Source organism: Vulpes lagopus, chromosome 2, assembly GCF_018345385.1.
Source record: "Vulpes lagopus strain Blue_001 chromosome 2, ASM1834538v1, whole genome shotgun sequence".
Lineage (NCBI taxonomy): Eukaryota > Metazoa > Chordata > Mammalia > Carnivora > Canidae > Vulpes > Vulpes lagopus.
In genome coordinates, this window is record NC_054825.1 from 97,988,352 (window position 1) to 98,060,440 (window position 72,089).

Below are 72,089 nucleotides of genomic sequence, written 5' to 3' on the forward strand. Positions count from 1 at the left end.
GACATAATTTTCATCTTTGAAGAGTGCTGATGGATATAGATCAGTTATCTGATTGGAAGACTGAAGAACTTTCTGGCAAGTGACTATGGCTACTACTTTGACAAGGTGCACATCAACCATGTATGTGTATTAGTTAATTATACTGATATGACTCACAGGCCTGCCCGTCATTAAACAAAGTAGGCCATTCATTATGCTTAACTGCATGATCTGCAAGACTCAACTGAAAACTTAGCTTCCTTTAGCTGAAGAGTGAATGTAATTCAAATTTCTTATTCCCATGACCCTTAAGACTGCAGGCTAAAGTAAGGTCAAAAAGTATTCAAGCTTTCAGGTAGGAATGCACAATTCATGCTTACAAGGGCTTAATAAAACAAATGAAGGAAATTATTGGAAAGCTGTTGGCTAACTATAGCATCCACAAATGAGTTCAGTGGTAAATCCAAAAATCAGCAAGCAGCTCCTGAGTCCAACCATCGAAGAGTAGCCAAGATGGGAGGTTTAAAGGAACATGATATAGAAGGTTATTTTTTTTTAAGATTTATTTATCTATTGGAGGGGGTGCAGAGGGAGAGAGAGAATCTTAAGCAAATTCCCACTGAGTGTGGAGCCTGATGCAGGGCTTGATCTCATGACCCTGAGATCATGACCTTTGCCAAAATCAAGAGTTGGATGCTTAACCAACTGAGCTCCCTAGAGACCCCAATACAGAACGTTATTTTACCACTCAGTGGAAAATATGTAACTCCCTGACACATGATACATGCAAAAGCTAAATTACAGGGGCTCACGGAAGAGCAGAGAGCTGAGGAGAAAGGAGACAGTGAGAACATTCATTCACTTACTCAGCATTTATTTATTGAGTTTACTTATTTAATTTCCTTCTTTCCTTCTTTATTTCTTCATTAATTCATTTATTCATTCAGTTCAGCATTTATTTAAGTGCCAGATTCTATGCAAAGCAAGAGTGATCTCAAAGCCAGACAGTCTGAATTTATGGAGCTTACTGGCTGGAAAGAGAGGAGGATACATAAATATTAAGTACCAAATGGGATAATGGCTAGTAGGAGGGGAATACTGCATTCTGGAATATTTTTAAAAGGGACAAACAGACATGAAATGGCTCCTGAGGAAGTGGCATATGAGCTGAAAAGTCTTAATACTGCGTTCTGGAATATTTTAAAAAGGGACAAACAGGCATTGGAATGGCTCCTGAGGAAGTGGCATATGAGCTGAAAAGTCTTAATTACTAGAGAAGAGGGAAAGAGTTCTTTCAGAGAGCGTGAATAGTATGTGCAAAGGCCCTGTAGTATCAAGAGCCAGGTGAGTACAAAGGATTGTGGAAAGACCCCTGTGGCTGCAGTGCAGGGAGGGGACAGGTGGTGCTGGCCAGTGGAGGTAAAAGCTGGAGGATACAGGGTTCTGAGGGCCACACTGGGGAGGGAATGGATAATTTGCTATGCTCCCCAACCCCCTTCTAGTTGTTAAGGAAATCTCTTGCTCATCCCTTGGGAGAGGAATGGGAACAAGGAAGAAAACAGGAAATAGCTGGCAAGACTCTTCTTGGCTTTGGCTTCTTTAAAAATGTTAGGAGAATGCAAGGGACTATGAGTTCAGGTAAAATGCTTAGAGAACTATCAGAGGTTGAAGAAGGTCTCCTTCCCTCAAACTAGAAATGAAATTCTTAGGTAAGGAAAGGGACAGGATGATAGGCATGGAGGGCTCTGCTAAAGGGACACAATTTTCCTGCAGAAGGCAGGGATGGGAGGTAGGGAGCCCCTGGATATCGGACCTCAGGAAGTCCTGCAGCAAGGCCTGCAGGCTGTGAGTGGTGAGGGACTGCCCAGTCCCGACCGGGGGCGGCGGCGATCTTAGTTAGCATCTGTCTGGATGCTTCTCCACATGTGCTGTGGAAGGCCCTGGACTGTGGACCCAGTTCCAGGGAAGGCAGAGTGGGGTGTGTGAAATCTGCAAATTGACTGGGATTTGGTTGCTGTAAATGCTACTAAAATAGAGAGGAAAGGAGGTTGGGAGAACAGGAACTGTTATTCACATGCTTGTATCATTCCAGGAGACTTGAGGGCACTATGCAAAACTGGTTGGCTCTGGTTGTCTTTGGGAAGGGAACATTCTTTGCTTGATTCTTTGTTCTTTTGAATTTTCAAAAACAAAAACAAAAAATCTCTTGCCCGTTTTCAAAATGTGATGAATGTGCCAAATTCTACCTCTGGATAAAAGTGGATTTTTTTTTTTTTGGTGGACTTTTTAATTTGCTTTAGCAGATAAGAAAACTTGCAACCTGGTATTTTTACAAACGGGCACCAAGTTGCCTTATTCTGGGGACCACAATGTGCATTATTTTAGGTACAATCTGGTCTTTTTTTCTCTCTGTGTTCAGTATCTTGTGTCTTGACTTGTCGATGTGTAAATTGTCTCAAATTCTTTCAATAGAACATGTGAGACAAACCTTAAGAGAATACTATTGAAACGTTTTATTTAAAAAGTTCAACAACAGAGGTTTCCTGAATCATTTCAGATAAGTGAATGTGTTTATATTCCTGGTAATGATTGGGATGTTGGAGACTTTTATTGGCTTGTGTATAATCTCTACTCCAATTATGACGGTATTTTCTCATCCGATACCAGAGTTTGCCTCAAATCCTTCAAAAGTGGCTAGGGATTTTCTCTCTATATGATTTCTTAATTGAAACCTCTTTGCCTATGGTGTATGCTTTTTATAATTATTTAATTGTGTAATTTTCTATTTTTCCAGTTAAAATAAAACACAAGAGAGCAAACATTGATGGAAAATACCCACAAACATCTGTGGCATCAGGAGCAGAATTTTGTGCCATTGACCTTTAAAGAAGGTGCTGGAACTTTGGAACCACATTCTGGAAGAGATGCTTTACTTGCTCCAGAATTCGCAACTGTGATGTTGGAATGGCAAAGTAGATAGATATTGGCTGACTGATAGATGGTGTCTTATGAGGAGATTAGAGGATTAACTCACTTTGGATGGGATCTCAGATGATTTTTTGTTTTAGAATAAAGTAGACCTCTATCTCAAATGTAACCTCCATAGTTTGAATTATTGGCAAGTGATCTGAAAAGCCCATAGTATGTAGTAAGTTTTAGATTGGCTGAGATAGGGATCGGTGTGCTTTAAAGCTGGCGTGTGGGAACAAATCTCATAGCTAGTAAGTGAGCCTAACTAACTACCAGCATCTCCATTTCTACTGGACTTAACTATTCTCCATTTATTGCCTCGCTTGCAACAGCCATCTGGAAGGGTCCAAAGAGATCACTTTGCTCTTTTCTATTGAACTAACACAGTTTTGTGAAGGAAATCGTAGTTAGTAATGGAATTTGTTATTTGGAATTCCTCAAATGCCAAGGGTCTACTGTTGTGCCTTTGAATGAGAAATGGATAAAGGGCCCCCTTGAGCTCTCTTCCAGCAAAAGAAATTCTTTTGTTGTATAAATCTTCATTGCAATGAATAGCATGAGAGTACATTTCAGCTCCCTACCAAGACACACAAAAAATATAAATATTTTCATCCAGCTTAAGAAACTACTCAAGTGTCCTTGCTGCATCTGCAATCCATGGGAAAATAAGGTTACTTCTTGTTTAGATCAGTACAGGATTGTAGAATCCTGGCAAAATTGGGCACATGATAGGATCCTTTGGCTTTCTGGTTTTTCTGACAATCACTTCTATTAACAAGTTCAGTGAAATGGGATGGCTTTAAGGAATGTTAAACAGAACATACAATTTGTGTGTAATTACGTGACACTTATTATGGAGGAATTCAGAGTTTAATTTGATAAAATGTGTCAGGTACAAGCCAAAAACATTCTTTGAACAAGTCCAACTGACGAATTTTTTAATGTAAAAGTAGATATCTCATTATGGAGGAAAGGCCAAAATACAAGAATAAAAATGTTAATGATTTTATAAGGTTGTAGGTTTTCTATCTGTTCTGAGGCACCTGGAAGGGGCCTGAGGAATTTCTGTAGGGAACTGAGGGGCTGAATTGGCTGAGCAAAATATTGGAGTTCCAGATAAAAGTTTTTAAAATGAATTGTTTCACTACTAAATATTTTTAAAGTCATGAATATTCCCCACTCATTTATTCCTTCAATAAATATTTATTGAGTGCCTATTATGGCAGGCATTATGCCAGATAACCACCTAGCTCATATATTTACTCAGGCATCATCATAAATAATCACACTGATAGCAATGCTTCTTTATTATTTCACAATATATATTTTTTTAATGGATACACTCTTGGCACTATTTTACAGAGAGCAAGTGGAAATCCAGGGAAGACTGTGAATGTCTTACAGCAACTGTCCTTTCTCTTCCATTTTAGGTGAAGATGCCAGTCTGGCTAACATGATAGGCAACAGGAATGATGGTGCAGGGGATGCAGACAGCCTCGCTGGCAGGTGCTAGTGGGGCCGGCAGGGAGGGGGCGCTGATGAGAAGAGCCTGAGGAGCTTGGAGGAAGCAGGAAAAGGGAAGCTACATGTGGCTGCATGTTTCTTTACAGGAAGGTGGATAACACAGCTGTGGGAACCAACTCTAAGGCTTCTGCTACCCGTGGCCTGACATCCCTAACTCTGCACCTTAAGGTATTTAAAAAAAAAAAAAAAAGGACCAAAGTGTTTGGGTATTTTCGTTAGCATCTCCTTGACAGGAACTCAAGAGCCCTGGCCTGCTGTCCCCTCATTCGTCATCAGAGATGGTTAGTCCTGCCTGCAGACAGGAAGTCCTGCCCTCAGAGAAGTCATGATAATGTTTTCCCTTTGTACCTATGTCTGCCAGTTAGGAGCGCTTACTTTGCATATGTCCTTTGAGCTTCACAATCATCTGTGAGGCAAGAAGAAAGAACAGGTTTTGTTGTCTTCGTTTTATGGATAAGAAAAAGAGGGTTTTGGAGCCGTTAAGTGACCTGCCTAAAGTCAAACAGTCTGTAAGTGGCTGAGCAGGAATTTCATCTCCAGGGCTGAATAATCAGAAGAGCTGATTAAGGTTTTGGGTCTACAGGCCACAGATGGTCTGAGCCTCAACCCTTGTGAGCCACTTGTCAACGGGTAAGTGCGAGGTTGGGTTTACCTGGGATCCCCAAGATTCTGGGACCGTGGTGGTGGGAAGCACGTCCATCTACTTTTCTCTCCCACTGATCCCCACTCAGTAAGTGTCAGGTATAGAGATTAGGAATACAGGGTAATGCTTTCCAGTGAGATTTCATTTTTTTCCTATAAGTACAGATTTGCTGAAAAAAATCACTGGAAAATCAGCAAAATCCCCCAGCGCCCCAAACTTCTTTAAGTAATTTGTACTGCCTAAATCCAAAGTTAAGCTCTGGCTCTGTCATGAGCTGCTGGCAAGCTGCCTAATTACAACAGGGCAAAAAGCTCCTGTAGGTCTTGCAGAGCTACAAATGACTTTACTGGTAATTCTTCCTTAGGAAAACTGTCATTTTAGAGTGTGAGTGATAACATGGTGCTATAGAGTCTGAATTCTGGATGCTATGGTTTCTTTGGACTTTATGTCACCCCTGAAGGCATCTCTATATTTCCTTCAGTTACCCTCCTGCCAATGTTGTTTCTGACCCTAAAAACTAACTTTTTTTTTGCAATCAGTAATGAGTTTCAAGTTCCTGAATAGACTTGATTTCTATGGTAACCACCCTCAGTCCCCAGAAGGGAAAGACAGACAAAGAAATAAGTTCCTGTGACGAGTTCCATCTCAAATCCCTGTGAGGAAATGGATTTGTTTGAGTGAGGAGCCACCATCAGCTCCTGGGAGCCCTGGTCCTGCCTGCCTGTCTCCTGGGGCAGTCCTGATTTTAGCATCCTGTTTTACCACAGTGCAGTGGTAATTGATGTAAATGCTCTATTAAACAGATGGAGGAATGATCCGGAAGCATCTTAGTTAAAAGACAGCTTGATTCTATCAGGCTGTTGAAACACTTTACCCTCTGATTTAATTTTATTCTACTGGGATCCGCTGGGTGATGGTTCCTGGTTCTCATTGTTGTCATTCACGTGTGTACACTCTAGAAAAAAGATCTCTTTTCTGCCCTTCTTCCCACCCGGATTAAGGATGTGAAGTGAAGACATAAAAACTATCCATTGAGGGGCCTTCTCTTGTGAGTTCTCTGCTGCCAACAGGCAAATGGGGCAGGCAGCCTCGCTGACAGGTGACAAGGGAGAAGGGAAGAAATCATTACTGCCTAGTGAACCTTGAAATAGTGTGGAAGCTTGGTCTGAGGCCATGAATCCAAACCTCTGAGTTTTACAGGATTCTCTCTGAAATACTGTCTGTTTAACTTCTTTCCTTCTGGATGGGTACCTGGATATAGAATCATATAAGTGGTATACCAAATAAAGTATTCAAACTGAAAAGAAGATAAATATTGGGATTAGAACATGTTTTTAAAGAATAGTTTCTTTTAAGGACACTATATTAATAAAGGGAACAATCCAACAAAAAGATACAACAATTGTAAAGATTTATGCACTCAGGATAGGGAAACCTAAATACATAAAACAGTTAATAATAAACATAAAGGAACAAATTGATAATTATATAATAATAGTTAGGAACTTTAACACCACACTTATATCAATGGACAGATAATCTAAACAGAAAATCAATAAAGGAACCATAGCTTTGAATGATACACTGGTCCAGATGGACTTAATAGATATATTCAGAACATTCCATCCTAAAATAACAGAATGCACCTCCTTTTCAAGTGCACATGGATCTATTCTCCAGAATAGATCATATAGTAGGTCACAAAACAAACCTCAATAAATTTAAAAAAATCACAGTCATACCATGCATCTTTTCTAAGCACAATGCTATGAAACTAGAAGTCAACCACAGGAAAAAATCTGGAAGGGGCACAAATACATGGAGTTAAATAACTTGCTACTAAACAATGAATAGGTCAACCAGAAAATTAAAAGTTACATAGAAACAAATGACATAAAAAACACAACAGTTCAAAACTTTTGGAATGCAGCAAAAGTTATTCTAAGAGGGAAGTTTACAGCAATACAGACCTACCTCAAGAAGCAAGAAAAATCTCAAACAACCTAACCTCACACCTAAAAGAGCTAGAAAAAGAAGAACAAAACCCCTAGAAACAGCAGAAGGAAGAAAATAACAAAGATTAGAGCTGAAACAAATGATATGGAAACTAATAATAGAACAGATCAATGAAATCAAGAGCTGATTCTTTGAAAAAAAATCAATACAATTGATAAATCTCTAGCCAGACTTATTAAGAAAAAAGAGAAAGAACACAGGTAAATAAAATCACAAATGAGAGAGACCACACCACAAAAATATAAATAGTTATAAAGGATGTTGTGAAAAACTATATATGCCAACAAATTGGTATATATAGAAGAAATAGATAACCTCCTAGACACATATAACCTACCAAAACTGAAGCAAGAAGAAATAGAAAATCCGAACAGACTGATTACCAGTAATGAAATTGAATAAATAATCAAAAAACTCCCAAAAAACAAAAGTCCAGGACCAGATAGCTTCACAGGTGAATTCTACCAAACATTTAAAGAAGAGTTAATACCTATTCTTTTCAAAATATTCCAAAAAACAGAAAAGGAATATAAACTTCTAAATTCATTCTATAAGGCCAGCCTTATACCAAATCCAGATAAAGACACCACACAAAAAAGAACTACAGGCCAATATCTCTGATAGATGCAAAACATCCTTAACAAAATGGTAACAAAAAGAATCCAACAATAAAAACATTCACCACAATGAAGTGGGATTTGTTCCCAGGTGGCAAGTGGTTCAATATTTGCAAAACAATCAATGTGATACATTGAGAAAAGATAAGAAACATATGATCATTTCAATAGGTGTAGAAAAAGCATTTGACAGTACATTCATACATCCATTCATGATAAAAACCCTCAACAAAGCAGGGTTAGAGGGAACATACCTCAACATAATAAAGGCCATACATGAAAAACCCATAGCTAACATCATCTTCAAAGGGGAAAAACTAAGAGCTTTTCCCCTAAGGTCAGGAACCAGATGGTGTCCACTCTAACCACCTTCATTCAACATAGTACTGGGAGTCCTAGCCACAGTAATCAGGTAAGAAAAAGAAATAAATGGCATCCAAATGGGTAAGGAAGAAGTAAAACTTTCCCAATTGTAGATGACATACTATATATAGAAACCACAAAAGACTCCATCAAAAAACTTCTAAAATTGATAAACAAATTCAGTAAAATCACAGATACAAAATCAATGTACAGAAATCTGTTACATTTCTATATATCAAGAATGAAGCAGCAGAAAGAGAAATTAAGAAAACAATTTCATTTACAATTGCACTGAAAATAATAGGATACCTAGGAATAAACCTAACCAAACAGGTAAAAGATCTATACTCTGAAAACTATAGAACACTGATGAAAGAAATTGAAGATTACACAAAGAAATCAGAAGACATTCTTTGCTCATGGATTGGGAGAATAAATATTGTTAAATGTCTATACCACCCAAAGCAATCTGCACATTTAATGCAATTCCTATCATAATACCAACAGCATTTTTCACAGAGCTAGAACAAATAATCCTAAAACTTGTGTGGAACCACAAAAGACCCAGGATAGACAAAGCAATCTTGAAAAAGAAAAGCAAAGTTGGAGGTATCACAGTTCTGGACTTTAGTGATCAAGACAGTATGTTACTGGCACAAAAATAGACACACAGATCAATGGAGCAGAATAGAAAATTCAGAAACAAACCTACAATTATATGGTTAATTCATTTTTGACAGGGGATGCCTGGGTGGCTCAGTGGTTCATCGTCTGCCTTTGGCTCAGGCTGTAATCCCAGGGTTCTGGGATTGAGTCCCATATTGAGCTCCCTGCAGGACCCTACTTCTCCCTTTGCCTATATCTCTGCCTCTTTATGTGTCTCTCATGAATAAATAAATTTAAAAATCTTTTAAGAATAATAATCTTTGACAAAGCAAGAAAGACTATCCAATGGGAAAGGACAGTCTCTTCAACAAATGGTGTTGGGAAAACTGGAGAGTTACAAGCAAAAGAAAGAAACTGGACCACTTTCTTACACTATACATGAAAATAAATTCAAAATGGATTAAATACCTAAGTGTGAGACCTGAAACCATAAAAATCCTAGAAAAAAGTACAAGCTGTAATTTGTCTGACAATGGCCATAGCAACTTTTTCCAAGATAGGTCCCCTGAGGCAAGGGAAACAAAAGAAAAAAATAAACTATTGAGACTACATTGAAATAAAAACTTCTTCACAGCAAAGGAAACAACAAAACTAAAAGGCAGCTTACCAAATGGGAGACGATATTTGCAAATGACATATCTGATAAAAGGTTAGTAACCGAAAATATACAAAGAACTTATAAAACTCATGCCCCCAAATAATCCAATCAAGAAACGGCCAGAAGACATGAACAGACATTTCTTCAAAGAAGGCATCCAGGTGGCCAACAGACACATGAAAAAGATGCTCAACATCACTTATCATCAGTAAAATGCAAGTAAAAACTACAATGAGATATCACCTCACACCTGTCAGAATGGATAAAATAAAAAACACAAGGGATCCCTGGGTGGCGCAGCGGTTTGGCGCCTGCCTTTGGCCCAGGGCGCGATCCTGGAGACCCGGGATCGAATCCCACGTCGGGCTCCCGGTGCATGGAGCCTGCTTCTCCCTCTGCCTGTGTCTCTGCCTCTCTCTCTCTCTCTCTCTGTGACTATCATAAATAAAAAAAAAAAAAAAAGACTAAAATTAAAAAAAAAAAACACAAGAAATGACAGGTGTTGGCGAGGATGTGGTTAAAAAAGAAACACTCATGCACTGTTGGTGGGAATGCAAACTAGGGTAGTCACTGTGGAAATGGTTTGGAGGTTCCTCAAAAAGTTAAAAACAGAACTACCGTATGATCCAGCAGTTGCACTAATTGGTGTTTACCCAAAGAATACAAAAACACTAATTCAAAGGGATACATGTACCCCCATGTTTATAACTGCATTATCTACAGTAGCCAAGATATGGAAGCAGCCAAATGTCTATCAACTGATGAATGGATAAAGAAAAAGTGGTATATATATATAACCAATGAGATTATATTGCCATAAAGGATGCAGTCTTGCTATTTGTAATGAGATGATTGGAGCTACAGTGTATAATGCTAAGTGAGATCAGTCAGTCAGAGAAAGACAAGTACCATATGATAATCACGGTTGTGCTTTAAGAAACCATGGCACTTCCAAGGGGAAAACACAGAGAGATAGGCACCATATGACCGACTCTGTACACTAGTTGTCTTCTGTGTTCTGTGGGACCCTCCCCTAAGGAAAAGGTGATATAGATATGGGCCCACTGTACTCCAGGATGAGCCCTGAATTAACATAAGACTCCAACAAACGAACATTAAAATACCGTCTTTGGTTTGGACTTCAGCTCTTTTAGAGACAGTCCACATGGTTAAGGATCCCTCCAGATGCCCTTGAGTACCTATTTAGAATCAGTGGAATGAGTTAACTCCTTGGTAAGTAGCGTTGAATGGCTTTGGAGTTCTTTCCCCCCCCTTTAATTTTAAAAAAAAAAAAAAAACAAAAAAAAAAAAAAAAAAAAAAAATTTAAAAAAAAAACCCCAAAAAAAAGGGGGGGGGTTTTCCCCCCCCCCGGGGGGGGAAAACCTTTTTTTTAAAAAATTTTTTTTTTCCCCAAAAAAGGGAAAATTTTTTTTTTTTCCCCCCGGGGGGGAAAAGGGGGCCCCCCCCTTTTTTGGGGTTTTTTTTTAAAAAAAAAACCCCCCCCCAAACCTTTGGGGCCCGGGGGGGTTTTTAAAGGAAAAAAATTTTTTTTTTTTAAAATTATTTTTTTCCAAAAAAGGGGGGGTTTTTTTAAAAAAAGGGGGGCCGGGTTTAACCCAAGGGGTTTCCCCCCCCAAAAAAAAATTTTTTTTTTTTTTTTTTTTTGGGGGTTTTTTGGGGTTTTTAAAGGGCCCCCCCCCGGGGGCCCCCCTTTTTTTTTTTTTTTTAAAACCCTTTTTTTTGTTTTTTTTTTTAAATTTTTACAGCATTTGCCTCCGCTGGGATTGATACTGCTTCAAAGCCCAATGTAATGGAGGCAGCCACTCACTCCAGCTGCTCTCTACCCTCCCAGACAACCTCATCTTGTTCGGGTCTTTACTCTGGTCTTCGTACCTCTAGCCCCTGTGCTGTTTTCCCTGCTACTTCTCACAGGTGTCTCTGACCCCACTGACTCCTCTAGGACATCACACTCTCTTGGACTTTTGTCAGCTCTTCTTCCTTTTTAAGCCATTTTTTTTCTGGTCTTGGTTAATTGACACAACCTGTAGATATCAATCAATTAATTTTGAGCCAATAAACATGTATAAAATTATTTCTAACCCCATGAAGTATCATGAAGCGATATTTATTCTTATTGAATGTCACACACTCAACTTTCTCTTCTATTTTGTTCTATTCAAATCTAGCCTAGGTTGTGTCATTTAAAAAGTTTGCTCAAAACCATTGTACTGATTGCATTATCCATTAATGGGCTGCAACTTGTATTTTGAGAAGTAGCGGCCTGGATCAAGGAGAAATCTCTTGAATAGTCTCCCTGCTTCTATTCTTACCTCTCTGCAATCTATTTTCCACCAAGCAGCAAGAAAATCTTTTAAAAACCTAAATTAGATCAGGTCTCTGAAGCACTTAAAACCCTCCCGGGTCTTTTCATTCAGCCAGGATGAAACCCACACTCCTTGTCATGCCTGTCAGCTCCTGTGTGGAAAGGCCCTTTCCACCTCTGTGTTCCCCAGCTTGCCCTGGATCACTCTACTCAAGGCAAACACCTGCTAGTCCCGACCTTTGACTTCTCCAGTGCTTTTTGTCTCAACCCAAAATCCTTTCCTCAGAGGCTGTCCCTGGCTCCCCCAACAATCCTGTCCCTGCTTATCAATTTTCCTTGTTTCATGTTCCTTTTAGTACTCATTTTCTTCTGAAGTTATTGATTGGCTTGCTTGTTTGCTCACTTTCTGTATCTCCCACTAGGGTGTAAGCTCTGTGGGAGTGGATGGGGGACTGTCCTAGACTCTGAGGTGGAGATTTTCCTGCAGGCCTTTATCAGGGAGCTCTTGGGACCAGCCATGAAGCGGGGAGAGAGAGACATGACAGGCAGAGGGGGACATTGGGCCATGATGCCATCTCAAGAGATGCCCTACAGGGAATCAAGATGGGATGACTCTTCAAAACTGTCCAGATTTGGATTGGAGGCACAAGCCTTTGGATCTCTGCCCAACTGACAACTGGGTGTGGACTGTGTGACATTGGGCAAGACTAACCAGAACTGATAGCTGGGCTAAGTCCTGGCAGCACCCTCAGGACTCTCAAAGGGGAATGCCTCATGTCACGCCACAATTTTCATTTGTTCTCTGCCCTCCCCTCCCCCACTTCAGCTCCCTACTCCCCATCCTCAAAGTCACTTTGCGCTGATAACTTGATTCTCTTCTAGATGTCAGCATCTCCCCTTGGATGTGATCTTATTCACATACTGCTCACCAACTTTTGAAATCCATAGCAGACACTCCTACTGCCTTTTCTGGGTCATATTCTAGGGTTCTCTGCCAGCACCTATGACCAAGTAGTTCTTTTTCAATGAGAGGCCCTTGACATCCAGCCCTTGTGTAGACAGCAGGTGTTGTTGCTGATCTAAGGGCAAAAGAAATGCAGAACATTCTCATGAAAAGCAAAGTGGCTGATTTGAGATTTGCTTTCATTAATATCTCATTGAATATCTTGAATAATAGTACTATGTTACAACAGGATGGTGACGTTGATGATGGTGGAGCTATGTTCACACAGTGACTGCCCGGGCCAGGCAGGTCACTTCTGAGGTTGGCAATGCTCAAGTAAAGGAGTATGAGGAATGGCAAGAAGTTACTAACGCTTTACTTTATGAGAACATCGTTATGGATTCCGCACTGTTGTCAAGGTTTTTGGTTGGGGAGCAGGTGGAGGGTTTTAAGATAAAAAGAACTAAGAGAAATAGGCCTTACCTTCAAGGAGCATGCAAGCTAAAACCTTTCCTTCTTTTCCTGTATAATAATAAAAGCTGTCTTTCCTAGCGCATGCTCTATGCCCCTTACATGTATTCAGTTACTCCTCACACAACCCCAGGAAGTGCAGACTCCTATTGGCCCTATTTTACAGAGGAAGAAACTGAGGCCCAAGGAGGTGAAGTAACTTGCTCAAGGACACTGCTGGCAGGTGGCGAGTCCAGGACTGAAGCCCTGGCAGTTTGGTGCAGAGTATGTGCATTCCCCACCACGTGACACCTGTTTTCTAAGTAATTCTAGATCCTAGAACATCACGAAAGGAATTCTTATGTATTCAGGCTTATATTTTAGTGAGTATATAGCCTTTATAACTTATAGGAATGTTACATATTGATGGCTGAAAATACAGAAAATGTAGAAAATATAACTAAGAACACGAAAAACCAATTCAACTCAGAAATCATCAATATTAACATTCTGATCCTTTAGTTTTCTAACATATTTCTAATATTCACATAGAGTGTAATTTAAAATTTTATTTTATAATATATTTTATATTTAAAATTTTGTAATATATTTTTCACTTAATACTCTTTTCAATTTAATGTATTTTACTTATATGATTTCCCACTCATTTGCTCATATTATTAAATACTCATAAAACAGGATCTTATTTATTTATTTATTTATTTATTTATTTATTTATTTATTTATGAGAGAGAGAGTGAGAGCACAAGGGAAGGACAGAGGGAGAGGGAGAGAGAGTCTCAAGACTGTGTGCTCAGTGCAGAGCCAGACACGGGGCTCAATCGCACGACCCTGAGATCACGACCTGAGCTGATACCAAGAGTCAGACGCTCAACCCAAGCACCTCTTCATTTGTTTTTTAATAATATCACAGCTTGTTTAATCACTTGTACATATTTGCTTATTGTTGTTTTTAATCCTTTGTTATAATAGTGAAATGAAAATTTGCAGAAACAGTTATTTCTGTATTTCAGATTCTGTAAGATTGACTCTTAAAGAGAAAATTCTAGTTTAAAATGACTCTTCAAAAGACATTTACTAAATGTTGGAAATACCTCAGATGTGTATGAAACAAGAAAGACTACCCTAGTCTTGCAAACTTGAGTATCATATTTTAATATGGTCCAAATGAGGAGGCTAAGGTCTGGCCAGGTTGGTGTACTGATTTGGTAAATTAAACCCGGTGTCTTATTGGTAATTTATATTACTTTACTATTGAATTTGAACATTCCTTATACTTCTAGACTAATATATTTCTCCTGTGCTACTTTTCTGTCCTTGTTTTCTTGCCTATTTGAATCTAGATGATTTTTGTGTATCAGTTTGTTCATACTTCTAATATGTGAGGTATATTTTCTCTTGGTCATCTTCATGATAACTGTGTTCTGATTTAATTGTCTTTCAATTTTGTATATGCTATTTTGATATATAGTTGTTTTCAATTTCTAATAACCGTTTAATCAAACTTTCTTCTCTTGATTTATTCTATGACTCTCTTACATAAAACATGTTTTATGGTCCAGGTGCCCTGGTGAGAGGTGGTCATGAAATGGGAGACCAACTCCAGCTTGATCTCCTTCGGTCCCCTATACCTTCTGAGGTTCCTACCTGACCTTCAGAAACTCACTCATCCGGGCAAGTGTACACTGCTCCATGGGTGTCCCCTATGAGGACAGAGTCATATGTTGATGAAGATGTGGATAAAGGAAACTTATTGACAAAGATTCTCTCCTTAACCAAAACTGAGTCAGGTTCCCCGGAGCCCTCTTTTCAGCCAGGTCCAGATCTGGGGCTGTGTCCTTGACTCTCTTAGTCCAACTTTTAGGAAGAATCCTGCTGGGTCAGTTTAGCGAAAATCTCCTGCCGTTGCTTTCTGATCAAATTCTTCAATTCACCCTGGATATCTCCTAACTTTGGCACGTGCCTGCCTTCAGCAAGAATCCTTTTGGGTCTAGCAAGAATTCCCCTAGCCTTGCTGTGTTCTCTTAATGATTTTCTATCCACTGAGCCACCCCATATCCTGGCTATCAATCCCCACTTGTCTTTGTTGTATTCAGAGTAGAGCCCAGTCTCTCTCCCTTCATGCAAAACCATCACTGCAGTGGTACCTTAATAAAGTCTTCCACAAATGCTGAAATAATATTTTTGTTTAACATTCTACTCTGCTGATAGGATTGCAGGAACCCTGTTTGGCATTATTTTGTAAAGCTGAACATTTGCCAACTCTGTGGCCCAGCAGTTCTCCTTCCTGGGATGCTCTTTTTAAGAGGCACCAGATCCAGTGCAGCCACAGTGTTGAACCCTGCACAGCCAACAGAGGTTGTGCAGGGAGCCTGCCTCTCCCTCAGCTCGTGTACTCTCTCTTTCTCTCAAATAAATAAATAAAATATTAAAAAAAATAAAATGTATGAATACATTTAAGTTGCTAATTCTTTCTGTAAATTTCCAAGTGGGATTTATAAGCAAGATTAGTTTTTGTTTTCTGTTGTTTTTATTTGGTTTGCTATCTTTGTTGAACTTCGTTAACAGGATTATACTACTTTGTTCAATAAATTGGATAGCTTTCATGTTTATATATCCACTGAGACTTTTTATTTAATATTTAGTATTTTTTACCTTAATGTTATTTTTCGATTGTTTAAAAAGATCCATCAGAGTTAGAATACATTTTTTTAAAATAAAATTCTTCGATCATGTTTTTAATTTTTTATCATAGTCACTGCCTTTTCCTGATCAATTTTGGAGTCTTGTTTTATTCTCCAGAGAATTGCCCATTTTACCAAGATTTATTCTTGTGTCATGCTATTTTTTTTTTAAAGGAGGAGGACAGAAGGAGAGGGAGAGAGAGAATCCTCAAGAAGACTCCCCACTGAATTTGGAGCCCAATGCAGGGCCTGATCTCACAATCCTGGGATCGTGACCTGAGCCCAAAGCAAGAGTTGGCCGCTTAACTGAGATACCAAGGTGCCCCGTGTGCCATACTGTTCTTAACACTATTAACAGTATAGTTCAATTTGAGAAACTGAAACTCCGATTCCAAAATTGGTTGCTAAGAATGCATAGGATCTGATTCTGAAGAAAACATTATAATATGCAAGTGACTAATTTTTCTGAGACTTGCTTTTTTCCTTATCATTACAATTACCTTTAAATTCTTGTGTTTTAGCTTTTAAGTGTTTCTCTAGAAAACAAATTTATTTTTTAAATAAATACTAGATTTAACTCTTTAGAGAAAAAATAAAATGTACACTAGCAAATGTAAATTTAAAAACACAATTTAACAAGATTAAAACTAAAAAAAAAAACAATAAAAAAACCCAAAATTAAAACTATGGTGATATCTAAAACAATTACAAAGGGACATTGTAAATCACATCAAGCTTCACATCAAGTTTTATATGATCCAATATACAACCCAGTATATAATCCAATAAAATCCAACATTTAAAAAATCTTGATAAAATGGGCAACATTTGTATTGAGCAATCTCAAAGTCCCAGCTGCACAGGTTAATCACTGAAGATGATTAACACCCTCCTGGGATCTGATTACAGACAAGTTGGTTGAGTGAACACCCTTGTCTTCAAGGAGAGAAATGAATGCAATTTCTCCTGCTCCCCCCACTTTACTATGAGAAAAACTTAAAACCTGGAGACTCCATGATCTGATTAAGAGTTCACACTGAACTTATTCTCAAAGGAAACAGGCTGAAGTATCTTTGCTTCCATTTTACCAGGTGTTATAGGTTGAAATGTCCCAAAAGAGATGTCTTCATGTCTACCTGGAACCTGTGAATTGACTTTATTTGGGAATAGTATCTTTGCAGATGTGATCAAGTTAAGATGAGGTCATTAGGGTGGGCCTTAATCCAAACTGACTGGTGTCCTTTTAAGAAAGAGAAGAAGAAACACAGTGGCAGACACCTATAAAGGGAAGATGATGTAAGAACACACAGGGAGTACACCATGTGTATCCGTTGGTAGAGAATGGAATGAAGTGACTACAAACCAAGGAGTGTCAAGGTTTGCTGGCAACCACCAGAAGCCAAAAGAAAGGTCTGGAACAGAGTCTCCCCTAGAGCCTTCAGAGGGAGCACCATCCTGCTGACACCTTGGTTTCAGACTTCTAGCCTACTGAACTATAAAACAGTACATTTCTGTTGTTTTAAGCTACTCAATTTAGGGTACTTTGTTACAACAATCCTGGGAAACTAATATACCAGGCATTACCTTAAATGCCAAGCAACCAATGCCTTTATCAAGAGCCACCTTGTTTTGTTAAAATAATGCTGCATAATTTATTCTCAGAGGAGAAGTAAGATTGAGAAACAATCACTAGTTCTGACTTTTTTGTTTTTTACTTTGCAGAAAAATGATAATAAATGTCTATTGGGAAAGCAAATAAAGAATTGGTAAATGCTACATAATATTGCTCTGGAACATGCCATTTTCTATTAAAAAACATTTGTGACTAATATCACAAAGTTTTTGTCATCTTGTCTAGAATAGATGTACTTTGTTTGTAGCTAAGTTCTTTCAAATAAAGACATGATTTTGAAAAGATAACATAATCCAGTGGTTGGAGAATTCCCGTCATCTCTTGTAGACTCCAATCCATGACCTGGTGCTACCATATGGATATTATTTAGGGGAGGAAAAGAAACACTTGGAAAATCCCCAACTCAGAAGTCCTGTTTTGATAGGGGCAGAGACAGTCTCACTCTATGAATCACGTTCTGGAACAATACCCAGGTTTTCTTTCAAGCTCTTTTCCTGAGAGTTCTTTCTAATGAAGCGTCTCTCTCTCTCTTTCAGGGAAATCATCAGTGACTCCACTTCAATGCTCACTGTGTTAAATGGCACAAAAAGCCTGTGAAATCTTGCATTCTCTTCCCCAGGCCAAGGAAGGAGTGAGAGAAAAGCATGGGTGGAATATGTGATTTACTTGCAGAAGGGGGATTGTAAATTTTGATTCTCATTCTCTAACACCCATACCGGGACCTTATCACATCTACTTCCTTCAAACTGTGGGCTGCCACTTGCCCTTCCCAGCCCCAGGGTCCCCTGGATGAGAGAGACTTTGTGAGCTATCTTCTGGGGAGGCTGCAATCACTGCTTAGCTGGCCTTCCTGGCGGCTTTATCGGCATTGATTTTGTGGTCATACAAATCTTCCTTAATACAATTTTAAAAGCATCACTTCCTCTCTTAAAACTTTGAATTTATATTTATTGGGAGCTAATTATGTGCAAGTTACTGTTCTTACTGAGACATCATATAGGAAAAAGTTTCAATAAACATTTGATGGTTACAGTGCTTTACTCTTGTGGATGATGTAGAGAGATTGGAGCTTCCTTAAAAACAAATAAATAAATAAAATATTTTTTAATCCTTTCCCGCCCCCAACTTCACACTTAAACTGAGATATGATTATGGTGTAGACACAGGCACATCCTGTTTTAAACCTCTAGCTCCAACACTTGCTATAACACTTGCTAAATGAGCATGTGATGGAAATGCTTGATAACAGTTGTGTGAACCATTAGAACTGTGTTACCTCCTCACTCAATGCCCCAAGAAGGTACTTTCCTGGAAAGTTCACTTTCACCTTATATGACTTAGGGAAGCAGAAGAATTAATCAGATTTAATATTAGCACTGAAAATGAAAACTCATGTCCTGGGAAACTGTTTTCTAGAATAGTGCTATTCACAGTATGCTCTGCAGACTGACCAGCCCATCCACTCTTGATTACCAGTCATAAAATGAGATATACGGCACACACTAGAATATAAATTCTGATAAACCAACCAAGTTACTATTCACACTATTCAGGGTGACTTTTTGTTTTTGTTTTTGTTTTGTTTTGTTTTTTAGTAAGACTTTTTTTTAAAAATTTTATTTATTTATTCATGAAAGACACACACACACAGAGAGAGAGACAGAAACATAGGCAGAGGGAGAAGCAGGCTCCATGCAGGGAACCCAACATGGGACTCGATCCTGGGACCCCAGACCACACCCTGAGCTGAAGGCAGACACCCAACCACCGAGCCACACAGACGTCCCTTATTAAGACTTTCTAAAGGAAGAGAACAATGTGTTGATTACATCATTCTGGCGTAAGCTCCTTGAGTAGCACTGTCCCAGAAAACATTCAGTCTGTCAAAACTCAGTAAAAGCTTCATATTTTCCAGCAACCCTGTCCTTGTCTCAGGCTGAATGAGGGACCCTGAGAGCATATCTGGTATAGCACTCACCTGATGGTATTATAATAGTCTTTTTAAAATCTTGCAAAGTATTTATGTGTTATTGATTTAGTATCTATTTGTTGATTATAAAAATAGCACACATAAGCCATAAAAAGGAATGACATTCTGAGCCTACTAACACATGGATAAACCTTGAACCTTATGCTAAGTGAAAGAAATGGTCACACAATGACAAATACTGTACAATTCCATGCATACGAGGTATCTAGAGTCAGAATCACAGACACAGGAGGTAGAGTAGAGGTTACTAAGAGCTGGGAAAGAGAAAGTGGGAGGTTATTGCTTAATTGTTTCTGTTTGGGTTGATGAAACAGTTTTCTAAGTAGTGCTGATGAGTGTACAACATTGTGAATGTACTTGGTGCCACTGAACTATACACTTAAAAGGGGCTAAAATAACAAGTTTTATGTTATTATATTTTATCAAAATAAAAAATAGTACATGCTGGTTGAAAAAAATTCAAATGATGTACACACATATAAAGCAAACAGTGAATGAGAGAGGTAATCCTTCCCCCAGTCCCTAGGAACACAGGAAACTATTCCAGGGGATTTTAGAACTATTCAAAGGAGCAGGGAGATTGGTTGAGAATGGTTCAACCAGAAGGGCCCTGTGATCTGGGCTTGGAAGAGAGAGGTCAGAAGGAAGGAGATAGAATGTTTCATGTGGAGGCCACCCATACCATGCCCGTTGTCTAAGACTGTACTTTTTGGGGAAATCCAGTAAGAAAAAGGCATACACCAAGGCCCAGATGGCTCTCCTCTGATACCAGGACACACTGAGGGTTCCCAGACCAAGGAAGGGAGAGAGACATTTCTAATCATCTCCATTTTAAAATGGTATAGGTTGAATTGTCTTGATAGTGAAATTAAGTTTTCTGCCATTCTGTGGAAATGAAATAATTAAAACGGAAAATGAATCTGAAGTGAGTAATAAAAAATAATCATCATAAATGGCGTAAAGCGTCTCATAACCATGCTGCATGGCATCTACCCTCGGGACTCATTCCCCGCTCCTAACTTGATAAGGTGAAGCATGGGGACAAGAATTATCCCAGGATGCTTTAGGACTACTCAAAATAGAGAGGTGATGGGCCTCCCCCAAATCAACAATATGTCATCTCTGTCTCCTAGCACCCCAAGCTCTGTTTCTAAAGTAAAATTGATTTGAAACTATGATATTACCAGAAACCTTTACTATAAAGCTTGATGGTGACTATGGAGAATTTTGCTGTCCTGACTTTATGATGAGTGGGAAGCCTCGTCATGGGATTGTGTTGGTTGTAAAGAACTGTGAAGATCCACTCAGCTTTGCTCGGGTGACTATTGTAGGGATTCACACTGAGTGAATGGGGATATTTACACAGAAATATAAGAATAAGAGTTTTAGGCAGGCTACCCTTTGGACTCCAGCACCGCAAAGTGCTTCGGGATGAAAGGTGGCTCGGGTCCTGAAGCTTGGGAGCTGTGTGCCTCCCGTCCAGATAGCACCACCATTCACTGCCTCAGCTCCTCTGCACTGTTTCTTCTTCTCACCTTTTACCTGAAAACACCTGCTGAATTCCTTTATTCTGTGTTGTACATATTTTTAAACCTCTTGTGTGTGTTCCTCCTAAGCTAAGCAGGAGCCATGGGAGGCCATTTCTTGGCTTACGCTGCTGTAACAAAAAGACCACAGATTGAGGGGCTTCAACAACAAACATTTATTTCTCACAGTTCTGGAGGCTGGGAAGTCCAAGATCAAGGAGCAGGTATATTTGGTGTTTGGTGAGGACTTGCTTCCTGGTTCATTGATAACCACGTTTATGCTGAGTACTCACATGGAGAGAGAGCCAGCTAGCTCTGTGGTCTCTTCGAGGAGCCCTAATCTCATAATAAGAACTCTACCCTATGACCTCATTACCTCCAAAGGCCCCATCTCCAAATACCATCACACTGGAATCAGGGTTTCAGCATATGGATTGGGGCAGGGAACACACATATAAGTGTGAACATTCAATTCATATGAACATTCAACTCATATGAACATTCAACTCATAAAATCCCACCTTCCCTTCCCCAGTCAAGTCAGTTTGGCTCCAGTGCATTTTGGGTTAATGATCCCATCTTGCTATAGAAGAGTAAATGACACAGAGGGATTCAGGCTAACATACAGAGGTTATTCCTGGCCCATCTATATAACACTGACCTTGGGCATATTACTTGACCTCCTTGTGTTTCCTTTTCTTCATTTGTACGATGGCATCTATTGCACAGGTCGTGGTGAGGCATATGTGAGTTAATATGTATAAAGGGCCAAGAGGACCTGGTAAGCACTTGATAAGTCTCAGCTGATCTGTCACCTCCCATTTCCCATTCCATCTACGGTAAGGATGACAATTTGTTTATGTGACCCACAAAACCCAGCATCATCTAGCACCTACTTCTTAACCTCAGTCGACTCTCTGCATTTCCTGTGTCTGCTGCCATTTCAATCCCCAGAAGTGCCACCTCCTTCCAAAGCACAGGCCTTGCCCATGTGTGCCCTGCTGACTGGAAGGTTTTTTCCTCGTCTCATTACTTAACTGACTCCCACTCATGGTTCCAACCTCAGCTCAGTTTTTACGTCCTCTGGGAAACCTCTGATCTTACTGATTTGGCCCTTAATAGTTCTATGGAAGTTGAAAGAGTTTTAGTTTGTTCCATAATAGTTCTTCTGGGGCAGCCCCAGTGGCGCAGCGGTTTAGCACCGCCTGCAGCCCAGGGTGTGATCCTGGAGACCTGGGATCGAGTCCCATGTCGGGCTCCTTGCATGGAGCCTGCTTCTCCCTCTGCCTGTGTCTCTGCCTCTCTCTCTCTCTCTCTCTCTGTTTCTCATGAATAAATAAATAAATAAGTCTTTAAAAAATAGTTCTTCTGGGGTTGGAATGTGACACTAATTTGTGACATTTGGTCCTGTCTGCCTCCCCCTTAGCCCATGGCTCCACCATGGCATGTATTGTCTGTTCTGCCCACCATTTTATTACTAGCACCTAAGGCAATACCTTTCATGTTGATCCTCAAAAATATGTTGAATGAATGAATGAGGAAATGAATAAGGGAACAAATGATAATCTTACTTTTCTTCTCTGCCTTAAGCCAAGCAATCCAGGGTAAGAGTTTTCTTTTCCCACTGCTAGTTGCCAAATATGATGAAAAATATCTATCTACTATGGTTGTCCTTATGTTTTTTTTTATCCTTTAGGGTTATTGATGGTTCTCCTAAAGACTTGTTTTGCTGGGCATATGGTCTGAAACCAACGAGGTTTAAGGAATACCTTAAGGAGCTAACCAGCCACTGCATACCATGTGCTATTGGTGCTCCATCCTGAAATGGATGAGAGGTGGCGGCTGCCCATGCTCTGTACCTACCACCATGCTGTAATAAATTCTCACCCTCCCATTTCCTTGGCTTCATCTTGTCCTGGCACTGATATGAGTTAGGCTCTGTGATTACAGAGGATCACTCTTATTCTTTGAGTATAAGAGCCATGTGGGCTGAAACAAAGCTAGACATGGGACCCTACCAGGGACCGAGACATTCACCACCAACGGCCCCTCTATCTTTCCTCTTGACTTGTAAGGTGTTTATTCCTTCCAGGTTATGCCTCTCCGCATTTTTGGTCTGTGCCTCTCTTGCTACTGAATGGTTTATTTATTCTGTACTTTTGGTGGGATGAAAAGATGAGCTGGCCACAGCATGGGTTGCCACACATCACATGGACCAGCTGCCTTGGGTCAGGTGTGGGGTTGGATCAAATTGGACTACACATGGCCACCTCTGATGTCCCTTTAGAGGATCTCAGGAGGGGACTTGCCTTAAAAGAGTAAGGCAGGTAGTACCATCCCAACTACAGTGTTGCCTATGGAGTCCAGTTTTTCCATCATAAACTTTGCCCACAATCTTACACAGTTCTCTGGAATTAGAACCAGTACAACATGTATCAAAAGAATAGTTGTCTATTACAAAAAAAATGTTAAAATGTATAATAAAATAAAACAAAACAAAAAAGGACTATTTAAATAATATTAATTTTTGGATAGGTAATATAATGATAACAGTTAATAAATTTAAACGTTATAGAATAGTATACAGTAACAATTCTCTCTCCCACCCTTGTCCCCCACTTTATCCAATACCACTGTCCATCCAAAAGAAGTAGCCACTGTTGTTCCTAAATATTTTTTAAAGTAAATATAGACTCAGAAGAAGTTGCCAAACTAGGACAGAGAAGTCCCAATATAATCACTGTTTTAAATTTATGGTATAATCCTTCATGAAATGTTATGAATATACAAGCACATATAAATATGTGGTATTTTCTGCTGTTTTCATTCCAGTGATATTGTATTATACATAGTAGGGTATCTTGCTACTATAGACTGGATGCTTCTGTCCCCCGTCCCCAAAATCAGATGTTGAAACTCTAACTCCCCCACCCCATGTGATGGTACGGGGAGGCAGGGTCTTTGGGAGTGACTTAGGTTTCTGTGGGGTCATGAGGGTGGAGCCCTCATTAGCAACAGTGGCAAAAAAGACATGAGAGGTGGTCTCCCTTTTCCCTCATGTAAGGTCACAGGAGGAAAGCATCCACCTTCAAGTCAGGAGAATACCTTCACCAGGAACCAAATTGGGTCCCACTTGATCTTGGACTTCCCAGCTTCAAAAATGGTGAGAAAAAAAAAAAAAAAAAAAAAAAAGAAAGAAAAAAGAAAAAAAAAGGGAAAAAAAATAAAATAAAAAAAATGGTGAGAAAAAATTTTCCGTTTAAGTCGCTTTGCCTATGGTATTTTTGTTACAGAGACCCACATCAACATTTGCTAAGCAAATGCTGACAGTTGCTTAAAAACAAAAACAAACGAACAAACCCTACCTAAGTCATATAATGAACCAAACCATCATTTTTAATGATTGTGGATCACTTTTCCTGGATCAAAAAGCATTTCTCTAAGGCAAAACACAAAAATGTCTTTGCTCTATCTGTTGTCTCAGGCTTCATTAAAAAAAAAAAATTCAAAACCTCTTGAATTTGTTTTACAAATATGCTGTTTTTAAAATGCAGATCACCAGTCCTTTTTCCTGGACATTTTCTTTCACTAGGTCTGAGTTGGTGCCTAAAAATCTCTTTTAAAAACAAGTTCCCCAGGTGATTCCTAGCTTCAGGCAAGTTGAAGGCACCTTGCTCTGGGAGAAAAGTTATACGGGAAGATCAAACCCCTTCAACCACTGTTAGTAAGATCTGGTGCCTTGAAGTGTTTACTCAGATCCTGGCAGTTATTGTCTAAGAATATACTGATTGAGCGCAATTTTTAAAAATGAATGTACTTGTGCATTACCAACCCCCCAACACACCCTGAATGCACATGCCATGATCTTTGCTCCTTTGCAAAGTCCTGAGTCAGAGAATTCACCTCCCCCGGCAGCACACCTCTCGCTTCCTTCACCCCAGCCCCCACCGTTCCTCGTTCCTGGCTCTGTTTGTTTAAATTCCGTGTGGGAAGAGTGTGCACCGTTTAGAGTCGATCTCAGACCATGTTTTTCCTGACTCCAGTCTTGGTAGCAGTCGTCTGCATTTTGATTGCATGGATCTTTAAAAATGCTGATGGAAGAAGCATGGAGGGGAGGAAGGGGGAGACCAGAGCCAGGGCCCAGACTCGTCCCTGGGTGGATGAGGACCTAAAGGACAGTACTGACCTCCAGCAAGTAGAAGAAGGTAAGGACACGGGCAAAGCTGCATAGCTGCCACCTTCTGCATTGTTTTGATGGGTGCCAGGGGGTGACAGGGCTTAGGGAGGGCAGGAAACACGTGCAGGTCTGTTTCAGCAGCCCCCTCTGCTGTGCGGATTAGCATGTGACAGAGACAGATCATTTCTCTCAGGTGGTCGGCTTGGCATCTGCTGGCACCACTCCGATTGATTTCTGGATAAAGAGTCAATAAACAGCTGCGGCGAGATTGCCATTCTCCTTGACCCTGTTCTGGCTGTTAAAATCTTTCTGAAGGGGCACATCACAGGCTCATGGTGGTCACAGGGGATGTGGTGAGGTTGGATCAAGGACTTGGAAATGTAAAAGGTGGCATCAGTCTATGGGCTCTCTACCCTTCCTGTGGGTGAGAGGCCCGTCAGCTCCTCAAAGCTGGGTGTCCAACTTAGCGGACAAGCCAATAAACAAGCAACATAATGAAGAGCCAAACTGATCATCAGGGGCTTCCAGGAGGCACAGGGGTGTGGCGGGGCAGCAGAGAAAGGACAAGTCAGGCCTGGCCGGTTAATAGGACGGGAATAGTCATGGTTAGGACGCATCTCAGCTAAGAGGAGCAGAAAGAGCATAAAAGCAGGGACAGAACTCCTGGGAAAGTTGCTGAGAAGATGGGATCTCACTGGTGGGGGAAGGGTGGAAGTGAAATGGGATGGTGAGCATGGGCCCGGTCGTGGCTGACCCGAGGATGAAGAGGTGGTAAGGAGCTGGCAAGCAGGGAGAGGTTCTGGAGGAGGCTTGAGTGATCGGTGTTTGAGATTCATCTGAGGTGGGTTGGTGGAATGGATTCAATTTTAGAAGAGGCTCAGTGATTCTCAGCTGGACTAGTGATGCTCCTGCCCTCCGAAGAGGCCACCTGGACATGTATGTGAGTGTGTTGGTGAGCCTGTGTGCACGTATGTGTGCACGTGTTCAGAGTTGCCCTAATCTCAGGATATGGGGCGGGGGTTCACCTGGCACTCCGTGCTGGGAGCCAGCAATGCTGAAGGTACTGCACAGGATTCAAGCAAGGCAGCTCTTAGCAGGCCTGCCTCTCCTTTCACTGAAGGACATCCCACCCAAATGTCAGTTCTGCAAAGTGCCCAGTTGAGAAGCACTTTTCCTGAACAAAGGGACATCCGTTATGAAGCAGTTGTGATGGTCTGCCCTGGTAAGGATGGCCCGGACGACGGTGGCAGTGGAAATGCAGGGGAAGGAGTGAGTCAGGGCAAAGTTAAAGGAAGAACAACAGGGTTTGGTAATAAACTGGATAGGGGGAGGAAGAGAGGATGAGAGCTGGAGGCTGGAGGAGGCACAACGACGCTATCATAAATGGGGGAGGGGAGAGGATTCATAGAAAAGAGGTTGAACATACACAAAGACGTGCTGAATTTGAGAAGATGACACATCTAAGCAGAGAGCGAAAGGTAGTCCAGGTGAGAGATCCATAGATACTGATTGGACAGTCATCAGCCCAGGGTGATACTTGAAAGTTGGAAAACTGATGAATCCCCTAAGGGGATGTTGCTGAGGGGAATCTGGGGCACCTGCAGGTAAGAGGGCCTGTGGTGTGAAAAAGGGACCACGGAGAAGACCATCTGGGGAAGGAGCTCCAGGATAATGACAACAGCAGGCTCCTACGGAACACTGGCTGTGTCTACTCAGCATCACACGTTATGTATAGTAAACCACTCAGTCTTTACGTCAATACAGCACTATTGACCATACACTACATCACTATACAGCAAGGCAGCCACTATTATTTTCCCATATTACAGATAAGGAAATTGGGGCTAAACTATGCTAAGTTACCTGCTCAAGCAGGTAGTGGTAGAGCCAGGACCCAGGCTGTCTGCTCTGTAGTCCAGGCACACAGCCAGTTGCTAGGTTGCCTTTCTAATAGAAGAATAAGCTAGAACAGAGTGGGCAGGAGACCACCAGGAGGCTCTCAAATTTCCTGAGAGATCAGAGGTAGGTTGGGGGATACAAGAAGGATTGGTGAGGTTGGTGGGGAACCAGGGACCTGGGGCTGGGCCTAAAGGTTGGGAACACATAACAAAGCTATATGGCTCCATCTGGTTCTGTCCTCTGCCTACTTATTAATTTTTGCAAAATCCTCTGCCTCTTATTCTCTAGTCCTCACACAGAAGAATAACTTGAACATTTAGTGGCCTCCTCAGCAGCCATGGGCACCTCTGCTCTGAATGTAGAGTTCAGTCTCTCGCTGGAATTTTTGTTGTTCGCTTAAGTGGTACCTGCTGAGGTCTCATAGGTGATCGGTGAGAAGCAACATTTAAACCCAGGCTTCTCTGCCACCCAATTCCCTGCTCCTGACCCCTGGAAGGGTGGACACAGTCTAAAAGAGGATTCACTGCTGGTACTGCAGGCTTACAGAGGACTGAGTGGGACAGAAGAGAAATTATTCCATTACAGAAGAAACATGGAGTTGCTTTTGATGGCAGCAAATGGATATCAGATTCAAACCATGCTGAAAATTAATTTTAAGAGACAAAACAATAAGTATTATAAGCCATTCTAGCGTGTATTAAGGAAAATAATGGGTACCAGTGCAACCTCCTCCAGCTTTGGCTCACAAAGAATTCCCACTCCGGGTTCATAGATCTGATTCAGCATGTGTATGGGAGGCTTGGGAGGGGTGCAGAGTGGCTCTGTTTACTAGACCTCAGGACAGACTTCCTTTCGCGATCGTCAAACATGTGTTCTGCTATTACTTTCAGTTTCTTTTTTAAATATATATATATTTATTTATTTATTTATTTTCAGTTTCTTGTTTAACTGTAGGAGAGGTCTAAGGAGGAGAGATGACAAAGAGAAAGCCTCAGATTGTGTCCCTAAAACAAGCTAAAAATCCTGCATAAACATAGTCTAGTCAGGCCTGATTCAATGAAGTGCATAGAAATGGAAATAAAAGAAGATATAGGGAACACATCTCATCAGGATGTGTTTTAATGTTGGTGGGGATTCGTCTTCACTTAGTCTTATGGACCATTCAAAACCTATTGTCCTAATTGAAATTTTGGTTGTCCCAGATGGTGCAATCACTACTAAGAAAGGCTTGTGTTAGCAATTTCATATGGTTCAACCTAATACACTGTGTAACTTCCAAGTGAAAGATAAAATGGGGAAAACTCAATCATAACAATGAAAGGCAGGAAAGGAAGTGGAGGACAGAAGCAAGGGAAAAGCACGTGTTGGAAAAGTGAGTTCAGTGGTAAGGGTAGATATATGTATATAAGTATGAATGTATGTGTATGTATATGATTTTATAAATTTCATACACAAATTAATACCTCCCTGTGTGCATATATATGATATATTTGTATATATATTTTGAGGTAATAAACATCCTCAAAGTTTGTAGTTTGCCATTAAAAAAAAAAAGAGGCCTGGTTAAAATAATCTAGTGTGGGTAGTGTGGGTAACCCCTGAGAATTAAAATGTTCCCACAGACTTGGGAAAGGACAGTTTTTTATGTGCTTGAGGTAATAAGCAGCTGTCAGAGCCAGTTTCAAACCTATTCAATAGATCAATGACAACTCACATCAGTGAAAGTTTAGCAAGCTGACCAATCAGTGGCCTCTTCTTGTTCTGAAAACCAACCAGTCAGGGATGAAATCACTTCAGTACCAGCCCCTCTAAGGGCCAATCAACAACAGTTTCAAACAAGTAACACTCCCCCCCCCAAACGCCCCCCTCAGAACAAGACCAGTTGTTAAATATTCAGGAGTTTGGGGGGGAATTTTGGAATCATCAGCTTGAAATCAGGACATGATTAGAGTATTTCCATAATGGAAATTGGCTAGCACTATGAATCAGGTTCCCCAAAGCCCTCCTAGGGCTGGTTTAGTAGCACACCACTGCCAACAACACTATAAAAGATCAGCATTCTACTGTGTTCACAGAGACTCTCCTTTGCTATAGGAAGCAATAAATCTAGTTTTGTCTTTTCATTTCATTAACCTTTGACACACACACACACACACACACACACAGCCATTAATAGTTTTACATTGTTAATTCTAAATGGTTGGTTTACCAAGACTCTTATAAGACCTTAAGACTTTAGGGCAAAGGACAGGTAAATTCAGATGAGAGAAATTGGCAAAGGGAAAGGACCTGCATGGAGACGTTGTCTTTGAGATCAAGTCTGGATGGGTCCTAGGGGAGAGTGAGGATCAACACTGGTGGGGGGCACTGGGGATACCACAAGACTTGATGGGGCTCAGAAACAAGTTCTGTCAAATTCATTTAGGATAGTACTGGGGAGGAAAAATTTCTCTTTACCCTTCAAAGTTCTTCAAATTGGTCTTAGAATTAAGTTAACATGAGACAAATTAATAGGAGAAAAAAACCCCACAATAATTACATATGCACGGAGGCCCAATAATAAAATTGAGACCCAAAGAAATGACCAAGGCAGGCAGATTTTATACATTTTAAACAGACAATAAATTTGAGAGGAAGTGACAGGACAAAGAAAACAAATGCTTGAGGAAGGAATTCCTTCAATTAGGAAGGAAGTCTAAACAAAATTTAGGCTGAGGTAGTAGACAAGTAAAAAGTAACAGGTTTGTTTATACAGCTTTCTTGGCTCTAAAGTCCCTGTCTCTGGTGATAAGGATCTCTCTCTATTTTCATGAGAGATTTATTTTCTGCTTTCAGGCGGACAGAGGAGGGTCAGAGTGTCCTTCTTGTACCAGCTATTTTCCAAGTAGCTTCAATTCCAAATAATCAATATGCCACTGTGGCACCTTTTGGGGCAGCCTGCCCCAAACCCCTACAATAGCATTGCTCTATCCAGAAACTTTCCATTTGAACACCCCCAGACTCCCTAGTTCCCACACACCTCAGGAGCTGCTAGTGAAATATACTGCAGGGAATCGAATGACTGACAGGCCCATGTGGGAACAGAAGGAGTGCTGAGGCAGTTGGGAAGGAAGTGTTCTCAGAGCTGGGGCTGAGCTGTGACCTTGCTCAGTCTCTACCTTCGGAATCTGTCTCCTGCATGAGCTGCATCACCCTCAGCTTTAATATTGCTCCTCAATGTTTCCCAAAATTCTGAGGAGGGAACAAGGATGACATGACACAAATTAGCCTTTTAGCTTCATAGCTAGAAAATATTTGGCTCATTTGCAAAGGTTTTGAAGTGGAACTGCAGAAACATAAGAGCCACTTTCGCAGAGATGCAGCCCCCAAACCCACCTTTGTGTTAAACATTAGAGAATACACGTGGCCTAGAACTTCTTGGCTGTCAAACCTAATTATGGTGCAGTTTAGGGTTCCTTGGCATTAAAGCAATGATAAAGGAGGAGTTGTTCCTGGTGTCAACAGCAAACCCCAAGTGTGGCAACACAGATTTAAAGCAGAAAGTAGACCATAATAGCAAGCATTTGCTTTGAAATAGATGGGTTTTATGCTTGAAGGAATTCCCCAGAGTGGCTTGGCTGGTCTAGCATGGAAACAGAATGACTCGAGTTACAGAGGCTGTTCTCTTTCCTCTTGGAGCAGTTAAGAGGTCAAGGGGAAGGAGAAAAGTAGTACCTTTGGTATCAGTTCACTGCCCTGCCATTCCCTGGGTGCTTTCTCTCCTAACCTGGCTCGCCTGCCCCCTTTTCCAGGTTAGATGCAGACCATCTGCCCTGGGAGAAGCACCAGGAGCAAGCCTTTCAGGACACTCCAACCCAGCACTGCTTAGGCCATTCCTCTGCCCTGCTTGCTGACAATGTTCAGGCAGCAGCTGTTTCATTCTGCTACAGTGGGAACGCTTACCTTGGACTTTAAAGATTTTATTTATTTGTTTGTTTGTTTTTCATTTATTTATTTTTAAGAGACAGAGAGAGAGAGGCAGAGACACAGGCAGAGAGAGAAGCAGGGTCCCTGTGGGGAGGCTGATGCGGGACTCAATCCCAGGACTCCAGGATCACATCCTGAACCAAAACGCAGACGCTCAACCGCTGAGCCACCCAGGTGTCCCCTACCTTGGATTTTTGAAGCTACAGAAACTGCCACGCCATGCACCTAGGCTGCCTTTAAGTTTATACACATGCTGAATGGGTATTAAGAGTTGGTAACTTACCCTTCAAAGAGTTAATGAGGCATTTCATGCATTTGCTCATTTACCACTTACTAAGGACAGAGACCGTGAGACTTCATAACAAATGATATAGAAGGTAATGCTGGTGTTGAAAGTCTCTGTTGACACATTTGGTAAGTTCAGGGTTGACACTGATGACACCTGGGTTCGGTTCAGAATTCATTGCTAGAAAGCTGATAGGTGTTTGCTGCCACTCCTCAATCACACCCACTTCCTTTTAACTAAGTAACTGGGCCTTCTCATGAAATGTATATAGTTTGGGTCCAAGCTGCCCTGGCTAGTAAAATGTATAAGGAATTTTGTCACTAACAGCAATGAGCAAACCATGGTACTTACTGACATGGTATTGTCATTGAGGTTTTCAGTGTCTTTGAAGTCATTCCTTCTTGCCTTTCCCTTCCCTGGTCAATCTTCGGAGACCTCAGAGTGAAATATGTGCGTGCAAGTGCAGGAGAAACCTAATCCTTTACCTGGATTCCACCTGGAATGTTCGAGATAGTCAGGGCCAGGCACTGGATCCTCTTGTTCTTTTTCTTCTGTTCCTGTTGTCATTCTCATCTTTATGTGAGGGTGCCCAAAGTGACATCACACCTTCTGGACTCAGACTTTTACTTTCACACTAGACATCTCTGCTTGAACAGCTCACAGCCTCTCAAATGTGATGGACTGGTGATTCTTACCTCTTCTTCCCTCAGATGGTTCATCACTCATCCTCTATCTCCGTAGACAGTCCCACTGTCTCCCCAGATGCTAAAGCCCACCACCTGGGCTTCATCCTTAGTCCCTCTCTCCCACCATTCCAAGCTACACACTTTAGCAGGTCTCATGATTTGTATCTCCAAGATACTCCAAGAATTTGTCGTTCTTTTTTTTGCACATTATCCCACCCTGGCCATTGCAGTGGGTTTTCAATGGTTCTTCCTTCTTCCTCTCAACGGTTGTCTCCCTCTAATATATACCTCACCCTGCTTTGCTTTTTATGTTTTCTATCTGTTGGTTTCTCCTTGCTCCATTCCAGATATTTTCTCCTGAGTTATCTTCCAGTTCACTGATTTTTTCTTTAGGTATATATATCCTGCTTTAAATCCATCCATTGAGTTCTTAATTCTATCACTTTACTTTTCAGTTCTAGAGGTTTTTCATATTTTTTATGTCACCTTTTATCTTTTCCTACAGATATGTTTGTATTTTTTCCCCTCTAAACATAGTAATCATAGTTGTTTTATCTTTTGAATTGGATAATTCTAATATTTGGAGATGTTTTTAAATATCATTTCTGTTGTTTCTTGCTCAATATGTTTTCTTTTTATGCTTGATTGTGTTTGGTGGGTTGCTAGTAATTGTACTTAAAATTATTTGTATATTGGCATTTGCTTCTGCTAGGCCATGGAGGTATTTTCCGGAGGTATTAGGCAGGACCACTAAATGCCACATTCAAGGCAGGACCCACCAAAGGATATAAACCATTGAGGGATGATATATTTATGATCCATGCTTTCTTTAAGGTTGTACCCTTGGGGTCCCAGCTTATTAGCCTTCCCATTGTGTGTGGGTCTAGGTTTTGATTCCTGTCTCCCACAATCTCTGAATATATAAAAATAAAAATTCAAATATGTAGAGATTGTCAAATACTATCAGGGAAATGTGACTTCTGTGCTTACTTGCCTCTGCAGGTTCATATTCCCCTTTTTAGCCTAGGAATTTCTTCCTATGTTGCCAGAAGTTCACTAATATTTTAAAAGACTTTAAAAATATTTATTTCATGATTTAATGATTTTCAGCTAACAAGATATTGCTTCAAGTATACCAGTTCACCATTAATAGAAATTTTCATTCTTCATCTTTGTGTAGGTAAAATTTTCTTTTTCTTGATTTATAACCAGTGTGGAATTTGGGTAGTCAATAGTCAAGATCAGAATTCAGGATTCTATAGACCCATTCTTTTCATTTTTTCTTGATGGTTTTGAAATTATAAACTTGCAAACATTTTTGAGAACTTTATTTCCTTCTCCCCATTGGCCATCTTGTGACTGTAGGGGAGGAAAAATATTTTTCCCTCTACCCTTCTAGGTTCTTGATGAGACCCTGCCCCCACCCCAATAAAAGACAAATTAAGAGAAAAACAAATAGGAGTTTAATAGTATGTATACCTCCTGTACACATGGGACAGACCCAGGAAAATTGAGTAAGTCCCTGAAATAGCCCAAGCCACCACCTTAAATACCATCTTCAACTAACAACAAAAGAAAGATGCTGGGGGAGGAGGACCCAGTTATAGGAAGTTATCAAGAAGAGCACAGTAGGGATCCCTGGGTGGCGCAGCGGTTTAGCACCTGCCTTTGGCCCAGGGCGAGATCCTGGAGACCCGGGATCGAGTCCCACGTCGGGCTCCCTGTGTATGGAGCCTGCTTCTCCCTCTGCCTGTGTCTCTGCCTCTCTCTCTCTCTCTGTGTGACTATCATAAATTAAAAAAAAAAAAAAGAGCACAGTATTTTAAACAAGGGTAAGGTTGTTGTGCAGATTTAAGTCCATCTTCTCCACTGATAAGAATTTCTTGTGAGAATCATCCTTTTCTTTGTGGTATAGAGAAGGTTTATGAATGGAGGTATTCTTTGTAAAGGTAAATGTCCCTTACAAAAAGGTAACTTTTACTCTGGTTTTCAGAATTTCTCTTGCATCTGTTGTTTCTTAAAAATTATCAGCTCAATGTTATCCTTATGTGCAAAAGGCATATTTTGGTGCAGCATCCCCTGCTCCCCTTCATGACCAAGAGAGATCATTTAATTTGCTGCCTTTCTTGTTATTATTTGCAGATGTTGATGACTGGCAAGAGTCAGAGGAAAGTGTTGAACATATTCCATTCTCCCACACCCGGTATCCTGAGAAGGAAATGATTAAGAGATCCCAGGAATTTTACGAACTTCTCAATAAAAGACGATCTGTCAGATTCATAAGTAATGAACAAATCCCCATGGAAGTCATTGATAATGTCATCAAATCAGCAGGTCTGTAATTGCACATTGTGTCTTTAAGAATGTCAGCTGCAAGTGACTACATAGGAGCAATAAAGTTTAAACTTAGTGAATAAAGCCCAGAGTGATACGATTATCTATAAAGTCTTACCCAGGTGTTAACTGGCTGCCAGAAGCCTAATGATGTCCACTTTCTACAAACTAGTGACTATTACAAACTTCCTGGGAGCAGTTGTGACAACAGTTTAAAACTTCTGAAATTGTTTAATATTATGATCTTTTATTAAAAATAAAAATTCCTGAGCATACTATTATACACTGGAAGAGAAACATCCCTTTACTTTCTCCTCCTTTTGAAACACATGTACACACATACACACACACTCATATTTATGCATTTCTCTTTTTGGAACCAAATTTTTTATATTGCATACCATGATGCTTTAGTACCGTTAACTAAGTATAGGTAAACTAGTGGCATTTACCTATATGAATTTGCAAAGTAAACTATAGCAAGGCAAACCCATCTTCAACACAAATTGATAGCTCCACAGAGGAAAATAAAAGAGTTATGGAAAAAGGGGGAGGAGATGTAAGAGAAATCCCTCTATTTGAGTATTATTGGAGCATTGGAGTATTATTCCTATATAAATCACATTTAAGTTCATTTGCAAAAATTATCATATGGCCATTGTGAATCCATTGCTCAAGTTGAAAGGAAGCAACAATAAAGCATTTCATTTCAGTTAAGAGTGCAAATGCACTGGCTAGTTGTGTATCTACCAATAGCAGTCACTAAGTTCCCTCTGTGTATATATGTGTCTATATATGTGTGTATACATATATTGTGCAGATAAATTTGCCATAATCAAAAACATTAGGGAACACTTGATTTCCAATGTGTAATGACACAAATATTTAGTGAACAAATAACATGGGTACAAAGGGAACTGGAATCACTCTTTTCAGAAATTTGGGCTTTATGTTTAGCTTTTGACTTGCATTTCACAATCCAGTCGTGCCCTCTCAACCATAGGGAGCAGTGGGAGGTAAACAAGAGCCCCATCAAGCAGGCAATCCTGACCCCCTTGGTATAGAGTTTATGTCATCAAATTATTCACTAGGGAGAAAGGAATAGTTGCTTCTGAAATATCCTACCTGTGGGTAGGATCGTGGTTCTCATTAAGAACAGCAGGCCATCTCTAGGATAGCAGAATTATACCCACATCAGAAACTGGCCCCAGTTGGAATATGAAAGAGAATTCAAGCTCCTCAGGCACCGGGATACACTAGGAAGCTTTGTCCCAGAATACTGAAACCGATCCAAGTGTGGGTTGAGGGTTCCCATAGCCCATGGGAGCTGAAGACAGACTTATGTGTACTGAGCACCAGGGCCAAGAGATCTCATGTGTGCCCAGCAGGACCACAAACCTCACAGTGCCACACTCAGTGTTCTGATATAGCTACCAAACAAGTTAGAGTTTAGCTACCTTTCATGAGAGATTTATTTATTTATTTATTTATCTATCTATCTATTTATTTATTTATTTATTTTAAAGGTGAGTTCTGTTTTTGTTTTGAGAGAGAGAGAGTGAGTGAGTGGGGAGAGGAACAGAGGGAGAGAGAGAATCTCAAGCTTAGCATGGAGCTGGTCATGGGACTCGATCTCACTACCCTGAGATCATGACCTGGGCTGAAATCAAGAGTCAGATGCTTAATGGACTGAGCCAGCCAGGTGCCTCATTTCATAAGTGTTTTAAAAGCCAGTTTGCCATTTACATTTTTATCATTTTCAAGAAGCTTCATGGCCTTTTCCTTTTTCAAAAATATCAAAACAAATAACATTTTGGAGAATTTGGGCTGTCAGAACTTCCCTTCTGGGTTTCCTTAGTGGTCATGGTACGGTTATTTAGGAATGTTTCCCCCACATAGAGAGTGATGGTAAATTTCCATAACCCTAGAACCACTAGTCTTGACCTCGGTTTAGCTGGTTTGCATCCCCTAAATGATACAGAATGAAACAGAGTGGCAGCAACATAGCAGTGTCTGCAGCCAAGCACTTTGTTCCCTAGGTGATCGAACTTCATTTTGAGCAACTATGACTTACTATATTTATTCTTAATGAGCATTCTGACATTTTCCTGTGTTTTAATTTCTGATTTTAATTTAATGGATGGTAGGGACCGCCCCAAGTGGGGCCCACACGGAGCCCTGGACCTTTGTGATTGTGAAAGACCTGGATGTGAAGCACAAGATTCGAGAGATCATTGAGGAGGAGGAGGAAATAAACTATTTGAAAAGGATGGGACGCCAGTGGGTTACAGACCTGAAGAAGCTGAGGTACAAAATGTTAATGGACTTATTAACCTCTTGTGCCTTGATTTTCTCATCTGTAAAATGGGAATGTCTAGGATTTGCTTCATTATGAAAATGACATTTGTAAGCATGTTTGCAAGCATGTAGAGCAGTGATCACACGTAATAAATGCCATATGCATCTCTGGTAAATAAGTAGGCTTTGACCCAAGTAATAGTAAATAAAACTTTGAGGACTTCACTTTTCTCCCAAATACTTGTAAAATACTTCTCAGGACCTTGACTGAAGTAGATTACATTTGCTAAAGTGATAACATCTTCCAAGTGATCTTACTAAGTAAGCTTTAGTTTTAGTACATAGTAAGAGTAAAAATTTAGTACATATGTAATATTTATTAGGCATTAGTAACCACGTGGGCTTCCTTATCTTCTGGAGGGAAGTGGGTTGAAACTCACTGTAATTAGATTTAATGCAGTGCCTTGGTGCACTAGGGTAGGTCCAGCGAGTTTTCAGTTTTTCTAGTAGCTGCAACTAAGAGTGATTTGTGGAGTCCTCTTTCCCCCACTGAGGGGCAGTCAGCCTTTGTAATATCTCAGATGCGTTCCATAACTGTTCAGTCACCTCTGTCAATAAAATACTCACTGTTCAGTTGTGTAGACTCATCCTCCTCATTGGCGTCATTTACCAAGCGAGAGCTCTTTACAAACACTGGCCTCCCCCCCAAAAGGCCATTTCCTTTGTCTCCCATGTGCTCTGAGGCTGAGTGGGAGGAGGGACGGTGGCCAGTGATGATGGTTCTTACTTCTGAGAAGGGAAGCTTGCTTTATCCTTGGAAGAGCTGAGGCACTCATGCTGCTGAATCTCAGCTATGGGCTGTTAGTGGCTAGTTCTGGAGTGTTATCTGACATCCCAGTGTGACACGAGGCTGTGATACTAGAAAGGGCCATGAGACTGCAGCCCTGGGGAGAAGGGGAGGCCTCTTCTTCAGCAGTCAGGGCTGGGTGATAGGAAGAGGATGTCTTGGCTCTGCTCCCGTTTCATTTATTTGGCTCCAGAGGACATATTTTTTCATAAGATATTTAAATCCTATTAAATTGATGCCTCATGGAGTTGTAACTTCTTTTCATGCTCTGGAACTAGTGCAGGATATTAATAACAAACATAAAAATTGTATGCATATTCATGGGGAAAAATGGGATGGGTAAAAGTTAAGTTAGAGAGATGTCCTGCCCTATGCATGCACAGTGCCTACGAAATGCTGCTAGGCCCTTGCAAAATTTCCCCAAGAAAGGCAAAATTAGTCACTCTCTCATCTCTGTGCTCAAAACAATACACACCTTCTGTGCATTGAAAATAGCCATTTTGGGACACTTGAGTGGTTCAGTGGTTGAGCATCTGCCTTTGGCTCAGGGTGTGATCTCAGGGTCCTGGGATCAAATCCCACATCAGGCTTCCCACAGGGAGCCTGGTTCTCCCTCTGCCTATGTCTCTGCCTCTCTCTCTGTCTCTCATGAATAAATAAATAAAATCTTTTTTAAAAAAGAAAATGGCCATTTTATCACATAGCATTTTAGTTATTAGTTTACTTTTCTTCTTATTTTATAGGCCATTTTTTTAGGAAGCTGATAGACTTTCTCTGCAGGCAATATGTACACATACATATATACATAAAAACTCTAGGGGTCCAGGTTTAAAATGTCTTAAACTATACCATCTAGCATAGGGCTGATGCATAGTAGGTAATTGAATACATGTTTGTTGAATTGCAAATGAACATATGTCCTGACATTCTATTTGAGTCAATTCTGAAACCAGTAGCTGTCATTGAAGACCCAATATACAACCTGGGTCCAACCCACCTGTCAAACCTTATATTTTTCTGTTTGCTGGTGTAAGCCCTCCATCCCAGGCAGAAGGTGCTATCTGTCCTTTTCTTCATAGGTCTTGTTGCTGTATTTTGATTAGTTTTAATGTGATGTCATAATAAATTCTTGTAAAATTGAACAAACCAGAAATATTAGATACCAATGTATGTCTAGAAAAAAAAAGAAGTACAAAAATCATTAAAAATTACTTACTAATCTGCCTTTGCACCAAGGTATATTGTTTAATCTTCAGTTTGTATTAAAAGATTTTTCAAAAATTATTCACTGTGAAATAATAATAGTAGTAATAATACTAACACACACAGTAGTATGTACTAGGTTAGGTACTTTTCTAAGCACTTTATATTTTTTACTTATCTCCGTCTCATGATAACTGTATGTGGTGAATATATCATAGTGCCTTTTACACATGTGGGAACTGAGTCGCAGGAAATTCAGTAGGTGGCCCAACACGGCAAAACCTATCAGGTCCAGAGTTTATCTTCTGGGTAAATGATGAACATTCTCCCTGTTTGTAAGGAGCAAAGGATTGGTAATAGCCCAATGGGACTAAGCTTCCTGAAACATGGTAGGGTAACTTTGGAAATGTAACCTGTAGCAGTTAAGAGACATGGAAAACTGCACAAGTGAGTTTAGTGTGTTTTAAAAAAATGAAGCAGAGATGCCTGGGTGGCTCAGTCAGTTGAGTCTCTGCTTTCGGCTCAGGTTGTGATCCCAGCATCCTGGGACTGAGTCCCACCTCAGTCTCCATGCTCCGTGGGGAGCCTGCCTCTCCCTCTGCCTCTGTCTCCCTCTCTCTCTGTCTACTCATCAATGAATAAATAAAATGTTTTTTAAAAAAAACAAGGAAGCATAACTAGGATTAAAATGAAATCATCTCTTGTTAATTAATTACCTAATGTATCCATATCCTAAGAAAAATTCTAATATATAACATTGCACGAGTACTACTTTGAATATCTGTGCTGGAATAAAGATTTTGCCAAATGTATGGGATAGGGTAATGGAATCGGGAAAGATATACACTCCTGAGATGGAAAGCAAAAATTTAAACTTAATATTTACACCTCACACGAATTATATCCCATTCCCAGAAAGTTTTCCTTCTTTTCTCCACAACCGGACTGACAGCATTACCATCTCTGCACCTGTGATTTTGGTTAAGCCTCGCCATCATCTTTTTCTTTTCCTTTGTTCCTCTACTAGACCTGTCAGTTCCAGCCTCTATACCTCCCCCAAATTCTCCTGGTCCCTTGCCCACACCAGTCTGCCTTTTCCAGGAACAGAGCTGATTATGTAATGCTTCTGCTCAGAGCTTATGGTCACTTTCCTTTATCTACCAAATGAAGTCCAGGAAACTGTACAGTCTGTATGTAACCTGCTGGGCCACCTGTGCTCCACCATGCACCCCACCCTCCAGTCTACCAGGCTTCTGAGAACTCCCTGGTCTGCCAATCATCCTCTGTCCCAAATTGACCTTTACTCATTGGCTCAAAGGATGCCCTCCCCAGTGCCCCCTTTTCATCCTGTCTTCAGTGCCCCACCTCAAGGGAAACTTGGAAATGTTCTTCTAATCTGCTTATTCAAAAATTATCAACACTTCATTTGGAGGGCTCCTAATGACTGGACTTATATTTCTTTAATTCTACTTACCAGGTTTCAGTTTGCCAAATTTCACATATTTCCTGTTGGGTTACAGGATCCATCTTTGTATCTTTCAGCATTTCATGTGCTTTGCCATACTACACCCTTATTAACACATGTTCATAGGATTGAATGAGCCTGGACAGAAAAATATGAGTAAAACACAAATAAACAAATAAAAATCTTGCTTTTTTCAATTGAAATATAAAAGACAAGAAAATTCTCTTATTTTATATTTTTAAAGATTAATTTATTTTAGAGAAAGAGAGCAAGAGAGGGAGGGATAGGGGGAGAGGGAGAGAAATCCTCAAGCAGACTCCCCGCTGAGCATGGGGCTTGATCCCAGGACCCCGAGATCATGACCTGACCCGAAACCAAGAGTTGATACTCAACTGACTGTACCACCCAGATGTCCCCAGAAAATGCTTTTATTTTAGATGTAAATAAGCTAAGGTTGTAAAAAAAAATCATTAAGAGCAAATTGTCTCTGGATTATCTTTTGTCCCCTTCAGAACCAACTGGATTAAGGAGTACTTGGACACAGCTCCTGTTTTGATTCTGATTTTCAAACAAGTACATGGTTTTGCTGCAAATGGCAAAAGAAAGGTCCACTACTACAATGAGATCAGTGTTTCCATTGCTTGCGGCATCCTCCTGGCTGCTCTGCAGGTTTGTTACCCACTCCACCTTGCCCCAAAGAGAGAAGTGGTGCTTGAAGGCCAAACAGTGGCCTTATTCACAAATTTCAGCTGAGTTTCTAGTTTGGAGACATTTGGAAGTTGTTTATCTAAAGTTGAATTCCTAAGTAAGGTGGCTCTGGTGTGACAAGTGACCTGGGAAACCTGGGTACACGGTGGGCATAATAGTGCAACAAGCTGGAATTCTTCCAGAAATTCACTTAGGACATCACTTCAGGCTGGGAAAGAGGGTCATGGTGTTTGCCTTCATCTGTAAAGACAAGAAGCTTCAAGGGTTTCCGGGGCCACACTGCCTAGCTGTGCTCACGTTGTCTACGTCAATGGAATGATTAAAGGCTGTGAAGAGGACTCCATCATAGAACTCTTCCTGGAAAGTCGAGTTGACATTATATTGCAACCGCTACGGAGTAGCTAGAGCGATGTTAAGTGTGAAATAGAGCAGGACTGAGGTATACGGTTTACACGATTCAGTTCATCCACTCAGCCCATAGTTTCTGAGCTCCTTCAGTGTGACAGGCCCCGGGGGGTGGGGTGCTGGGGAGCTCTGCCTTGTGAACTGTGTGCACATTCTGGATGGGGACTGCTGTCCCGGGGTGGAGAGAGACAGGAAACACACAAATGAAAAACAAATGAAGCCAACAAGATTGGAAGAGTGAGTGATCATACTTTCGAGGGACAATTATTTCCAAAAACTTACCTGTTTTTCCAGGAGAAATGTGTATGCAGAAAACACCTTGTAGAATATAGTCATTGTTACACAAAAATGAAATACACTCTTCAATTACTCAACAAGTCGGCCTGGAGGAGGTGGCGTCTTAATTCCTTTCTGATCTGTGAGCATGCAGTAAAGGAAATGATGAGCAATGTCGAACCACACGGCCCCACCCTTCATTCATCTTGGGGCGAAGCAAGAGGTGCCCAGTTCACAGAGATTTTTGAGCTCTGAGCATCAGCCTTGTCTCGTTCGTGTTGAGTTTGCTGCCCTCTAGTGTCCCCTCTGGCATAAATCTGAGGGGAGGTCCTGTTTGTGAGAGCAAAGAGGAAAATCTTGCTGAAGTTTCCATCTGCACAGATCGAATAGTGATGGACCAAAGAGCCTCTCCTGTGGGACTCTCAAACTCAGTTCCAGAACTTCCGTCTGGCTCAGGTTTAGCAGTGATCCTCTGGCTGGGAAAACAGAGAGGATGGAGATAGTCTGCTGGGGAAGCATCTTGAAGCTGCACATGATTTTTATTAGGTGGTTATTATCTAGAGGGGCTCATTATCTGGAGAAGTTGATGGAGTAATCCCTCCACCCCCAACAGATCCCTGGGCCACTGGGTCTTCTGACATTGGGAATAGGTATTTTCAGCTGGGGATGATGCTCCGCCTCCATTGTTGGTTATAGAAGCATAGGAACTCCCTGGGTTGGGGGCCGTTCCTTTGGTATCTTTGGATTCCCCACATTTCTTTCCACGAAATAACCATTCCTATTTCTGAACCATCAATGAAAAAATCAGACTAGTACTTTTCTTCTTCAAGAAGCTTCTCACTGTTTGGTTAAAAGAATGTGGGGACCGGGAGATTGAGGAGAGGATGTAAGGTTCAAAATACAATTGCCCAAGGTAGCAGTTTCAGGGAAGTGATGGGACAAGCAGGCCTAATAGGGACCAGAATGTCCCCAGACTACAAAAAAAGCCGTGACTTCGCCCACTGACCTGCCAATGTGTTCTCTCCCCTCCTGTTGTAGAATGCGGGGCTGGTGACTGTCACTACCACTCCTCTCAACTGTGGCCCCCGTCTGAGGGTGCTCCTGGGACGCCCCGCAAACGAAAAGCTGCTGATGCTGCTCCCTGTGGGGTACCCCAGCCAGGAGGCCACGGTGCCCGACCTAATACGGAAACCTCTGGATCAGATCATGGTGACCGTGTAGGCAGAAGCCCGTCAGGGATGCTGGCAGACGATGGCCTGGTCCTCTCTTGTTTCTCTTGGGTCTGCAGGCTGCTCTTTCCATGGGTGTTAGGTCTCGTTCCACTCCACTCAAGAAATCTTTCCACATCATCTGGCTCTTGGAGTCTGAGAAGCCCTGCTCCCAAGAGTGTGATTAGGTGAACAAATATATTAAGAGGGCAACGGGTACTCTCATCCACTCTGGAAATGCATTAAACTTTTCCTAAGAACAGGCCTTGGTTTTTAAGTTTTAAAAATTGTTTCTGAAAAATCACTGGTGATTTTTTTTTCTCTTACATTTTAAAAGCTTTTAAGCAGTAAAGAGTCATCAGAGTATTCAATGTAGCCCTGAGAACTCAGCTGTGACCATTCTTGGATTTAAATTTAGATTCATCAAATAGCCTCCGCCCTCTGACTTCTGGTGGCTTTTCGGCCAGAATATGCTTTCGAGTTATACTCTTTTACTAAGCCTCATGGATATCCTGCCAGTTTTTAATAAGTAACCATCAAAATAATTAAAATGTCACAGTCACAGAACAAAGAAGCACATGCTCCGGTAGGTGGATCCAACTGGCAACCCTCTGAACGTGTAAAGCGTTGGTTGCATCACCGAGTGGTGTGTTGGAGCTGGCTCACACTAGCTTCTAGAGGCGGGTTGTTAAGTACTTGGGAATTTTGTCAGTCAGTTATTAAACTGTTTGTGGCTGGAAAACGCCTCTGGTGGGAGAATTACCACTGCAATTGGCTGATACTACAAATCAGAGCTTGTTTCCTTTTTCCTAATAACTGTTTTCCAGGGACACCTGGGTGGCTCAGCAGTTGAGTGTCTGCCTTGGCTCAGGTCGTGATCCCAGGGTCCTGGAATTGAGTTCCACAGCAGGCTCCCTCCAGGGAGCCTGCTCCTCCCTCTGCCTCTATCTCTGCCTCTCCGTGTGTGTGTGTGTGTGTGTGTGTGTGTGTGTGTGTGTGATGGATAAATAAATAAAATCTTTAAAAAAAATGTTTCCCATACATAGCATTAAACTGTGTCTCCCTTCTTTTCTACTCCAGCCCATAAAAAACTTCTCTTTTCTCCAGATGGCAGTCAAGTGATTTGGGACAGGTAGGGTACAAGGTGTTAGGTTGGGAATGCCAGACCTTGGCTTCTGCCCATCACCCTGCTTTCCCTTCCCGGGGTGTTGCACGCACGGGCACACTCATAGCTCAGATGACTTTTCACCTTGCAATTTCTACACACCTCTTTATCCCTTCCTATATTTTTTCTCAGTTTCCTCAAGAAAAATCTCTCCTGAAAAAAAAAAATCTCTCCTGCTTCCTTTCAGTTCTCACACAGCCTAGGAAAAGCCCTTCGTACTTTCCTTTTAAGTTCTTATTTATTTATTCATGAAAAAGACACAGAGAGAGCCAGAGAAACAGGCAGAGGGAGGAAGAGGCTCCACGCAGGGAGCCCGATGTGGGACTCGACCCCGGGGTCCCCAGGATCACACCCTGGGCCGAAGGCAGCGCCAAACCACTGAGCCACCCAGGCTGCCCCATACTTTTGATAAGAGTCAGAGCTGGTGACAAATCTGTATCACAGAAAAGGAGCACTTTTTTTCCTTTAAAATATAATCAGATATTACAAGAACCTATGCCCTCAACCTCTGAAGCCCTTTGAAGGATCTAGAAGTTTCCTTTAGAATCTCCAAAATCTTCCATCTGTAGTTTTCTTTTTCTCTAAATGTGCGTTTCCTGAAGGCTACACACTTTAAAAATGCAAACTTTCTTACATTGTGTTTCTATTTAAAAAATCATTAGTATTGTGACTGGTATTTGTTCCAACTCTTGATTGTCAATCAGCATTGTTTTAACTACACTGTGGCTTTATTGGACATACATGGGCTGGAATGGGAGCCCAACGACTGTATTTCAGATTGTTTTTAGTAAGAAAAAGATATTCTGAGTTCCAAGTACCAGAATAATAAACACACTTTGGCATTACAATGCAAAGAAAGTGACGTTATATTTATAAACTTCTGTTGCTACTGTTTCGAGACTGTTGGAGACCAGAGAGCTGGGTGCAGCTTTTCACTCACCTTGCTGAGGGGGGCTCAGGTGTACAAGGGAAATTTGCCTCTGGAATGTAGGGTAGAGAGTGAATCTGGCCAGTGGAGGGAGTCTGAGTGCCATCATTCAAGTACAGAGTCACTTGAGGGATGCCTGGGTGACTCAGTGGTTGAGCATCTGCCTTTGGCTCAGGTTATGATCCCAGGGTGCCAGGATCGAGTTCCACATTGGGCTTTCCCACAGGGAGCCTGCTTCTCCCTCTGCCTATGTCTCTGCCTCTCTCTCTGTCTCTCAGGAATAAATAAATAAAATCTTTTTGAAAAATTCTAAAGGGCAGCCCAGGTGACTTAGTGGTTTAGCGCCGCCTTCAGCCCAGGGTGTGATCCTGAAGTCCCGGGATCAAGTCCCATGTCGGGCTCCCTGCATGGAGCCTGCTTCTCCCTCTGCCTGTGTCTCTGCCTCTCTCTCTCTCTCTCTCTCTCTCTGTCTCTCATTAATAAATAAAATCTTTAAAAAAATTCTAAAAAAAAAAAAGTACAATCACTTGAAAGGAAAGGGAAAACCCAGCCACGTGAGCTCCTAACATGGTAGGTAACAGTGCTAGCTGTTACTGTTGTTAGTGGTGTTAGTCTTACAATGATTAATACTAGGTACTATGCATGTTTGGCAAAGAAAATAAAATGACACCTTTTAAGAATCTTGTCTTTAATGCACTAAGTGGTCTTAAACTGTAGAAGAAATGTATCTGCTATCTTAGCTTGAGCTTGGGCTGTTTTAAGGATTTAGGCTTGACTTTAGCCATATCTGATTGGGTTCTAGATAACTCTGCAGGGGTCTATTTAATGAGACAAACCTTAATGTGGCCTGGAGTCTGCCCCTGAGATAGATACCAAGCCCACAGACTCTTGTGAATGTTCCAGGAGAGCGCCTGACGCTGCTCCCTGAAGACGCCAGTGGGATGTGTATACAGCCCAGCCACTTAATCCAGTGGTGTGTAGGGCTGCAGCCAAAGAAACATCAGATGGATCTCGTTTATCCAATAACACCTGATAAATGATTACTCTCTTTATTGTCTCATTTGAGAATACAGCAAAGGAAATTTCAAAACTTAAAACCCTCTTATCCATCATCCTCTAAATAGGTATCTAACCAACAATGTACAGTAGGTGCACCCAATGTATACCTTCCCCATTTGTTAATTGTCTCAAGCTTTTACCACAAATTATCCCTACACAGGCCCACTTGTAGTCCTTGTTCCTTTCCACTTGTGGGGTCTGGTCTTCTCTCTCATCTTTCAGCATCATCCACTCAGCTGGTTTTCCCCCTCCTTTAGGCTTCACCTCCACCTCCAGCACACATTATTCTGATCCTGGTAATAAAGGCCTAATAATAACAGGTGAGAGGAGACTTTCTTTAGCAGATCAGAGAGACGTGAGGACATGGTGCAGGCTCATGTGGCAGTATCACCTCACGGTCATGTCTGTAAAACAAGGGTGGCAGTGGGTGTAATAGGCACAGGAGCTGAGGGGCTGGCCTGGATTTATATCCCTGCTCGACCTGCAATCTAAAGAAAAAAAAAACCCTCTATTTCTTTGGTAACCTAGAGCTACTTGCTTAGCAGAGGTGAAAAATGGCAGTAATCATACTTAGCTCGCAGAGTTTAGTACAGTGCCTAGTACACAGCTTTCCTACCTGGTGGGTGTCTTTATTTTGGTGGTGGTGATGGCTGGCACCACTGTCATCACACGGCAGTCCTACTTTGGGATCCCTAGGTGAGCAAAGGTAAGAAGGGTGGGCGAGAGACAGACGCCCTCCTCTTCAGAGGAGAAGCCTGGCTGGGGCTCAGGTGGCAGCTGCAGAACCATTTGAAGTTGGCCCAGAGGGCATCAGCCTCTCCGTGTCAGAGAGCTCCTTGGCAGGTATCACCCCTGGGAACTGTTTTTCTCTGCGTTGTTAATGTTACCAACTCGACATGCACTTAGTTTGTATGTTTGTATGTATTTTTAAACTTTTTCCTTAAAAATTACAATGGGAGGATGTGGTTGTCACCTTGACCCATTTGTTAATTGTCTCAATGGTTATACACCACCAAATGGAAAGATAACAGACATTAAGTGCCTCCCATTGGGATACAATATGGAGGATTCAGTATCATGTTTTGGATCCAAATGTCCAAGGGGAACCTAATCAAGCCCAAAAATCTAACTTCCAGTTTACAGTACAGGATACCTTGGACATATTGCAGGTCTGGTTCCAGACCATTGCAAAAAAGAGTATTATGATAATGCAAGTCAAATGAATTTTTTTCCCAGTGCACATAAAAGTTGTTTATACTATACTGTAGTCTATTAGGTGTGCAATAGTATTATGTCTAAAAAAAAAACAATGTACATACCTTAATCCAAAAATAGTTTTTGGCTAAAAAATACTAACCATCACCTGAGCTTTCAGCAAGTCATAATCAGTGGCCACAGATCAGTACAACAAATATGATAGTAATGAAAATGTTTGAAATATCATGAGAATGACCAAAATGTAACCCAGAGACATGAAGTGAGTAAATGCTATTGGAAAAAATGATGCTGACATGCTTGACACAGGGTTGCCACAAACCTTCAATTTCTAGAAAATGAAGTATCTGCAAAGCACAAAAGTGAAGTGCAATAAAATGAGGTGTGCCTGTAAATACAGAAGCTGGAGAAACAAGTTAATTGATACACTGAAACAATCAGAAAAACCAAGCATGTGGATCATTCTACAGGAAATAGGCCTGGACTCTTGTCAAGTCAATGTCATGAAGGAAAAGAAAAGCCAGGAAGGTCACTTTTCTATCCTTGCTACTCAAAGTGTGACCCCACAGCTCCCACAAAGGCACTGTTGCCCATGGGTGGGTGCTAAATTGTTTTTGTTGAAGGGACGGATACAATGAGGGATATGTTATTTGGCTACCTTGCTGATGTCACTCCCTCATTATACTTCTATTTTTATTTTTCTGTGTGCTTGGAATTTTTCAGGGTAAAAAGATGAAGGAACAAAACCACTTAGAATTAAACCTGAATGGAAATGCTGCATATAAATAAGCATTTTTTTTCAGTAATAGAAACCATTTGTCTAAAAATGCCCCCAAAGTCCATTGTTAAGTTCGAGATTTACTGAAGGCACCAGAGATCAAGTTTATTTCCTTGGATTATCTTGGAGTACCCCCAAGGAGATGTGTTGAAGGTGAAAAGATAGGAATCATAGGAGAAATAAGTCCCGAGGTTTAACTCGCTTGCAGGGAGCCTATTGGATAGTAAAGGAAGGGAGAAGAACTTGGGGAAAAAAGTAAAAATGCATTTCATCCTGCCCGCTCCTGGGGTGGGGAGCCTTCCAGGAAAACCGGTTATATCTGGCACTCCCACTGCCCCAAGCACACCCCGCGCTAATTTCTGCTGCTGTGTCATAATCTAGGCAGATCAGCATAGACCCCAGCCAGTAGCTCTGCCTAGAAAAGTTAAGATAATTTTCTTTCTTCTCTCTGAAACCTCAAACTTTTTTCTTCTTTCTTCTATGTGTTCATTAAATGCAGTCATGTAACCACTTCTACTTGATGTATTCAAAGTAGAAAGAGTAATCTGGCAGATGTATAGATTCTCTCATAGTTCTGAGACCCTAACAGAGGGGGAATAATTGGATTATTTCATCATTGTGAGAAAGAGTAGTTAATGAAGAAACTTAGAAAATAATTTGTGTCTCACTGATAGGACTCACTTGAGGATTCCCACTTTGCTGGGAGGACATTTGTAATTGAGAGTGATTTTAGCCAGAATGGGCCAGAGCAGTGGTCGTCAAACGCCAGCCTGCATCGTCTCCATTTGGAAGGATTGTTCAGGTGCAGATGCTGGGTCCCACTTCCAGGGTGTCTGACTTAGTAGGACTGGGTGTTGCCTGAGACAGCATTTCTATCAGATTCCCAGGTGATGCTGCTGCTGCTTAGGTGCCACACTTAGAGAACCACTGGGCTGAGGCAATTAACAACTCCAATGCTTCAGTGACTAAACATGCTAAAATTGTATTTCTTGGGCAAGCAAAGCCCTCTGTAGGCCCTGGAAACCCTCCAAGACAATCATTCTGCATAGAGGTGACTCAGCTCTCCTGTGACCACCTCTAGCACCTCTAGCACCTCTAGCACCTCTAGCACTCCTCAAGCACATTGCCTTCTTATGCAGGGAGGGGGCCAGGAGTGACTTTTTCACTCTCACAGCCCATTGACCAGGACTAGTTACGTGGTCTCACCAAAGGGTGGGGAAGTGTCATTCTCCTGTGCCTGGAAGGGGAGGAGATCCAGATGTGTACAGGCGCTAGAAGTCTCTTCCCTAAGAACAAAGAACTTTCAACTTAGGGAATAAAGCTGGATGTAACAACAAAAGAAGGGAGATGGAAAGTTGAAAAAAATGGTGAAAGGCATGAAGATTCTCTCCTGAAAGGTTAACATTGAGATAGTTGACATCTGTCATATGCAACTTTTAAATACAGGGTCAGTTTGGGCCAAGGAAATCAATACAAGTATGTAGAGAAAGGAAGTAAAATTCTCTTTTCCTTAATGTTTCTGCCTCCGCCCAGAAAATAGAAACTTCTCTGAGGTACGGAAGGCAAGTCCTTACTTTCGCTTCTTATTTGCTCAGCCCTATGAAAGGAAAGGGACTTCTCTGATTAGTGAAATTGAGGGGAAATGGATGATTGCACATGTTCAGACCCAAACAAAGGACATTCTAAGTCCAATGTGCAAATTAGAAGGGCATGAGTCACCTTAGGAAGATGATTCACCAAAGGATATCTGTAAATATTACAGTTTTCAAAAGTGTATTCAAACTGATTGGATATTTTAAAACCTTTTTGTAAATTTCTTTTAGAAATATTTATAACAGGAAGAGAAACCTAGTTATCAACAAATATTTTGCCTGAGAGTAATGAGAAATGTAACTTATCAGCAGAGTGCTCCATGATAATTTGGAGAACTGGGAACAGCTGTACTATTTCAATCCACACATATCTACAAACAATAAAAGGTCTAAAACAATTGTTGCTTCCTCTCTCCTGCTGTGGTGCCCAAAGTTTCACACAAAAGAGGCTAGACATTCAAAAAGGAAGTACTTATCTACCTTTCACAAAGAGGTGTGTGAAAAGAATGGGAGGTGGGGATGGTGAGTAGATTCCCTGCACTGGAGTGGAGAGATTGGGCCAATGGAGGTTTGAGACCAGACCAGCATCCCCTTTGGGTGGCCTCAGCTAGCTTAGAGGATGTTCAGTGACAGGCTTCAGGGAGAACAGAACTCAAAGCAGAGATCCTGTCCAGTTAAATGCAGTAGCTCTGATGAAATGTGAGATGCTGTAATCTCATTTTGGGAATTCCTAAAAAGTCACAAGGAAGAGGAATGGTTTGCGTTATTATCATGACTTTAAAGTCATGGCACGGAACCAATGTTCAGGATTAAACTGAACAGCATTAAAATGCCCTTAGAGCAACAAGAAAAAATGCTAGCAATGTCTGCGGAGGGCCAAATAAACATAGAAGCCAATGAAGTAATAATGAAGTTTGTTAACTTGGGTGAAGGTGGAGTTGCAGTCTCCCTTCTTTAGTAATTAAAAATAAAGAAAAACTAAGAGGTAACTGGAATGAAAGTTCTAAATTCAAACACCTCTAAAGGGGGTTCCATGTTGTCACAGAGACCACAAAAAGGGCCAAAGGTGCTCATTTTCCTTCTGACTCTGGCTCCTATGCAAAGTTGGCTTATCTGAGATGTCATGAGTCTTTGACCTGGGAACTTTGGCTCTCCTGAGGTAGAAAATCTGTTCTCTTCTTGAATAAGTGACTTTTTTACATCTGGGAATATTTAGAATTAAATATGGAGATGATGAAAATAAACCCATAATGGTGATACTTTCATGTTAATTTTAGGAATAATCTTGTATATGTTTCTTATTTAAGTGACTTAAATGTTTACAAAATTCACTATGCCAATTTAAAATGTGAAATTGATTTTAGGCTTGTGCTTTTAAATGGAAAGGTATAAGAAAATTTGATTGTGCTCGTTAATAGTATTAGCACAGATTCACTATGAATTTTTTTTTTTAAGATTTTATTTATTTTAAGAGAGAGTTTGAGCAAGGGGATGGGCCGAGGGAGAGAGAAAATCTCAAGCAGACTGTGCTGAGCATGGAGCTCAATTCAGGGCTTGATCTCATGACCCTGAGATCATGACTTGAGCCAAAATCAAGAGTTGGATGCTTAACTGACTGAACCACCCAGTGCCCCACTCAGCACAGATTCACTATAAAACAATAGGGAGTTCCCTCAAACAATTAAAAATAAAGTTACCATATGATCCAGTAATTCCACTACTGGATATTTATTCAAAGAAAACCAAAACACTAATTCAAAAAGATACATGCATCCCTTTGTGCATTTGTTTTGCAGCATTATTTACAACAGCCAAGATATGAAAGCAAGCTAAGTATCCAGCAAGAGATGAATGGAGAAGATGTGTATATACACAATGGAATTTTACTAAGCCACAAAAAAGCATGAGATCTTGCCATTTGCAATAATAGGGACGGAGCTAGAGGGTATAATGCTAAGTAAATCAATCAGAGAAAGACAAATACCATATGATTTTTCACTCATATGTGGAATTTCAGAAACAAAACAAATAAGCAAAGAAGAAAAAGAGACCAAAAAACTCAGACTTGAGGCACCTGGGTGGCTTAGTAAGTTAAGCATTTGACTCTTGGTTTCAGCTCAGGTCATGATCTCAAGGTCATGAAATTGAACCCCACACCAGACTCTAAGGTCAGTGCAGAGTCTGTCTCTCTTTGCCTCTCCCACTCATACTCCCATCCCTCTCCCTCTCAAATAAATAAATAAATCTTAAAACAAACAAACAAACAAACACTAGACTCTTAACTATAGAGAGCAAACTTGTTGTTGCCAGAAAGGAGAGTGGATGGGTAAAATAGATGAAGGGGATTAAGAAAACACTTATTCTGATGAACATTGAGAAATGCATAGAATTGTTGAATCACTATATTGTACACCCAAAACTAGTATAACACTGTATGTTAATTGTAGTTTAATAAAAATGTTTTAAAAATTATCTATACATTAAAAAAAGAACAGGATGCCTGGGTGGCTCAGTTGGTTAAACGTCTGCCTTCAGCCCAGGTCATGATCTCTGGGTTCTGGCAATTGAGCCTTGAGTCAGGCTCCCTGCTCATCAGGGAGACTGCTTTTCTCTCTCTTCCTCTCTCCCTCTGCCCCTCCTCCCTGCTCATTGTCTCTTTTTCTCTCTAATACATAAATAAAATCTTTAAAAAATAAATTAAAAAGGAACAAATTCACTATAAGTTTATTACGTTTAGAAAAGATGCTTAAATAAATATATGAGAATATTTGGCTAATTGGCTCTCGACTTGCCAGGTTAATTATTTCAAATGCTAAAACAGAAAATCAAGTATAAGACTATCCAAGGAGTGTAAAATGTTTAAAAAATTTTGACAAAATGCTCCTTGTAAATGAAACTAATGGTTTAAGGTAGTTTAGCTTATTCAACTAGTCCAACAGTAATCAAAGCCTCTCTTCCCCAAAGTGATTAGTTTTATTTTATTTACACTTACTAGATCTATAAATATAATAATAAAACATGTATATTAACTTCAAGTGTTTTGGGCAGAAATCTTCAACTATAGTGGCTTAAATAAAGAGGGGTTATCTTTTCCCCAGAATGACAAGTTTGGATGTAGGTTCATCAGTTCAATGAAATCTTGGTGGCTCTCCAGGCCTTTCTTCAGGGCCACACAATGCTGTTATAGTTTTACCTGTCACAATGTAACACAGAACTTGAAACATAAGAGGCACTCAGTAAATGCCGGTGAAACAATTTATGCAATATATGTCATAAATATATATCATTTATATATGACATAAGCTATATATCATAAAATTTTGGAATGTAAGATCTGCCCAGGACCTGGGAATCTGCGTTTTAAACAAGTTCTCCAGGAGATTCTGTTGACCAGATGAGTCAGGAAAACACAGAGAGCATCCTCTCGTGGGCTCATCTATATCAGGGCTGTAAGTACTTGCCATCTGCTGGAGCCTCCCAGTCTACACCTCCAGCTGTGACCTCTCCCCTAAACGCTTACACCCAACTGGTTTTTTGCACCTCTCCTGAGGTGTCTATTAGGCATCTCTACATTTATACACTCCAAATAGTACTTATGCGCCCTTGTTACTGCTTGCCTGGGCCCTCAGTTTAACTCCTTTGGGTGGAGCCCCAAATCTAGAAAGCATCCTTAAGTCCCATCATTCTCTTATCCTCTACATCCAAATCCATCAGCATGACTTGCCAACTCTATCTCTGAACAGTGCCCTTGAGAAGGGAGGAGGGAAAACTGGTGTAAACACAAAGCTCACACTGTCTGCTGCCGTGAATAATAAAATCTGTGGTCTGACCCAGATGTCTCATATCTTCTGTCAGCAGCCACAAGACTGGCGGGCTCCCTTGTTTGCAAGGAAAGCACTAACCTGAATTTGGCGTGATTCATTCCCATACATTTAAAAATACATCTTTACCACTTAATAATATGTAATATTATTTTGCCTATTCTAACTTTGCATAGATGGCATTGTCCTTTACATATTTTTCTGCAGCATGCTTCTTCCAGCCAGTTATTTATGAGATATCCATGTTGTTCATTTTCACCGCTATACACAGTTGTGTATACGTCACACATTATCCATTTTCTGGTGAGTTGGCATTTAAATTCTTGCATGTCCATTCTTTCTGGTTGTGCAAATGTTAAAGAATTTCTCTTTAGCTTATTCAACTAGTCCAACAGTAATCAAAGCCTCTCTTCCCCAAAGTGATTAGTTTTATTTTATTTACACTTACTAGATCTATAAATATAATAATAAAACATGTATATTAACTTTATATATTAAGGCACACACACATATGTAGAATTTCTGGGTCACAGGCATTCATATTTCAATTAGATATTATAAATTGTTCTCCTAAAAGTCCCCCTGCACTGGTGTTTTAAGCTAATTTATTAATGATCTCGGTAATCAGACTAAATTCTAAGCCATCGTATCAGTCATGTCCACCTGTATATTCTCAGTGCCTAGAACAGAGGCTGCTACATGAATATGTGTTGAATTGCTGAAGAAATGGGAGCCCAGAGGAGTACAGCGACCTGCCCAGAATTACAGAACTATCATAGTGACAAAGCCGGGCTGCTGACTCCATAAAGCCTGACTGAGAGGAAGCAGTTATTGAGAATACAATCCCCCGAGCTATAGGTCTAAAGGTGTGGTCCTCAGGGAGACAGAAAGAAAGTCTGGAATGAGGAGTTCACATTGATTAACCCATGGGATTTCCCACAGTACCCGAGCTGGTGAAGGCCAGACACACTCTCCCAGTGCAGGTGGGAGTTATAGTTTCCCACGAGTCTTCAAAAGTTGAGGCTCTGAGCCCAGGTATGCAGGAACAGAACTGCTAGGAAATGGGGATACAGTGGTGGCGGGGGTACCCCCACAGAGGAGGGAGAGGAGGAGAGCATGGGCCACTCCGAAGGCAGAAGGAATGCTGATCCAACAGAGGCTCCTTGGTCAAGTCTTGAGATCACATCAACCTTTCGATGATAAAAAGGGAATGTGAAGAGACCTTCTCCCCAGGTACCCTGCACGTCCTTGGTGAGGACAGCTTGTGGGAGCATAGCGGGAAGTTCAGATGGACGCACAGACTTGGAAGCTGTTAGTTTGAGGTCATTAAGTTTGTGTTTCTTCTGGCCTTTCTTTCTAGTTGATTTGCATTTGATTTTCATCCCACAGAGTCTTGGATGTAGCCTGGAATGCATCAATCACTTAGCAAGCAAGCAAGCAAGCAGACAGCAGGGCCACCAAAGGGAGGGAAAAGAAAACCCTCAAAGTGGGGTTGAGAAAGGTCAGTTGGAGAAAGGGGAGTTGGGGAAGAACAGGGAGGGGGCGGGGTGGAGGGGAGGTGAATAGAGAGCAGCTATGAATATGAGTCACCAAGGTAGTGAGTATCTCTTAGTTCTGGAAGACCGGCTGTGCCAGACTTGATACTTGGAGGGGGGAGAGGGTGAGAGAGAGAGAGAGATTGAGAGAGAGAGCCAGCATGCTAGACTAAGCGTGTGTCAGAGCATGTGTGAGAGAGAACTAGCCCAAGAATCCAGCATCAGGGTGTCCGACCATCACTCAGGTGGCCTGCTTCCCCCCATGGGGTCCCACTTACTCAAACCCCAAGGTTGCCCTCCCTGTTCAGATCCAGAATACCTTTCCAAACATTTCTGGTTTTAATCTCCCAACTTCTTGTCGCTTTCATGTGGAAGTCTCCTCAGGTTCTCTCGTCAGGCTTCACTAGGGAAGACTAAGGCTGGGCCATCTCTCTCTTCTGAGCATCTGAAGTGTCCCTTCCTGTGGCACTTGCCATCCTCTTCCCCAGGTCAAGCCCTCTACTGGACTCTTGGCTCTTGGGAGACTGGCTCCAAGACTGGCTCAGCCCTGTGTACTCTCCACCCCTCATCCCTAGCCTGGCCCATGGTAGAGGCCCAAGTATTGGCCAATAGAACTCACACTACAGAGAAGGCTTGCAATTTGATGCTACCACTGGATGGTCCGGTGATGGCACCAAAGTCTTTTCTGCATTTTTGGCAGGAAATTTTGGGGAAAAAAAAGAAAAGCCCAAGTCTCTCAGATTTAGTGGCTAGTAAACTACAAAGCCACACAGTCATGGGCAGAGTGGGGGCATGTATTTGGAGGGTAGGGTGGTGAGATGGAATTCAATTAAGCACAACCCCCTCATTCCCTGGTACTCTGAGTTCAAAATTTAATTCACAAACCAGGAGCATCAGGCTGACTAAACAGTATGTTTCTGTAAGTTTCCGGACTAAAAAAGGAATTGAAAGCCTCTTTCTAAGCCCACCCTCTGCCCTTGGAAGGAGGGAAGGATGGTACCCATGTTGCTGCATTCTAACAAAGGTATTACAGAGTCTATTACACAGGCGCAGCCAAGGCAAACACATATCATTCTAGGTATTTCCATAAAGAGGGTTTAAGACAAGAAACTGGTTGCACAGATGATGGGAATACTGGAAAACTGAAGGAGAAGGTGAGGCAATGGTTGATGAGCATCATCCTCTCCTTTCCCCTCCCCCTGCCCAGGTGCTGGTGGGGCGGGAGGTGGGGGATGGGGCCTCATTAGGGGACCACCTGGAGGAAGCTGGCAACAGGGATGGCATGTCAGGTTGCAGCTGGTGCCACAGGCAGTGTGGCCACAGACAAGTACTCTGACTTTGCTCTTTCTCCCACTTTCCAAACTCCTGCCAATGCTTCCAACTGCCTGAGCCTTCCTCCCTCCGTTCTTCCTTTCTTCCTTCCTTTCCTATTTTTTAAGACCAAAAAAAATTTTTTTTAAGAACAGGGAGGACTTTTCTGGAGCTCTCTAGATACATCTAAAAAAATGGCACATTTAAAATTAAAAAGTAAAAACTATAATGTCTTTGGCAGCCCCAAATGCAGCAAGGAACTTTCTTGCCCCAACTTCAAAGCCCCCATGTAAACCCCAGGGGCACACTGGAGGTCTCACCTGAGAGACAGCAGGCCTGGTGGACAGGTGCATGGGGCCCGGTGGCAGGCAATTGTAGTCCAGGTTCCAGCTCCACTTCCTACCCGGGTGCTCCTGGACAAGTATCTACCTCGTCGTTGAGTGTTCCTGTTTGTGGAAAGCAGGAGAGGATCCCAGTGGTCCTTACCTTACAGGGTGGCTGTGAGGGTGATGGAGTTAACACACGTAAGGGCCTTAGGACAGTGACTGGCAACCAATATGAGAGCTCTTATCAAAGGAACATTCCTAAGTGGTCCTGTAGTCCTCAACTGTTCCTTGGCAAGCTCCGGAGAATAGAAAGCTGCAGCATTCATCCTCCTATGGAAATATTTGGACTTGGAGATCAGATATTGTCCATTTTCAGCCTTTAATCAAACATACACTATTTCCACCAGAGCACCTCGAGCACTGCCTTGGCATCCTGCCAAATGTCAACTGGTGAGGACCCAATTAAACTAGCAGCAGGAAGGAGGAGAGACAAAATAAACCCCTCTTTTGTCTCACGATGGCATTTCAAAGCCTGCCGGGCTCAGCTGCCGCCCCAGCACAAATCAGGGTTAATGTGCTGCACCTGTGGAATTAGGGCCCTGGGCTTGCAGGCTTGCAATCTCCGTGCCCCCAACCCCAGCCCCAGGCCAGAGGGCTGAGTCCCAAGCATGCCTGCCTGCAGGGGCGGAGCAGTATTACCATGTGCAAACACTACCCCCCACCACTTGGCTGGCTGGCTGGCAGGGCCTGTTCATCCAAAGCCTGTGCCTTTGTGAACTGGTTTCTAGAATCAGCTGCTTTCCTGGTTTCCATATGCTCTTGCTTTATATCTTGTAAAGTTATAGTATGATTTCTGAAAAACAAAGAATCGGGCTAGAGATCCAGAAGTTTCTATGCCTTAATCTCAACATATTAACCACTGAGACAAAAAAGGACTAATCAAACACGAGACCTTCCAAGTATCGATGATCCAGTTCGTAAAATGGAAATGGAGAAACTTATAAAGCTTTTATCACAAGCTCTCTGTATACCTAGAAGCTAGTGGACTTCTGATTTCCAACCAGGTGTTTAAACGTAATTAAATTAACACTTCTGCAATTCCCTTGATTAAGGTCTAAGGAAATGGAGTGATTGAACTTAGGCCAGTTTCCATGCAGGCATGATTTTTTTTCCATGCCGAAAGTAAAACTCGTAATTTCCTCGCTTAGAGGCAGAAACTAAAGTGGAGCCAGCGTGACCTCTGTCAGTGACCTGTAACGGGAAAATGGTGTGGGGGAGAAGCTGGAGAGAAAATAAAGCTTAAAAGAGTCAGATGTCCACTAATCAAGACTAACAAGGGCCACAAAAATCAAACCTAATAGATGGTGGCTTTAATTCTTTAAGACATCATGCCCAAACCTCAGTTTTCACGGCCAAGTCCACACTCGATACAACATGAGTATTTGCTAAATGTGGGACTCCCTCTTACTTACTGTTTTAGCAGGTCTACTTTCAATAAAGATCTAAGACCTACTAACACTATCAAAACCTATTTTTTAAACAAAAACAAACAAAAAAATAGAAGAATTAAAGACAATAAGGAAGACAACTTCCAATGAGATATTGTCATCTTTCAGCATTCTTGGGTGCAGATACAAAGAATTCAAGATGATGACATTGCACTATTATCTCAGCGTAAGAACCCTTGCAAATAGTCTGAATGTGGAAAGGCTTTTCTAAAGAATACTTGGGCGTTTGCTCTCTATCACAAAAAAAACTGCAGTCTTAGTCACTTTCAATATGACATGTGATATATCAGTCATAGACAAAGCTATCGATCACCGCCATTGAGATAAATGGCCCACTTAGAAATGATGGATTATATTGAAGGGTTAAAACAACTCCAAGCCTTACATACAAATAGATATGATTTAAAATGCCATTTTCCTTTTTATAAGCCATATTTCTATGATTGATCATAAAAAGCAAAGTGAAATATGTGCCAGCCAATTACAAGATCTATCCTTTTCAAAGCCAAGGTTAGAAAGGAGAGACTCTGACAGCTCGCTGACGTTCTTCTACATAACAAATCATGTTCAGTGTTCACTAGTTTTAATCTGTAATTATTCATTTATAAAATGAAGCCTTAGTATGAGGATTCTTTATCATAACTGACAATTAAGAAGCAAATACAGACAAAAACTGTAGAGCCAACATGGGCCAGCCAGGATCCTTTAATTATAGAAAATCTGCCATCTCAAGAACAGATACTGTGAGCTATTTTGAGTGGTCAAAAGCCTCCCATGCCAAGAGACAGAAAACAACCACTGGGTTCATCCTCTTTGGGTGAGTAGCACCAGCCATGTCTACTCCTACTGTTCATTGTAAGACTCAAATATAATCCTTTATATTTTGAAGCTATTTATATATGACATGTGATAGTCACAGTAGGGACAGAAATATTGGTGATTCAATGCAAACTATTCTTACTCCAAAAAATAACCCAAAGTATGTTCCTATGAAGTGGAATCAGTGTATCATTGCCTTGTGAGGGACAGCAAGTGAAGGACAGCCACTTTAAAGGAGAATCAAAATCATTCCATCAAATCTGAAAATCAAAAGACAGCCTCTTCTAAAATGCTCTGCAGCTTCAGTACACTATAGATCCAACCATTGGCTTCTTGTGGGAAAATATAATCATAAAAAAGGCATCTTAAACACTCAACCACTGCATAGTTATATATTTAATAACATTAATTCAATAATTAATAATATATCAAAAGAGTGCTTTTCAAAAATCAATTTATAAGGTCCTAGTCCAAATAGGCTTGATCATGGGACACAAATTGCTAAGTGAATTTGCTCCAAATAAAAATTGCTGGATTAAAAAATCAGAAGGCTGGGATGCCTGGGTGGCTCAGTCAGTTTAGTGACCAACTCTTGATTTCAGCTCAGGTCATGATCTCAGGGTCATGAAATCAAGCCCTAAGGTTCATGGAGCCTGCTTGAGATTCTCTCTCTCCCTCTGCCTCTGCCTTTCCCCCCACTCACCTGGCTCACCCTCTCATGCTCTCTTTCTCTCTCTCTCTCAAAAAGAAATCAGAAGGCTGAATTTTATCATCTAATAGTCTAGAAATAGAAAAAAGAGTTACTGTCTTGAGAATTGGTTTTGATTTTCAAGGCACTGCTTTTAGCAGCAAACGTAATTTCTTCATAGACCGTCTAAAGGTAAAAATGAGAAGTGTGTAGAGTTTCTATCAAATGACTTATTTGACAGAGGTTTGGATTTATGAAAATCTCAACCCTCTGGTTCACAAGTTCCAACCTAGAAGTGAACATTTTTTTCCCCTCAGAGCCTTAAACAACTGTCACCAAACCCCTTCTAAAGACAATCCACAAGAAAGATCTTTAGCTCTTTATCAAAGCCTATTTATTTTACAAACATGTCCAAAAAGCAAAACTATTTCAATTCCTATCATACAATAAGTTAAATTGCTACTTGGAAGGTGAGAGAAGGTGACAAAAATAGGAAGAAGCATCGTGAAGAAAGACACTATAGTCTACTTGACAACAGGCACTCACAGGTAGCAGGCTGGGGAGAGCTCTAGAATATTTGCAACTTTAATAGTGTTTAGGAGTGTCACTGTGTTGTAGTCTACAACTTCTAGATGAATATTTAAACATTGGAAGACGAGGGAAGGTATACTAAGACAAATTTTTATTTTCTCTGTAGAAAATTTGGAACGTGTATGAAGAATATGAAAAAAAATCCCTCATGATCTTATAACAGAAATACTCATTGTCTACCATTTGTATTATCTCCTTCTAGTTGTCAACATGGGCAGTAAGTTTGCATAGCATTAAGATTTTTTTATTAGCTCATTTCCTCATGGCTTGGCCTAGCTTTTTATATAGAAGCTTATTGTTTGCAGCTCCTGACAGGAATCCACAGAGCCAAAGGGATTCTGGACTTTCTTTCCCCTCCTGTTGCAAGCTGAATTGGTCTTCTAGAAGAAATAAGAAGAATGTTGTTGCCATTATGAAGTGATTTTTAAGTTCCTTTTTTACTCACATATGTTAAATTTGTTGTGATACAATGTAAAAATTGAGGACAATTTCGTTGGTCTTTGACTAATTCATTGTCATGAACCACACAAGGAGCATCCTCTGCTGGGTAGTGTCTCTTCCCTCATGAGGCATCAGGATGCAGTTAAAATACCTGGTCATTTGTCTCTCCTGCCATTAGGTAGGACTCTCATTGTTCAAAAAGAATGGCAGCTTCAGCAGTTTCTCGTGTATCCAAATGTCCACATATCTATGGATTTGCTTTTTCAAAATACTAGTTTTGTAACTTGAAAAAAAAAGGCCAGCAAGTATAGAGAACATAAAAACACACATGAGGGGTGCTTGTTTGGCTCAGGTGGTTAAGCATCCAACTCTTGATTTCAGCTCAGATCTTGATCTCAGGGTCTTGAGTTCAAGCCCTATGTTGGGCTCCACACTGGGAGTGGATCCTCCTTAAAAACAACAACAACAAAACCACACACATGAATCCAGCATTTGAATTAGTGAAATATTTACCTTTTGTAATCTTGCAGCCTTTTTTGGGAAAATAAAATAAGCAAAGCATTTGAAATGAATATACAAGCCCTTACCAGTCTCTTCTTGGTCTCAGGCTGTTCCCTCCTTTGTCCCAGACAACCTCTCTCTGTGATTCATTTTTGAAAACCAGGTATCGGTCACCAGGAGATATCTGTGTACCTTATAGGTTTGCTATAAGGATGGAATGAGGTACTATACATAAAATGTTAGCATACATCCTAAGCACATAGAAAAGACTAAAAAATATAAGCTATGACTATGAGAACTAGGGAGATAAAGGAGGATGTTAGAAAGTGAACTCTGAGCTATGCAGAATGTGTCAATGCACAGCTTTTTATTTTTTCCTTTACCATGGCTTAACATAGCTCAATAGTGGGATCATAGCAAGACACAGGAGGTATCTTGTGTGTTTGGCAAATGGTCCTATCAGCTAAGCTCCTAGCTGGTATTTGAAAGGGAGATTCAGTTCACTTCCATTCAACAGACACATATTGAATGACTAGGACTTACAAGAACAAGGAGAGTCCCATCAGAGACACAGACAAGTGAACATGTATTTTAACTGCATCCTGGTGTTGCATGAGAGAACAGATACTATGCAGGAGGGGACACTTTCTGTCTAGTTCCTAACAATCACTGGTCAAAGACCAACAAAAATGCCTTTCTAATTCATGAAGGACACAAAGCTGAGAGAGGTTGTGTGGTGCAAACAGATTCATGAGTTCAAAATATTCCAGTAAGCTGAATTATAGACTAAAATTTAAAATATGAGATTTCATGGGGATAGATATAATGTTCCACAAACTGTAAAAACCAACTGCCCAAGAACAGTGGGGCAGCAGCAGGTCATTGACAACAGTCTTGGGGATTAGCTGATTGGTGCAAGCAGGTTTTGAGCTAATATATTACATAGTTGCAAAAAGTTATGTAGTCTTAGACTACTTTATTAGAGGAAGCCCAATATTATAGCCAAATAATGCTCTTATTCAATTCCCCACTGCGTGCGGCACATCTTGCTTACATTTGAGTGATACACGTTTAGAAGGATACTGACACATTTTAACATGTAGAGGAAGGAATATGGTAAAGGAATCGAACCCATGAATCTGTAGAAAAGGTAAATGTATAAAAATAGCTTACTGGGGATACATATTGAGGGCAGGGATATGATAGATGGCTTGACATAGTTTAAGATTTTTCATATGAGGGGCACCTGGGTGATTTTCTCAGTTACACATCTGACTCCTGGTTTCAGCTCAGGTCATGATCTCAGGATCGTGAAATTAAGCACTGAGTTGTTGTCAGGCTCCACACTCAGCATGGAGTCTGCTTGAGGTTCTCTCTCTCTTCCTTTGCCCCTCCCTCCATTTGCACTTTCTCTCTCTCTCTCTCTCTCCCTCCCTCTGAAGTAAATAAATAAAATCTTAAAAAAAAGATTTTTCACATCATCTCAAACTTTACAGGAAGTTATAAGATGATAAACTTTAAATATAAGGAAGACCATCATAGAAAATATAAATAAAATAGTAAGATTTGTGAAGAAAACAGTTCCCTGTCATTGGATTAATTGAATGAAATAAATTGTCAGGTACATTGTAGATAACTTTCTTGCACCAGGTAAACTTCCTTTATGGCTGTTACTAACTCCAAGACTCTAAGTGCCCTGGCAGTAGAATATTCACCTCTGGGTTATGTATGGTCAAAGCACATAGTTGACTTTACTATATTGACATCTTTTCTATGCCCAAAGATCATGCATTTTTTCTTAGTCTATATTTGCCTAAATATTTGCTCTTAAAAATTAGTGACTACTCCACATTCACTAAAATGGCTATCATAATATAATAATGACAACAACAGTAACGATTTTTTTTAAACAGAAAATACCAAGTGTTGATGAGAATATGGAGAAATTAGAACCCTCATATATTGCTGGTGGGTATGTAATGCCATTGGGAAAAACAGCTTGGTAGTTCTTCAAAGAGTTAAATGTACAATTACCGTATGACCCACTAATTCCACTCCTAGATATAGACCCAAGAATATTGAAGACATACATTTATTCAAAAAGTGTGCATTAATGTTCAAAGCAAGACTATTTATTACAGCCAAAAAGTAGAAACAACCCAAGTGTCCATCAACTACTGAACATATAAATAAAGTGAAATAGAGCTATACAATGGAATATAATTCAGCTACAAAAGGGGTAAAGTACCATAATGCTACAAGATAGATGAACTTGGAAAACGTACTTAGTGAGAGAAGCCAGACACCAAAAGCCACATACTGTATGATGCCATTTATATGAAATATCTAGGATAGGCAAATCCAAAGAGGAAGGAGGTAGAGTATTGGTTTCCAGAGACTAGAGTGAGGAGAGGAAATATGGAATGAGTGCCATGGGAAGGGGGTTTCTCTATGGGTAATGAAAATGTTCTAAAATTAGTTTCAGGCAATGATTACACACATTGTGAATGCCCTAAAAAAACACTGAACTATACAATTTCAAATGGTGAATTTTATGTTATGTGAATCATATAAAAATTTTAAGAATTTAAAAATACCAGTAAAAATATCAATTATTTGGAATGTTCTAGTTTCAAACATAGAATATGTTTCTAAAATTCTGAAACATTTCTATTTTTCTGACTTTTCCAAAGGATACAGAGGCTTTTGCCTTAGTTTTGCTTCCTTCCTGACTCAGCTAGCTTACCATTCTGTACGTTTATATGTTTTTATAGATCTACATGAAGTGCATAGCCGTTTCAAAGCAACTTATAAAATAAATTATGAAGATTGTTTTCTAACTTTCCTGCATTTGTTTTGACTCTCTCACCATGGTGGGCACTGACCCGATCCCCCAAGCTGAGAGAGTAGATGGCGGAGCACAGAAACTGCACTCACGTTAGGAAATTTGAGAGCAAGTACTATCAGAACAGGACAGGGCGGAAGGGATTCCAGGTAAAGCAGGAGAGAGCCAGAAGGTTAGTGTGGCTAGGCTTCACATTTAGAGCTAATATTAGCCAAGATCATCAAATTTCAGAGCAAAAAACTGGGGAGGTCAATGTTGCTTGGTGAGGAGCATCAGCCTATGGTTATTTGAAGGCTGTCTACTGCGTGTGGGAATTCCTCTTCGTTGTCTTTATTAGCTGCTGCTAATGCTATTACTGCCTCTTAGCACTTTATAAACAGAAGGCAAGAGAAGTCTGTAGCTCCTCGACACCTATCTGGGGGCCAGTGGCTGAATCCACAGAGCCGGTTGGTGTATGAAAGACACCACGATGCTCGCATGATGTCTTGAGTTTTACATGGTGAAATCAGGCATTTGTGTGACGTTCATGAGCTTTCGAGCCATTGGCTTAGGTAGTTTGGAAACAGCAACATGCGGATGCCATGGGAAGACTTATTTGTCAACCCTCTTTGATTTTAGCTAATGGAAAATTCAAAGCTCTTTTCTGAGCAGGATGGAACTCTCGCTGGAGGCGGTTGGTGCGCGGCCACCAGGTGGCACCGTCTCGCCAGATGTGACCAAGATCCAGCAGGGAGGAGGATGACTCTCCCTAGATAACTTCATCAGGTGTTAAGGAGCTGTCCTCTACTTCTTTTTTCCCCCTAGAATTTTCCTAGTGCTCCAGATCATGTAAATACAGATGTGCTAGAGTTAGTCATTCAAATCAACTGTTCGGTGACTAAAGCCGTGCCATAGAACTGATCATTGCCCTTTGTTTTCAGTTCAAGTATTTTGACAATTCCTTTGCCGCACATTCCTCTGTCTTTCCTACAGTTACATCAGTGGACTGGATCGCTCTTCTGTTGTACACAGACTGATGGAAGGGGGATCTTCTATCCTTAACGCGCTGGAAATTCTTTTCCAGTACATCAATTTCCTAGCCCCTCTTAAAGATGTCACTCATTTGGTTTGGCGCTTTGTTAGGGAGCTCCGGCTTTGGGGATGATGTTAGGGAAAAGAAATGTCCCAAGACACAAAGTAAACCCGGGTTTATTTGTCTTTGTCTTTTGAAACACAGAACAAAACAAAACAAAGATGAGAGGAAACGTTTTATTCACAGTCAGAAGCTGAACCAGCAAGACCAGGCATGTTAGTGAGACTGTGTCTTGTGCTCACTTGAGACAGGCTCCCTCCCAGTCTCCCCCTGGCCCCAGCCAGCACCCCCTCTAAAGCCAGACACACTTGGACCCCCAGAGGAAAAGCTAAGTAGGGCATCATTTGGAGCAAGTCCAGAGACAACAGAAGAAACTAATGCAAGAGGCTCAGGGGCAAGAAGAAATGAGAGACATACTCAGTCTGAGGTTATAGGGTCACAAGTGCAGCCTGCATGGGGCTCCTCGTGTGGAAGTACAAAGCTGGATCAACCCACAGGCTTGAAGCTGGAAGCTGGGAGTTCCACTTCTTGGCTGGGTCCCTGCAGCTGTCTCTAGAAATGCTTGAGTTTGGGATCTCACAGAATCCGAAGAAGAGGCCCCTGCCTGGGGAGGGGGCCCCTGGCAGCCTCTGGAGTGGGAGGTGTTAAGGAGAGGGCAGCAGACCCGACCCAGGAAGGTGGAAGGTGTATGGGGTAAAAATAGACACATTGGCCTGCTCTCCTCACTTTCCTTATGGTGCTCATTTTCCGCCGGGGGAAAACAAAAAATACTAGAATCTAAATTACAAAACAAGGGTGTGATCTAGTTTGTTTAGTTTTGTTTTAAACATACAAAAAGATTAAGAAACAGCTCTCAATTGTGTAGACAAGATTTTGGGATCTATTTATAAGTATGTGACCAAGATCTCCTGAGATGACCTTCAATTCTAGAAGCATATGGGTAAAGTTTATTTTATTTCATTTTATTATTATTAATATTTTTTTTTTACTAGTTCTGTCCTTGGGATATAAACAGAGCCTTGTGGCACTTTGACATTTATTACGAAGTAGAGTTCTTTTAATTTTTGTATACTCTGGATCAATTTTTACATAGTATTGCATTTTTAATAATTCTTATTTATTTTAAAAAACACAACCCACCTTTCTGTTCTTTTGATCCAGATGTCATGTAGTAAGATGGGACATTATACATCTGTACCTTAGAACCATGCATGCTCTAGGGTCTTGATGCTCTTGTTATTTAAAAAATTGGTATGTCCTATGAGAAAACATAAATGTTAAAGAAAGTAGACCCAGATTCAGCTGTGGAATAGTTAAATTGTATTCTGGGGTGACAAAGATTTACATATGATTTATAGCCGGCATTAGTCATAACAAGAAATGCTTGGCTGCAGTAACAAAACACTGAACATTTCAGTGGTTTTAACACAACAAATGCTTCTTTCTCACATTCTTCACAGCTGGCCATGGGTTTCTCAGGAGATCCACACCTTCATTCAGGGATTCAGGCTCTTTCCCGCTTGTGGCTCTGCCGTCTTCTGGTGCTTTTGTTTCCTCCACCAAGGCTTTGCATTTGCCAGTGAGAGAAGAATGGAAAATTCATGCTCCACTTAAGTCTGGAGGTGACATACATCATATCTGCTGGCACTCCACTGTTGAGCTCTGTTCCCAGGAACCCACACCAGGAAGAAGAGAAGCTGGACATTTGGTGTAAAATATTCTGTTGTTTACCACATCTATACACTAGCAATATAGAGTTTGGTGAGATACAAAATTATTTGTAGGGAATGCCATGTTCTGTTTTTTAATGTACTCCACCAACAGAGCGAGCCCACTCATACCACATCCCGCCAGGCAGGAGCAAAGTCTGGCCTTGGGAAAGAGCCCACAGGAAGAGGGCAGAGTCGGTTTTAGGGCCTGTTACATGCTGGGCGGTGAGGGACACTGTTTTTAGTCCAAAGTCAGTTTGGGGCAGTTCTATAACTGTTTGCTAAGCTCCAACTTAGTAAATTGTGCTCTTAGGTTTTACTGGCCTGTGGATTCTTGATGGTCAAAATAATGATGGCAATGACAGCAGGGTAGTCACCACTGGTCAGCTACTATCCTAACCCATTCCCATGTGCACTCATTTTCTCCTCACAACAAACCTATGGTAGGAACTGTTGTTTATACTATTTGACTGATAAGGCACCAAAGCAAAGAAAGGTGACATAACCCCCCCAAGGCCACTTGAGGTGGAGTGAGTGGTGGAGTCTGTGCATTTACCTGGACTGTGTGCCATTCCAGCCTGCTTAATTGACAAGGTTAGGCTTGTCCTATACCTGCTGGTCTACTAACTCGCTGTTATGGGCTTAATTGTGTCTCTCCAAAATTCATATGTCGAGGTAGCTAACCTCCAGTATCTCAGAATGTGATGGTATTTGGAGACAGGGCCTTTAAAGAGGTGATCAAGCCACAGTGACGCTGTGAGAATGGGACCTAGTCTAATTTGACTGGTATCCTCATAAGAGAAATTTTGGATGCACAAAGAGACATGAGGGGCACCTGCACACAGAGGAAAGACCATGTAAGGGTACAATAAGAAGGTGGGCATCTGCAAGCCAAGGAGAGAGGCCTCAGAAGGAACTCAACCAAACCCAACCACACCTTGATCTTGGACTTCGAGTCTCCAGAACCATGAGAAGATAAATGTCTGCTGTTGAAGCCACTGAGTCTGGTATTTTGTTATGTCAACCCTAGGAAACTAAAACACCCTTCCCCATTCTCCCCTTCTGGCCTCTGTTTCCTCACCAGGCCTTCTTGTGTCTTGCCTTCCACTTCAACTCCCACTCCAGCCACTGGTTCTGTTGCTCAGCTTCGTTGTACTGATGCCCTGTGGTCTGCCAGCTGCTTATGCCACATGGTGGCCATGCTCTTTGCCAGAGCTATATGGGTTCCAGACTGGAAAAACAAAAATATCGTTTTCCCAAATGTTTCTGTTATAGACTGAATGTGTCTCCCCCATTGCCAAATTCATGTTGAAGTCTTACCCCCACGATGTGATAGTATTAGGGCCTTTGGGAGGTAATTTGGTTTAGATGAAGTCATGAGGATGGAGACCTTTTAAGGGTTGTGAGAGAGCTTGCCTCCCCTCTCTGTTCTCTGTCATGTGAGGATGCCATAAGAAGTTGGCAGCCTGCAACCTGAGAAGGATTTCACCAGAACTTGACTACAATGGATCTTAGACTTGGAGCCCATAAACCCTGAGAAATAAAGTTCTGTTCTTTATAAGCCATCTGGTTTGTGGTCTTTTGTTATAGCAGCCCAAACTGACTAAGGCACTTTGTCACTTTGCACTAAGTGTCACTAAGGCATCTTTGACACAACATGAATCAGTCTTCAGAAACAACCAAGGAGTCTATGTTCAAGGAGTGTAACATGTTTGTCTAGCAGCAATGTGTGGACAAATCACTTGGGGCATCTGTTTAAAATTCCACTCTCCAGGCTCCACAGGTGATTCTGAGCTGTAGGCTTGGGGTGAGGCTGGTAATTCTGAAGCAGAAGGATATCTCCGGCCCTGGAAGAGCCTTCTAACAGAGAAGGACCTTTCCTTTCACATGCCCCACCTCTGAGGGGCTCTCTCCTTCCCAAAGCGTTCATGTGTTCCAAGTATCTTTCATGCTTTCCAAAATTACTACTTCCTTCTCTCCAGACCAGGTAGCCTTCTGGCCTGCAGTGTCATTCTCACACCTTTTCTCACTCCCAGTGGTCTATTTTTCTCAGGGCCCAGGCAAATCAAGAACTAATATTAGTTTAGGTCGGGAACTGGCAAACTACATCCTGTAGGCCAAATCCAGGCAGTTGGAGCTTTTTATGCAGCACATGGACAAGAATAGTTTCTACATTTTTATTTTTTGTTTTAAAGATTTTGCTTATTTATTTGAGAGAGAGAATGAGTGGGGGTAGGGCAGGGTAGAGGGATAGGGAGAAAGCAGATTCCCCATTGAGCAGGGAGCCCAATGCAGGGACTCAATCCCAGGATCCCAGGGTCATGACCTGAGCCAAAGGCAGATGCTTAACCAACTGAGTCACCCAGACACTCCTTTACATTTTTAAATGTAAAAATGTAAATCATTTTTAAATGATTGGAAAAAATCAAGAAAACATTTCACGACACTAGAAAATGATATGGAATTCTAATTCTCTGTACCTATAAATCAAATTTTATTGGAACCCAGCCTTTTCATTTGTTTATGCATTATTTGTGGTTGCTTTCATAACCTGAGTAGCTGCCACAGAAATTGTGTGGCCTGCAAAGCCTCGAATATTTAATATCTGGCCCTTGAGAACACATGAGTGACCACCTTCAGTCCAGACAGAGGCACAAGGTTGTCAGAGCAGTGTTGTCAGAGTGAGGAGGGTGAGGTGGGGAGAGGTGGGAGATGGAGCCAAGGGAACAGCATCAGGGTGGCCATGGGCTTTGCTTGGACATTGCCCTGTGTATAATGGGGAGCTCTGGGAAGTAGGGAAATGTAGCAGTAAGAACCTAACACCGAGGTCAAGTTGGGAAAGGGTAGCCAGTCAGCCACTGAACAGCCTGAAGGGTTGGAGGCCCAAAGGTGGAAGAACAGTACAAAAAAACAGTACAAAAAAAAAAAAAAAAAGGAGCAAAGAAGGATGAAGGAAAGCCCACTTTAAGCAATTTTGCAGGAGCAACTGTTCAAGCATTTCTGTCAAGCTATCACTGCTCTTGCAGACGCTCAGTTTGTATAAATAGAGGTCTTAGCTTCATTATTTATTTTCCAAGTCCCTAATGAATGTCTCCAGTGGGAAGCTGCCCTTTTGCACTTTCTCAGATCATGGACTGGAAGATACGGTAACGTACCTAAAGGCACTTAATAACCGGTAGAGTGCGGTGTAAATGACAGCTGCTCTTGATCTATAGAGCAAAATCAGGGCCAGGTCACCTTGGGACAGGTTCAATGGTTAAATATTGTCTTTTCTTCAATATTTACCACTATTTTTGCAATTTATCCAAGAGGCACTTATTCTTAATTCATTTCATGTCGCTCTCTGAGTGACTTATTTAACATGTGGTCATGCTCATGAGTTGCTGGTTTGGCAAGCAGGTTATCCCTTGCCATTCATCTCTGTTCAGGGACAACTAGATAATCACCACGCACTTGATGAGCTCTCAAGATAGTTACACTAGATATTTTGGGGGTGGGGGGAGACTAAAGATCCGTGACTAATCCAGTTCGTATTTGGCAATTAATCATTCAGCCGTTCTTCCAGTAAAAGAGGTGAAGGTCAGGAAGTGCGGGTGAGATCAAGGAAGGATGAGGCACTTTAGAGAATCTTTAACCTCAAGTATACCCAAGGAGCATTGTGTCCTGGGCAGTAAAACAAGCACAAGGATTTGGAAGCTATATGAAATGCTTTCTCAGCACTATTTTGTCTTCATTTATCTTTTTGTTGTTGTTGTTGGGGGGGGGGGGGATGAAGTCAGAATTATTTCTAAATAAGAACGATGATAAAGAACCAATCCGTTAAAAGGTACCGATTAAATATTCATAAACACAATCCCACATCCTTCATGGGCAATCTTCTACAGGGAGGTGGCTGCCTCCCTCTTATGGGAGGAGATCTTCAACCCCACTGGGAGCTGCCCCACTGGTGGCTGACTCCGGTCCTGCCTCCACACCCATATCTCAAGTCAATTATCCTGTGAACCTCAGTGCTGCCTACTATGTTCATAGTTCTTCACTTTTTCAATCTCCTTTTTAAACAATTACTGCAAATGCAAACTTAAGTTGGCTCACCTGGTCATTTCTCCCAAATTCTTACCCTTTGATTTCTGGGAAGAGGCAGGCAGCAGAAGAGCAGGCTTTGGTGAGTGTACATGAACTTAAGCGTGTGTTTTGAATTGATTAGGGAATATGATATGTCCATTGGCCATGAACACTGGTGACATCATACCCGCTTCCATGATCCTTCCCACCACAATTAAAAGGGGGTGAAAGGTGGTTTCTGAAAGCTCAGTGACCTAAGAAGATACAAGGATGCATGTGAATTAACAAACAATTGGACAGAAAACAAAGGATACTGAAATAATATTTAGAAACGTCCTCTTCTATAATGATCTGGAGGCAGGACCAGCTACATAATTTGTGGAGTCCAGTACAAAATGAAAAGTGCAGGACCCCTCAGTTCAAAATTTTTAAGAATTTTTAAAGCTGAGCATTAAACCAGGAGCAGGCTTTTTAGAGTGTGGGCCCTGGGCGACTGTACAGGTCTCACACCCATGAAAGTTGAAGCAGCTGTCAAAATGTGTCTAATTTACTCAAAGAGAGTTAATTTACCCATCAAGAGTTTGTCTTAGAGAACAAGATTAAAATGTCATGAAATAATTTCTCTGTGAGCTTGCAGAGGAGTGCATCTGCCTATGATATGCATATCAAGAAGGTCCAAACAGGTTCTTGTTAGTGAGACTCTCATGTTGGGGAAAGTCGTCAAGACCCACTTGAGTACCACACACTCTGCAAATAACCCCGTGTTAGCAGAACTTAACACACTTTGGAATTATAATACCTTTGGATAAAAAACAAATAAAAAACTTTACTGAAAAAAAAAAAACTTTACTGATATATGGGGTTTTGAACATACACTCAGATATTGAGGAATCCCTCTTTTTTTTTTTTTTTTTTTTTTGCTGCTGCTGCTTCTTCCTTTAATAAGAATTTATTCGGGATCCCTGGGTGGCGCAGTGGTTTGGCGCCTGCCTTTGGCCCAGGGTGCGATCCTGGAGACCGGGGATCGAATCCCACATCAGGCTCCCGGTGCGTGGAGCCTGCTTCTCCCTCTGCCTGTGTCTCTGCCTCTCTCTCTCTCTCTGTGACTATCATTAAAAAAAAAAAAAAAATTAATAAGAATTTATTCACTACTGTCTATCTCACTCTAAAGTTTTGTCTATTTAAGTGCTTTCTTGGAAGTTATTTGACAAGTCAGTATGAGGAGCAGTTAGTGTGATTTTTGCTACAAAACAGAGGGTCAGTAGATGACGCAAGTCTTTCAAGTCTTAAAAGCTAACATGGATATGAGATCAGGTTAAAGAAGGAAGCAAGAGCCCTGGATGTGGTGGAGGAGCCCATGGAGGAGTCATCCCCTGAGACAAAAAACACCAGGGAGTCCTGCTCTTGCAGGCAGTAGA

The 72,089-nt window shown here is 41.2% G+C and overlaps 1 protein-coding gene across 1 annotated transcript; it reads left to right on the top strand.

The window, feature by feature from the left end:
- The first annotated feature begins 24,850 nt into the window (after positions 1 to 24,850).
- IYD (iodotyrosine deiodinase) lies at positions 24,851 to 42,863 on the top strand. The gene is made up of 5 exons (XM_041746704.1): positions 24,851 to 25,152; positions 34,104 to 34,295; positions 36,443 to 36,602; positions 40,621 to 40,777; positions 42,536 to 42,863. Exons 1-5 carry the CDS (start codon positions 24,972 to 24,974, stop codon positions 42,716 to 42,718), a joined length of 873 nt encoding a protein of 290 aa, XP_041602638.1. The 5' UTR covers positions 24,851 to 24,971; the 3' UTR covers positions 42,719 to 42,863.
- Positions 42,864 to 72,089: the final 29,226 nt, after the last annotated feature.

Excerpts from the sequence above, each read along its gene's own strand:
- IYD (XM_041746704.1), top strand. The coding sequence starts at position 24,972 with ATGTTTTTCCTGACTCCAGTCTTGGTAGCAGTCGTCTGCATTTTGATT. Across the intron at positions 25,153-34,103 it reads CCTCCAGCAAGTAGAAGAAG|ATGTTGATGACTGGCAAGAG; the intron begins GTAAGGACACGG and ends TATTATTTGCAG. Across the intron at positions 34,296-36,442 it reads TAATGTCATCAAATCAGCAG|GGACCGCCCCAAGTGGGGCC; the intron begins GTCTGTAATTGC and ends AATGGATGGTAG.